The sequence below is a fragment of the Bubalus kerabau genome, chromosome 3 (genome assembly GCF_029407905.1).
Source record: "Bubalus kerabau isolate K-KA32 ecotype Philippines breed swamp buffalo chromosome 3, PCC_UOA_SB_1v2, whole genome shotgun sequence".
Taxonomy (NCBI): Eukaryota; Metazoa; Chordata; class Mammalia; order Artiodactyla; family Bovidae; genus Bubalus; species Bubalus kerabau.
In genome coordinates, this window is record NC_073626.1 from 89,008,224 (window position 1) to 89,080,312 (window position 72,089).

At 39.7% G+C, this 72,089-nt stretch overlaps 1 protein-coding gene and 1 long non-coding RNA gene across 3 annotated transcripts in view; both read left to right on the plus strand.

The window, feature by feature from the left end:
* Nucleotides 1-18,865: 18,865 nt before the first annotated feature.
* LOC129647714 (uncharacterized) lies at nucleotides 18,866-47,000 on the plus strand. The gene is made up of 3 exons (XR_008712456.1): nucleotides 18,866-19,124; nucleotides 46,430-46,600; nucleotides 46,955-47,000. It is a non-coding gene; the product is annotated as an uncharacterized LOC129647714 (long non-coding RNA).
* Nucleotides 47,001-71,754: 24,754 nt separating this feature from the next.
* LOC129647716 (craniofacial development protein 2-like) overlaps nucleotides 71,755-72,089 on the plus strand; it is a 2,092-nt gene continuing 1,757 nt past the window's right edge. Inside the window, exon 1 of one of the 2 annotated variants that reach the window (XM_055574742.1) lies at nucleotides 71,755-72,089. This exon is cut by the window's right edge and continues 267 nt beyond it. In XM_055574742.1, coding sequence (XP_055430717.1) covers nucleotides 71,840-72,089 — 250 coding nt within the window. In that variant the 5' untranslated portion in view covers nucleotides 71,755-71,839. The other variant, XM_055574741.1, reaches the window with a different exon arrangement.

The window sequence follows — 72,089 nt, forward strand, 5'->3', positions numbered from 1 at the left end:
ATCAACATACAAAACAATCTCCAGGAGGAAGCTTCTGTTGTTACACCGAAGCTTGTGATCTTTCTGAAATGGGCAAAAGTCAATGAATCAATGAATGGGCAAAACATAACTGAAAATTTCTATTGTTGCCCTTCTCAACCCTTACGATCTCCTTTCCATAGTACAAGTTTTAGCAGAGGGGTCGTTCAGTGGAAGACACACTAGAGTAAGAAATGGAATCACCTAAGCAATGTATCTTTAATCACACATTTTTTTCAGTCGTGGGCAGGTGACTATTGTGTCAGTCAGTCACAAGAAACAGAGGGCATCCTAAGCTGGGAACAGGATTATGAGTCTGAGGAGAGCCGCAGGCATGGAAGAGGGGCTGCCGTGAAAAGCAGCTCTGCCAGAACCCTGAGTGCAGAGAGGGCAGGGGAATAGACACAAGTCTTTCCCTGTGCTTTGACCTCAGCCAGTGACTCCTATGGGTCAGAGCCACCTGGAAGCCAGAGGGCCAGGCAGCTGATGATGCAGTCAATCCAAGTCAACCTCCCAGGGCAGAGGGCAAGGCAGAGAATAGGGTAGAACTGTCGTGCATAGTCGCTCAGTTGTGTCCAACTCTTTGTGACTCTGTGGATGTAGCCCACCAGGCTCCTCTGTCCATGGGGATTCTCCAGGCAAGGATACTGGAGTGGGTTGTCATGCCCTCCTCTGGGGGACCTTCCCAACTCAGGGATCAAACCCATGTCTCCCACGTTGCAGGAGGATTCTTTGCCATCTGGGCCACCAGGGAAGCCCAAGAATACTGGAGCAGGTAGCCTATTCCTTCTCCAGAGGATCTTCCTGACCCAGGAATCGAACTGGGGTCTCCTCTGTTGCAGGTGGATTCTTTACCAGCTGAGCTACCAGGGATGCCCTAGGGTAGAACAGGGATGAAGAAAAACCAACCAGCACAACTACACTTCAGAAGAACAACTATACAGTCTGTGGAATTCTCCAGGCCAGAATACTGAAGTGGGTAGCTTTTCCCTTTTCGAGGGGGTCTTCCCAACCCAGACATTAAACCCAGGTCTCCCACATTGCAGGAAGATTCTTTACCAGCTGAGCCACAAGGGAAGCTTCAGAACAACAGACCATGACAACAGAGCACAGTGTATATGTGATATATATTTTAAACAAGCTAAATCAGGTATTTATTTCCTTTCTTCACTACGAATCCTCACAATGCATCTTCACTAACAACCCTGCTGAAGAATCCTAAAGCATGCAGCATAGTACTTATCTTTTCCAGTTGCTTTATGATTTTCTGCCACACATGAGTAGAGCATGACACAGATGAACATATTTTCAGACCTCCCTGTCTACCTGTTGGTCTCCGTTGATACGAATTCACTGCTCGAAAACAGTACAAAGCTTCACATTCTGGTCTTCACTAGGCAATTAGCATATTTTCCATAATCACTGTTAATGATGTGAAAACTTACTCATTGGTTCTTTATGTTAATATCTCAGAGAGGCTTATAGTCTTGGACTTTGTGTAGGAAATTTTAGTTGACTCTAAGTTTCTATGATGACAGGACAGGTTAAAGTGACCCTTGAGTCATCACTAGTGGGAGCTGCAAATGGGGTCATAAAGTATTTCAGTGCAAAAATAGCATTAAAAAAATATAGCTCATTAGAAAAATATATAGCAATATTTTCCATATCTGGTAAAATCAAGCAACTCCGTTTCTGAAGAATTTTAATTCCAGTCTAAAGCCAGGGAGCTATTTATTGGGATATTTAAAACAATCTGATCAAATCTGGGAGTTTAAGCAGCTTCCATAGTGATGAGCATGGACGTGACTGCCCCACACTGTCTCATTTCCTAACAATGATATCATAGATCAGGTACGAGTATATCACAATAAACCAGAATCCAGCTTGTTCCAATAGACCCAGTTAGTCAAATATGTGGGACAGAGACTCTTCGTAACATTCCTCTAAGAATAAGTCTCAATAATGCTGCCTTAGGGAGATATGCTGCATGCATGCTAAGTCACTTCAGTCATGTCTGACTCCTTGAGACCCTGTGGACCATAGCCCATCAGGTTTCTCTGTCCATGGGGTTCTCTGGGCAAGAATACTGGAGTGGGTTGCCATTTCCTCCTCCAGGGGATCTTTGCGACCCAGGGATTGAACCTATGTCTCTTCCGTCTCTTGCATTGGCAGGGGGGTTCTTTACCACTAGTGCCACGTGGGAAGCTTAGGGAGACAATGAGTATGTAGTTGGTATATCATGTTAGAATTTTTACCTCTTTATATGGATTCTGTGAAAAGTTGCTGACTATGACTGGGAAGATGATCAGTTTTGGTTAATTCTCAATCTGTCATGAATGGATTTGAAAAATTTTGAGGTCTATAACATTTAGAAAACAAAATCTACATGAGTACATTGTTCAATTTCATTTTAATCCTCAACTTTGTAAATAACACAGAACAGTTATTTTCATCCCTGTTTTATACATGAGGAAAAAGAATCCCATATGGCATAAGTGACTTGGCCAAATTGCACAAGCGAATGGTGCAAACTTGAACTTTGTTCTGACTCCAAAGCCCTCATGGTCTTCCCCTTGTATACTATTCAAAAAAGATGAAATTTCCAATCCACCAGAAAAAAGGTGTGACTGCTGAGCTGTTTCTCCAGAGGTCATGTATGTTTCAGGATACAGGACCACACTCTCCTGGGACTCCTGGTAAACAATGGCCCACAAGGGTGAGGGCACTGACTAGGTTAGACTGTGGTCTGAAGTAAAGAGGGCTTCCCGGGTGGCACTAATGGTAAAGAACCTGCCTGCCAATGCAGGGGGTGCAAGAGACACGGGCTTGATCCCTGGGTCAGGAAGATCCCCTGGAGGAGAGCACGATAACCCACTACCGTATTCTTACCTGGAGAATCCTATGGACAGAGGAGCCCTATGGATGGGCTACTGTCCATATGGTCACAAAGAGTCAGACACAACTGAAGCGACTTAACACGCATTTCAGTTTGAAATAAAGGTTGAAGTAAAGAAACAGAGGAAGACTGGTGCCCAAATAAGGAAGCTCATGAGCAAAAATCATGCTGAGGAAAGTTGTGATCCAGTTGAACAATTCAACACTTTGTGAGCATGTGCTCTGTGCTAGGACCACTGCCAGGAGCTATTTCTGGCACAATCTCTGCTCTTGAGAATCTCACAGTTTAGAAGGGGAGATAATTAGAAGGTAGTGTGACAAATGCAGTATGCAAATGGTGCTGTGGAAGCCCATGGTTAGAAATCCATACTCCAACTACAGCAAAAAAATAAGACTGGGGAAGGGAATTAGGAAATGCTTCCTGCAGAAGGTAAATCAAGAAGCAGAATCTTAAAGTAGAAGTAAGAGTTAGCCATTCAGGTATGACCTAAACCAAATCCCTTATGATTATACAGTGGAAGTGAGAAATAGATTTAAGGGACTAGATCTGATAGACAGAGTGACTGATGAACTATGGACGGAGGTTCCTGACATTGTACAGGAGACAGGGATCAAGACCATCCCCATGGAAAAGAAATGCAAAAAAGCAAAATGGCTGTCTGGCGAGGCCTTACAAATAGCTGTGAAAACAAGAGAAGCGGAAAGCAAAGGAGAAAAGGAAAGATATAAGCATCTGAATGCAGAGTTCCAAAGAATAGCAAGGAGAGATAAGAAAGCCTTCCTCAGCAATCAATGCAAAGAAATAGAGGAAAACAACAGAATGGGAAAGACTAGAGATCTCCTCAAGAAAATTAGAGATACCAAGGGAACATTTCATGCAAAGATGGGCTCGATAAAGGACAGAAATGGTATGGACCTAACAGAAACAGAATATATTAAGAAGAGGTGGCAAGAATACACAGAGGAACTGTACAAAAAAGAGCTTCACGACCCAGATAATCACGATGGTGGGATCACTCACTTAGAGCCAGACATCCTGGAATGTGAAGTCAAGTGGGCCTTAGAAAGCATCACTATGAACAAAGCTAGTGGAGGTGATGGAATTCCAGTTGAGCTCTTTCAAATCCTGAAAGATGATGCTGTGAAAGTGTTGCACTCAATATGCCAGCAAATTTGGAAAACTCAGCAGTGGCCACAGGACTGGAAAAGGTCAGTTTTCATTCCAATCCCAAAGAAAGGCAATGCCAAAGAATGCTCAAACTACTGCACAATTGCACTCATCTCACACGCTAGTAAAGTAATGCTCAAAATTCTCCAAGACAGGCTTCAGCAATATCTGAACTCTGAACTTCCAGATGTTCAAGCTGGTTTTAGAAAAGGCAGAGGAACAAGAAATCAAATTGCCAACATCTACTGGATCATCAAAAAAGCAAGAGAGTTCCAGAAAAACATCTATTTCTGCTTTATTGACTATGGCAAAGCCTTTGACTGTGTGGATCACAATAAACTGTGGGAAATTCTGAAAGAGATAGGAATACCAGACCACCTGACCTGTCTCTTGAGAAACCTATATGCAGGTCAGGAAGCAACAGGTAGAACTGGACATGGAACAACAGACTGGTTCCAAATAGGAAATGGAGTACGTCAAGGCTCTATATTGTCACCCTACTTATTTAACTTCTATGTAGAGTACATCATGAGAAATGCTGGGCTGGAAGAAGCACAAGCTGGAATCAAGATTGCTGGGAGAAATATCAATAAGCTCAGATATGCAGATGACACCACCCTATGACAGAAAGTGAAGAGGAACTAAAAAGCCTCTTGATGAAAGTGAAAAAGGAGAGTGGAAAAGTTGGCTTAAAGCTCAACATTCAGAAAACGAAAATCATGGCATCTGGTCCCATCACTTCATGGGAAATAGATGGGGAAACAGTGGAAACAGTGTCAGACTTTATTTTTGGGGGGCTCCAAAATCACTGCAGATAGTGATGTCAGCCATGAAATTAAAAGACGCTTACTCCTTGGAAGGAAAGTTATGACCAATCTAGATAGCATATTCAAAAGCAGAGATGTTACTTTGTCAGCAAAGGTCCGTCTAGTCAAGGCTATGGTTTTTCCTGTGGTCATATGTGGATGTGAGAGTTGGACTGTGAAGAAAGCTGAGTGCCAAAGAATTGATGCTTTTGAACAGTGGTGTTGGAGAAGACTCTTGAGAGTCCCTTGGACTGCAAGGAGATCCACCCAGTCCATTCTGAAGGAGATCAGTCCTGGATGTTCTTTGGAAGGACTGATGCTAAAGCTGAAACTCCAGTCCTTTGGCCACCTCATGCGAAGAGTTGACTCATTGGAAAAGACTCTGATGCTGGGAGGGATTGGGGGCAGGAGGAGAAGGGGACGACAGAGGATGAGATGGCTGGATGGCATCACTGACTCGATGGACGTGAGTTTGAGTGAACTCCAGGAGTTGGTGATGGACAGGGAGGCCTGGCGTGCTGTGATTCATGGGGTCGCAAAGAATTGGACACGACTGAGTGACTGAACTGAATTGAAGAGTTAGCCAAGCAAGAGAAAGTGAAAGAAAGGACATTTATGTAAAAAGACAAGGAGGTGAGTGAGACTGTGGAAGAGTCAAGTAATTAGTACATTTCTGGTGAGATTGGGATGTGGAAGAAGATGAGGTCGGAGAGAGACAGGGCCAGATGATGGAAAGGAGTGAATGCCAGATTAAGTGAGGGGCTTGTGGTTTATTCTGCAGACAACACAAGAGAAAGCTGCTTCAGGTTTTTTTTTGTTGTTTTTCTTGAACTGTTTATTCAAGTGAAGTGAAGAAGTGAAGTCGCTCAGTCGTGTCTGACTCTTTGTGACCCCATGGATTGTAGCCCACCAGGCTCCTCAGTCCATGGGATTTTCCAGGCATGAATACTGGAGTGGGTTTCCATTTCCAGATCAGATCAGATCAGATCAGTCACTCAGTCATGTCCAACTCTTTGCGACCCCATGAATCGCAGCACGCCAGGCCTCCCTGTCCATCACCAACTCCCGGAGTTCACCCAGACTCACGTCCATCGAGTCAGCAATGCCATCCAGCCATCTCATCCTCTGTCGTCCCCTTCTCCTCCTGCCCCCAATCCCTCCCAGCATCAGAGTCTTTTCCAATGAGTCAACTCTTCGCATGAGGTGGCCAAAGTACTGGAGTTTCAGCTTTAGCATCAGTCCTTCCAAAGAACACCCAGGACTGATCTCCTTCAGAATGGACTGGGTGGATCTCCTTGCAGTCCAAGGGACTCTCAAGAGTCTTCTCCAACACCACAGTTCAAAAGCATCAATTCTTCCGTGCTCAGCCTTCTTCACAGTCCAAGTCTCACATCCATACATGACCACAGGAAAAACCATAGCCTTGACTAGACGAATCTTTGTTGGCAAAGTAATGTCTCTGTGGCTGCAAATATACACTTTTGTATATACACTGAGCTGTTGTTGTTTAGTAGCTAAGTCCTATCCAACTTTTGCTACCCCATGGACTGTAGCCCACTGGGCTCCTCCATCCATGGGATTTCCTGACAAGAATACTGGAGTGGGTTGCCATTTCCTGCTCCAGGGGACCTTCCTGACCCAGGGATAAACTTGAATCTCCTGTGGCAGGTGGATTCTTTACCACTGAGCCACCAGGGAAGCCCTGGGTTTTCTTTTTAATTGAGACAAAATTCACATGGCATAAAACAAACTATTTATTTATCTATTATAATGTGTCTTTTTCTCTCTTCTTTTTAAAATATTTGTTTATTTGGCTGTGTTGGGTCTTAGCTGTGGCCTGTGGGATCTTCGTTGATGCATGCAGGTTCTGGAACACGTGGGTTCAGTAATTGTGACACATGGGCTTAGTTGCCCTGTGGCATGTGGGACTTTCATTTCCCAAGTAGCGATTGAACTCAGGTCCCCTGCATTGGAATGTGGATTCTAACCACTGGACCATCACCACCAGGGAAGTACCAAGGCAAACCATTTCAAAGTTTTGTACATACAATTCCGTGACATTTAGTACATTTACAATGTTCCACACCATCATAACTATTTAATTCCAGAACTTATCATCACCCAAAAAAGAAACCCTGTACCCATTAAGCAATCACTCTCTACTCCACTTTCTCCCCAACCCCTGGCAACCAGTATTTTCTGTTTCTATTGATTTACCTATTCTGGATATTTCATTTAAATGAAATCATATATTATGTGACCTTGTGTGTCCAGGTTTTCCCACTTAGTATAATGTTTTTGAGATCCATCCATATTGTAGTATATATCAGTACCACTTTCCTTTGCATGAAAGTGAAAGTGAAGTCGCTCAGTCACGTCCGACTCTTTGCGACTCTATGGACTATAGTCCTGTAGCCCACCAGACTCCTCTGGGATTTTCCAGGCAAGAATACTGGAGTGAGTTGCCATTTTCTTCTCCAGGGAATTTTCCTGACCCAGGGATTGAACTCAGGTCTTCCACATTGCAGGCAGACTCTTTACCCTTTGAACCACGAGGGAATCCCCACTTTGCGTGGATGGATACTATTCCATTGTACAAATATATCACAACATACTTATCTATTCAAGACTTTATGGAAGTTTGGATAATTTCCATTTTTTTTTTTGCCATTGTGAATGGTGCTGCACTGAACATTTATGTACACATTTTTGTTTGACTACCTGTTTTCAATTCTTATTGTATAATTAAGAGTGGAATTGCTGGGCTATACAGTAATTCTATGCTTAACTTTTTGAGGAACTGACAGTTGTTTTCCACCACGATTGCACTATTTGACATTCTTTTGGCAATGTAAGTAGGTTCCAATTTCTCCACAGCCACTCCAACACTTGTTATTTTCCATTAAAAAAAAATTATAACCATCCCACTGGGTGTGAAGTGATGTCTTATTATTGTTTTGATTTGTATTTCCCTAATGATTGGTGATCTAGTTGAGTATCTTTTCATGTCCTTGCTGACCATTTGTATATCTTCTTTGGAGTATTGTCTATTCAAGTCCTCTACCTATATTTTAATTGGATTTCCTTCTTGTTGTTGAGTTGTCAGAACTTTTTATGTATTTCGATGATAGACTCTAATTAAAGATAGGATTTGACAATATTTGCTCCCATTCTGTGGGTTATCTTTTCACTCTCGTGATATCTTCACTATCTTGATAGTGCCTTTTGATGCACAAACACTAACTTTTTATAAGTCAAATTAATTTTGTTACTGTTGTTGTCCTTTGTGGTTTTTTTGTGTGTCATATCTAAGCTGCTGCTACTGTTGCTATTAAGTCGAGTCAGTCGTGTCTGACTCTGTGCTACCCCATAGACGGCAGCCCACCAGGCTCCCCCGTCCCTGGGATTCTCCAGGCAAGAACACTGGAGTGGGTTCTCCAATGCATGAAAGTGAAAAGTGAAAGTGAAGTCGCTCAGTCGTGTCCGACTCTTAGCAACCCCATGGACTGCGACCCACCAGGCTCCCCTGTCCATGGGATTTTCAAGGCAAGAGTACTGGAGTGGGTTGCCACTGACTTCTCCAGTCACATCTAAGATCCATTGCCAAATCCAAGGTCATTAAGATTTTTCCCTAAGGTTACTTCTGATAATTTAATAGTTTTAGCTCTTATATTTAGCTCTTTGACCATTTTAGTTTTTGCATATGGTGTGATGGTGTCCATCTTTGTAAGAAATCAATTCACTGTGTATTAATCCATTTATACTTCACTCTCAGTTCTAGTCTGTTGATCATATGACTATGCTTACATCAATACCACACAATTTCAATTGCTGCTGCCTTTGTGGCAGTTTTGAAAGTGGGAAGTGTGAGTCATCCACCTTTACTTTCATTTTTTCAGATGATTTTGGCTATTGCAATTCTATGTACATTTTAAGGTCAACTTTTTTATGTTTGCAAAAAATGCTGTTGGGATTTTGATAAGGATTGCATTGAATATGTACATTAATTTTGTGGAATATTGTTCTCCAAGTTTCATTTAATTCTTTGTCCATAATATCCTTAATCTCTTTCAGCATATTAAATGTAGTTTATTGAAAGTCTTTGTCCAGTAAGTCCAATGCTTGTGATCCCATGGGGACAGCATCTATTAATTTCCCCCCTTACCCCCACCCCAGTGAGTGGCCATGCTTTCTTGTTTCTTTTTTTAAAATTAATTAATTAATTTTTAAATTGAAGAATAATTGCTTTACAGAAATTTCTTGTTTTCTGTCAAACCTCAACAAGAATCAGCCATGGGTATACATATATCCCCTCCCTTTTGAACTTCCCTCCCATCTCCCTCCCTATCCCATCCCTCTAGGTTGATACAGAGCCCCTGTTTGAGTTTCCCATTGGCTATCTAAATTCCCATTGGCTATCTATTTTACATATGGTAATGTAAGTTTTCATGTTACTCTATCCATACATCTCACCCTTTCTTCCCTTCTCCCCATGTCTGTAAGTCTGTTCTCTATGTATGTTTCTCCATTGTGACCCTCTAAATATTCTTCAGTACCATTTTTCTAGATTCCATATATATGTGTTAGAAAATGATATTTATCTTTCTCTTTCTGACTTACTTCACTCTGTATAGTAGGCTCTAGGTTCATCCACCTGATCAGAACTGACTCAAATGTGTTCCTTTTTATGGCTGAGTAATATTCCATTCTTTATATGTACCATGACTTCATTATCCACTTATCTGTCAATGCACATCTAGCCTGCTTCCATGTTCTAGCTATCGTAAATAGTGCTGCAGTGAACAATGGGATACATGTGCCTCTTTCAACTTTGGTTTCCTCAAGGTATATGCCTAGGAGTGGGATTACTGGGTCATATGGTGGTTTTATTCCTAGTTTTTTAAAGGAATCTCCATACCATCTTCCATAGGGGCTGTATCAATTTAGATTCCCATCAACAGTGCAAGAGTGTTCCCTTTTCTCCACACCTTTGCCAGCATTTGTTGTTTGTAGACTTTTTGATGAGGGCCCTTCTGACTGGTGTGAGGTGATATCTCATTGTAGTGTTGATTTGCATTTCTCTAATAATGAGCTATGTTGAACATCTTTTCATGTGTTAGCCATCTGTATGTCTTCTTTGGAAAAATATCTGTTTAGGTCTTTCCCCCACTTTTTGATTGGGTTGTTTGTTTCTCTGGTATTGAGTTGTATGAGCTGCTTGTATATTTTGGAAATTAATCCTTGTCCTTTGTTTCATTTGCTATTATTTTCTTCCATTCTGAGGGTTGTTTTCACCTTGCTTATAGTTTCCTTTGCTGTGCAAAAGCTTTTAAGTTTAATCAGGTCCTACTTGTTTACTTTTGTTTTTATTTCCATTACTCTAGGAAGTGGGTCATAGAAGATCTTGCTTTGATTTATGTCATTGAGTGTTCTGCCTATGTTTTCCCCTAAGAGGTTTATAGTTTCTGGTCTTACATTGAGGTCTTAATCCATTTGGGTTTATCTTTGTGTATGGTGTTAGGAGGTGTTCTAATTTCATTCTTTTACATGTAGCTGTCCAGTTTTCCCAGCACCATTTATTGAAGAGGCTGTCTTTGCCCCATTGTATATTCTTGCCTCCTTTGTCAAAAATAAGGTACCCATAGGTGCATGGGTTTAATTATGGACTTTTTGTCTTGTTCCATCAGTCTATATTTCTGTTTTTGTCAGTACCATACTGTCTTGATGACTGTAGCTTTGTAGTATAATCTGAAGTCAGGAAGGTTGATTTCTCCAGCTCCATTCTTCTTTCTAAGGACTGCTTTGGCTATTCAGGGTCTTTTGTGTTTCCATATGAATTGTAAAATTTTTTGTTCTAGTTCTGTGAAAAATGCCATTGATAATTTGATAGGAATCACATTGGATCTGTAGATTGCATTTGGTAGTATATTCATTTTCACAATACTGATTTTTCCTACCCAGGAACATGGAATGTCTCTCCATCTGTTTATGTCATCTTTGATTTCTTTCATTAGTGTCATAATTTTCTGTGTACAGTTCTTTTGTCTCCTTAGGTAAGCTTATTCCTTGATATTTAATTTTTTTGTTGCAATGCTGAATGGGATTGATTCCTTAATTTCTCTTTCTGATTTTCCATTGTTAGTATATAGAAAAGCAAGTGACTTCTGTGTATTGATTTTGTATCCTGAAACTTTGCTAAATTCACTGATTAGCTCTAGTAATTTTCTGATACTATCTTTAGTGTTTTCTATGTACAGTATCATGTCATCTGCAAACAGTGAGAGCTTTACTTCTTTTGTGATCTGGATTCCTTTTATTTCTTTTTCTTCTCTGATTGCTGTAGCTAAGAGTTCCAACTGTGTTGAATAATAGTGGTGAAAGTGGACACCCTTGTCTTGTTCCTGATCTTAGGGAGAATGCTTTCAGTTTTTCACGGTTGAGAATGATGTTTGCTGTAGGTTTACCATATATGGCCTTTACTATGTTGAGGCAGGTTCCTTCTATGCCCATTTTTTGAAGAGCTTTAATCATAAATGGGTGCTGAATTTTGTCAAAGGCTTTTTTTGCATTTTTTTGAGATTATCATATGGTTTCTATCTTTCAATTTGTTAATATGGTATATCACATTGATTGATTTATGTATACTGAAGAATCCTTGCATCCCCAGAATAAACCCAACTTGATCATGGTGTATGAGCTTTTTGATGTGCTGCTGAATTCTGTTTGCTAAAATTTTGTTGATGATTTTTGCATCTATGTTGATCAGTGATATTTGCCTATAGTTTTCTTTTTTGTGTGTATTCTTTGTCTGGTTTTGGTATCGGGGTGATGGTGGCCATACAGAATAAGTTTGGAAGTGCTGCTTCCTCTGCAACTTTTTGAAAGAGTGTTAGAAGAATAGGCATTGGCTCTTCTCTAAATGTTTAATAGAATTCTCCTGTGAAGTCACAGAGAAGGCAATGGCAACCCACTCCAGTACTCTTGCCTGGAAAAACCCATGGACCATGAGGCCTGGTAGACTGTAGTCCATGGGGTTGCAAAGAGTCGGACACGACTGAGTGACTTCACTTTCACTTTCATGCATTGGAGAAGGAAATGGCAACCCACTCCAGTGTTCTTGCCTGGAGAATCCCAGGGACAGCAGAACCTTGCGGGCTGCTGTCTATGGGGTTGCACAGAGTTGGACACGATTGAAGCAACTTAGCAGTAGCAGCACCCTGTGAAACCATCTGGTCCTGGGCTTTTTTGGGGGGGAGATTTTGATCACAGCTTCAATTTCAGTGCTTGTAAAATTGGGTTGTTAATTTCTATTTCTTCCTGGTTCAGTCTTGAAAGATTGAACTTTTCTCAGAATCTGTTCATTTCTTCCAGGTTATCCACTTTATTGCCATATCGTTGTTCATAATAGTCTCTTATAATCCTTTGTATTTCTGTGTTGTCTGTTGTAACCTCTCCTTTTTCATTTCTAATTTTGTTGATTTGATTCTTCTCTCTTTTTTTCTTGGTGAGTCTGGCTAAAGGTTTGCCAGTTTTGTTTATCTCCTCAAAGAATAAGCTTTTAGTTTATTAATCTTTACTGTTGTTTCTTGCATTTTTTTTTCACTTATTTCTGCTCTGATCTTTATGATTTCTTTCTTTCTACTAATTTTGGGTGTTTTTTGTTCTTCTTTTTTCAGTTGTTTTAGTAGTAAAGTTAGGTTGTCTATTCTATTTTTTCTTGTTTCTTTGAGTAGGACTGTATTGCTATAAACTTCCTTCTTAGAACTGCTTTTGTTGCATCCCATAAGTTTTGAGTTATCATGTTTTCATTGTTATTTGCTTCTAGAAATTTTTTGATTTCCCTTTTGATTTCTTCAGTAACCTGTTCTTTATTTAGAAATGTGTTGTTTAACCTCCATGTGTTTGTGTTTCTTACACTTTTTTTTCGTGTAATTGATATCTAGTCTCAAAGTGTGTGTTCAGAGAAGATGCTTGATATGATTTCAATTTTCTTAAATTTACTGAGGTTTAATTTATGACCTAAGATGTGGTCTATCCTGAAGACTGTTCCATGTGCACTTTAGAAGAAGGTGTATTCTTCTGCATTTGGATGGGATGTCCTAAAAATATCAGTGAGATCCATATCATTTAAAACTTGTGTTTCCTTATTACTTTTCTGTTTTGATGATCTGTCCATTGGTGTGAGTGGGGTGTTAAAGTCTCCTATTATTACTGTGTTACTGTCAATTTCTCCTTTTATGTCAGTTAGTGTTTATCTTAGGTACCGAAGTGTTTTTATGTTGGGTGCATAGTTATTTACAATTGTTATGTCTTCCTCTTGGATTGATCCCTTGATCATTATGTAGTGTCCTTCCTTATCTCTTGTAATCTTCTTAATTTTAGAGTCTACTTTGATATGAGGATTGCTAATCCAGCTTTCTTTTGCTTCCCATTTGCATGGAATATATTTTTCCATCCTCTCACTTTCAGTCTATATGTGTCTTTAGGTCTGAAGTGGGTTTCTTATAGATAGCATATATATGGGTCTTGTTTTGTATCCATTCAGCCAGTCTATGTCTTGGTTGGAGCATTTAATCCATTTACATTTAAAGTAATTATTGATTGTTCCTATTGCTGTTTTCTAATTGTTTGTGGTTGACTTTGTAGATCTTTTCTTCTCTTGTATTTCTTGAATATATGTCTCTTTGACATTTGTTGTAAAGCTGGTTTTGGTGGTATTGAATTCTCTTAACTTTTGCTTGTCTGAAAAGCTATTTTGAATGAGATTCTTGCTGGGTACAGTAATCTTGGTTGTAGATTTTCCCCTTTCATTACTTTAAATATAACCTGCCATTCCCCTCTGGCCTGCAGAATTTCTGCTGAAAGATCAGCTGTTAAGCGTATGGGGTTTCCCTTTTATTTTGTTTGTTGCTTTTCCCTTGCTGCCTTTAATATTCTTTCTTTGTGTTTAGCCTTTGTTAATTTGATTAGTATATGTCTTGGTGTGTTTCTCCTTGGTTTTATCCTGTATGGGACTCTGTGCCTCTTGGACTTGATTGACTATTTCCTTTTCCATTTTGGGGAAAATTTTAACTATAATCTCTTCAAAAATTTTCTCATACCCTTTCTTTTTCTCTTCTTCTTCTGAGACCCCTATAAATTGAATGTTGATGTGTTTGATATGGTTCCAAAAGTCTCTGAGACTGTCCTCAGTTCTTTTCATTCTTTTTACTTTATTCTGTTCTTCAGAAGTCATTTCCAGCATTTTGTCTTCCAGCTCACTGATTCATTCTTCTGCTTCAGATATTCTGCTATTGATTCCTTGTAGAGTATTTTTAATTTCAGTAATTGTGTTGTTTATCTCTGTATGTTTATTCTTTAATTCTTCTAGGTCTCTGTTAAATGCTTCTTGCATTTTCTCCATTTTGTTTTCAAGGTTTTGATGATCTTTACTATCATTATTCTGAATTCTTTGCCTATTTCCTCTTCACTTATTGGACTTCTATGTTTCTTGTTTGTTCCTTCACTTGTGTAGTATTTCTCTGCCTTATCGTTTTTTTTTTTTTTTTTTAACTTATTGTGTTTGAGGTCTCTTTCCCAGGTTTCAACATTGAATTCTTTCTTCCTTTTGGTTTCTGCCCTCCTAAGTTTGGTTGAGTGGTTTGTGTAAGCTTTGTATAGAGTGAGATTGTCCTGAGGTTTTTTTATTTTCCCTCTGATGGACAAGGCTGAATGAGGTGGTAATCCTGTCTGATGATGATTTGGTCTGTATTTTTGTTCTGTTTGTTGTTTAGATGAGGCATCCTGCACAGGGTGCTACTGTTGGTTGGGTGATGCCGGGTCCTGTATTCAAGTGGTTTCCTTAGTGTGACTTTTCATTATTTGATATTCCCTAGGGTTAGATCTCTGGTAGTCTAAGGTCTTGGAGTCAGTGATCCCACTCCAAAGTCTCAGGGCTTGATCTCTGCTCAGGAACAAAGATTCCACAAGTGGTTTTTTATGGCATTCAGTTCAGTTCAATTCTGTCACTCAGTTATGTCTGACTCATTGAGACCCCATGAATCACAGCACGCCAGGCCTCCCTGTCCATCACCAACTCCCGGAGTTCACTCAAACTTATGTCTATAAAGTTGGTGATGCCATCCAGCCATCTCATACTCTGTCATCCCCTTCTCCTCCTGCCCCCAATCCCTCACAGCATCAGGGTCTTTTCCAATGAGTCAACTCTTCGCATGAGGTGGCCAAAGGACTGGAGTTTCAGCTTTAGCATCAGTCCTTCCAAAGAACACCCAGGACTGATCTCCTTTAGGATGGACTGGTTGGATCTCCTTGCAGGCCAAGGGATTCTCAAGAGTCTTCTCCAACACCACAGTTCAAAAGCATCAATTCTTTGGTGCTCGGTGCTCTTCGCAGTTCAACACTCACATCCATACATGACCACTGGAAAAACCATAGCCTTGACTAGATGGACCTTTGTTGGTAAAGTAATGTCTCTGCTTTTTAACATGCTATCTAGGTTGGCCATAACTTTCCTTCCAAGGAGTAAGCATCTTTTAATTTCATGGCTGCAGTCACCATCTGCAGTGATTTTAGAGCCCAGAAAAATAAAGTCTGACACTCTTTCCACTGTTTCCCCATTTATTTCCCATGAAGTAATGGGACCAGATGCCATGATCTTCGTTTTCTGAATGTTGAGCTTTAAGCCAACTTTTTCACTCTCCTCTTTCACTTTCATCAAGAGGCTTTTTAGTTCCTCTTCACTTTCTGCCATAAGGGTGGTGTCATCTGCATATCTGAACTTATTGATATTTCTCCCAGCAATCTTGATTCCAGCTTGTGCTTCTTCCAGCCCAGCATTTCTCATGATGCACCCTGCATAGAAGTTAAATAAGCAGGGTGACAATATACAGCCTTGATGTACTCCTTTTCCTATTTGGAACCAGTCTGTTGTTCTGTGTCAGGTTCTAACTGTTGCTTCGTGACCTGCATATAGGTTTCTCAAGAGGCAGGTTAGGTGGTCTGGTATTCCCATCTCTTTCACAGTTTTCCATAGTGTATTGTGATCCACACAGTCAAAGGCTTTGCCATAGTCAATAAAGCAGAAATAGATGTTTTTCTGGAACTCTCTTGCTTTTTCGATATCCAACGGATATTGGCAATTTGATCTCTGGTTCCTCTGCCTTTTCTAAAATAGCTTGAACATCTGGAAGTTCATGGTTCATGTATTGCTGAAGCCTGTCTTGGAGAATTTTGAGCATTACTTTACTAGCGTGTGAGATGAGTGCAACTATGTGGTAGTTTGAGCTTTCTTTGGCATTGCCTTTCTTTGGGATTGGAATGAAAACTGACCTTTTCCAGTCCTGTGGCCACTGCTGAGTTTTCTAAATTTGCTGGCATATTGAGTGCAGCACTTCTGCAGCATCATCTTCCAGGATTTGAAATAGCTCAACTGGAATTCCATCACCTCCACTAGCTTTGTTTGTAGTGATGCTTTCTAAGGCCCACTTGACTTCACATTCCAGGATGTCTGGCTCTAGGTGAGTGATCACACCATAATGGTTATCTGGGCCATGAAGATCTTTTTTGTATAGTTCTTCTGTGTATTCTTAATATCTTCTGCTTCTTTAGGTCTATACCATTTCTGTCCTTTATCGAGCCCATCTTTGCATGAAATGTTCCCTTGGTATCTCTCATTTTCTTGAGGAGATCTCTAGTCTTTCCCATTCTGTTGTTTTCTTCTATTTTTTTTTTTTTTGCATTGATAGCTGAGAAGGCTTTCTTATCTCTCTTTGCTATTCTTTGGAACTCTGCATTTAGATGCTTATATCTTTCCTTCTCTCCTTGGCTTTTCACTTCTCTGCTTTTCACTGCAATTTGTAAGGCCTCCTCAGACAGCCATTTTGCCTTTTTGCATTTCTTTTCCATGGTGATGGTCTTGATCCCTGTCTCCTGTACAATCATGAACCTCAGTCCATAGTTCAGCAGGCACTCTGTCTATCAGATCTAGCCCCTTAAATCTATTTCTCACTTCCACTGTATAATCATAAGGGATTTGATTTATGTCATACCTGAGTGGTCTAGTGGTTTCCCCTACTTTCTTGAATTTAAGTCTGAATTTGGCAATAAGGAATTCATGATCTGAGCCACAGTCAGCTTCTGGTCTTGTTTATGGAATTAAGTGAGATTAAAGCAAATACCCAAAAATGAGAAACCAAAGATGAACCCCAGACAAATGGCAGTTATAAAACCAGGGATATAATAATTAAAATAATGGAATATACACCTGTACATATATACCCATAACCAAAATCAAAACAGACCAGCAAAAATAAAGTACAGTAGATTGACCCAGTGAGCAAATGAAATAAAAAAGTCTATCTACCAGGTAAAAACAAAACTAACTAAAGCACAAACTAGAAAACAAAACTAAAGCAAGCTGCCAAATGGAGAATAAAGCAATGAAAACAAAACTCATAAATATGTTGAGAGGAAAGGAAAGAAAGAAAAGAAAGGATAGATATGCAAGGTTAAAAGTGGTAGATAAAGAAGATTTATTTTCATTAATGTTTAACTGCAATGGGAAAAGAACAGTAGGAAAAGCAAACAAAGGAATAAATGTAGAAAATAATAATAATAGGTTTTAAAAAGTTAAAAATAATAAGAATGGGAAAAAAAGAAAGAAGAAAGAAAAAAAAAAAAATGGAAAAGTCCACAGAACAGCAAAAGCCCAATGTAGAGGCAGAGATTTATAACAACAATAAAAAAAAAAGTGACTGAGGGGAAAAAAGCTCAAAAGCTTAATTAGATTTCATAGTGCCAATAAAATCAAGAACTACAAAGGTGCGGGGGGGGGGGGAGGCGGAGGCGAAGGGGAAAAGAAAAAAGAAAAAAGTAAAAAAAAAAAAAGATCCAGAAGAATCTACAGAAGAAGTCACAACAGAAGAATAATAAATGTTTTTCTTGAGTCACTGCTGTCAGAGTCCTTTCCCTCACTAGGAGTCACAGAACTCCTCACCTCCCTAGGATGCCCTCCAACCCTGTGCTGGTTTCTGGACCCACTGTGGGGGCAGCTCAGATTCTAATCTGGTCCTACTCCTGTGTGTTCTTGCCTCCAATGTCCACAGTTATCAGAACTAGTGCATTTTCTTTTGTAGGGGCTCTCAATGTCCTTTTATATATTTCATAGACACAGAGTCTGCCTGGTTGATTGTGTGGATTTAATTTGCAGCTTGTGCAGCTGATAGGAAGGTCTTGGGTCTTCTTCCTTAGTCACACTGCCCCTAGGTTTCAATTGTAGCTTTATTTCCACCTCTGCATGTGGGTCGTCCCCTGGGGCTTGCTCCTGAGGCTGCCCTGGAGCACTTGGGGCTGCTCCTGTGAGGATCAGTTGTGGAGGTGGTACAGCTGCTTGGTTTGCAGGGTTTCTGGCAGCACCAGGTACTCAGGGGGGTTGGCGGCTAGGGCAGCAGAAAATATGGTGCTCTTGGTATGGTAACCAGTATTGGCCAATAAGCTCCAGTATTCTTGCCTGGAGAACCCCTCTGACAGAGAGAGCTGGCAGGCCACAGTCTATAGGGTCGCAAAGAGTTGGACACCACCGAAGTGACCCTGTCTGCATAGACACAAGACTTTTTTTGCTTATGGCAGCTCTACCAAAGTGAAGGTTGAATGTGAAGGTGGTGTGGCTGCTTGGCTTGTGCAGGGACATGGACTGCCTCTGCCGCAGGAATTATGGTCCTAGCAGAGTCTTTTTTCAAGCCTCTTGTAGCTGACGATCAGAAGAACTCTTTGACCAGTCTTTCTCCATAGCTCCACCTGTTCAGGTACTTAGAGGGCTCCCTTGCCTGGGGTCCCTCTCTGCTGTTCCACACATCAGGCACATAGATGGGCCCCCTGGCTAGGGTCCCACGCTGTAGATCATGCATCAGGCACTTAAATAGGCACCCTGGGTGGGGTCCTACTCTGTAGTTCAATGTGTCAGGCCAGCCTCTCTATTGTTCAGTTGCTGATGCTGGCATGCGGGAAGAGAGAGGCTATGGTGATGGCTCCATCCCCTACGTGTGACTCAGCAGTAATGCCTTGCTTCATGGCTGCCTGGCTTTCCTCCGCCGGCATTTCCCACCACAGTCTCCTCCCTCATACCCTTCGATCCATCTCTCTGCGGTCAACAGCAGCCCTCGCCCTGGGATTGCTCCACAATCTCTAAACTCCAGCTGCCAGCAGCTGTGCCTTCTAGGGGACCTGCATCTCTGTCTGGGGTATGTATGACTGCAGCAAGGACTGTTTGATTCTCATTCCATTTAGGCTGCCACAGATCAGCTGTTTCACTCTCAGCCTTAAATGTTTCTCCTCTGACTCAGACAATTGCCCTGATGTGGGGATCGGATAACTGCTTCAGCTCCCCCTCCCACTGAGGGCAGGTCCAGTCCTACTAACACTCCTGATTTTTCCCCTAGTTCCTTCATCCTACCAAGTTTTGCCTGGTTCTATATATTCTTTGCCTCTGGTCAGGTACTCCTGTCCACTTTCAGCTGGTATTCTGCATGCACTTCTGTGTCTGAAAGTATATTCCTGATGTATCTGTGGAAAGAGATGTACTCCACATCCACCTACTTCTCTACCATCTTGTTGTCCCTCCCTTTCTTGTTTCTCTGTGTGCCTCATATTTTTTTAGCTGAAAACTGGACATTTCAAATATTATAGTATGACAACTCTGAAAATCAGATTCTCTCTCTTCTCTGTGTTTTGTTGATACTGCTTCTTTTGGGCTGTTGTTTGCTTATTTAGTGACTTTTCTAAACTATTTTTATAAAGTCTGTATTCTTTGTTATGTGTAGCTACTGAAATCTGTGTTTTATTAGCTTGGTGTTCACCCAATGCTTTGACAGACTTTCCTTAAATGCCTGGAGGCAAAGAAAAAAAAAAAAAGCTCAAAACTTTTCCAGTCTTTATTGATTGGTGATTGGTTCTGGTTTGGGATATGTCTTAAAGAATTAGGCACATCATTTATAGCTCTGCCTTTCCCTGCTTGCTCTGAGTTTGAAGGTCAGTCAGAGGTGAAAGCTTAAGATCTCAGGACTTTCTGAGTATTCATTCAGCTTTGGGAATATGTGTGGTCTTTTCAGTTCCCCAATATATGTGTGTGCCTCAGTCATGTTTGACTCTGCAACCCTGTGAGATACAGAGGAGGATAGGGAATTTAGGAGCTCCAGTGCAGGTAGGAGTTTCTAAGTTCCCTATCCTCCTCTGTATCTCCTTTCCTTGTCTCTTCCTTCCTCAGGCTTTTCAAGCTGTCTGTTGTTTGTCCTGATTGCTATCCCTTGCCTCAAGCTCCTGTGATCAATTCTTTTGCTTTTAAATGCTTTTGGCAAATGCCATCTGGGGAAGTCACTCTAGCCCTGGACATGCTCTGAGTAGAGCAAAACAAAGGCAAGCCGTTGCACTGGTGCTTTAAGGAGCCACTAAAGATGTTGATACACACAACCACAATTCTTCCAGACTAATGTCTATATTCGGAGAAGGCAATGGCACCCCACTCCAGTACTCTTGCCTGGAAAATCCCATGGACAGAGGAGCCTGGTAGGCTGCAGTCCATGGGGTCGCTAAGAGTCGGACACGACAGAGCGACTTCACTTTCACTTTTCACTTTCATGCATTGGAGAAGGCAATGGCAACCCACTCCAGTGTTCTTGCCTGGAGAATCCCAGGGACAGGGGAGCCTGGTAGGCTACCGTCTATGGGGTCACACAGAGTCGGACACGACTGAAGTGACTTAGCATAGCATAGCATAGCATAGCAATGTCTATATTGCTTCCTCTGCCAGTAGCAACCTGTATCAGGAGTGCATGCTACCATCTTCATGGCTGTTGCTGCTCTGGGGAATGAGGGATGGTAGACAGGCGATACAAAATGACACATTGTTGTGACCATTTGACTAGACCCAGTGTTTTGCAAAACTTGAGTCTGACAATTTGTGCCAATGTCTTAGCTGCTTCTTTTTCTCTCATGTATTAAAATTTTGTTTCCATTTGGTAAAACATATGTAAATAAAGCTTGCTATTTAACACCTGTTTAGTGTGCAATTGGCAGTTAGTGTTTCAGTTCAGTTCAGTCACTCAGTCGTGTCAGACTCTTTGCGACCCCATGAATAGCAGCATGCCAGGTCTCCCTGTCCATCACCAACTCCCAGAGTGCACTGAGACTCATGTCCATCAAGTCAGTGATGCCATCCAGCCATCTCATCCTCTGTTGTCCCCTTCTCCTCCTGCCCCCAATCCCTCCCAGCATCAGAGGCTTTTCCAATGAGTCAACTCTTCGCATGAGGTGGCCAAAGTACTGGAGTTTCAGCTTTAGCATCAATCCTTCCAAAGAAATCCCAGGGCTGATCTCCTTCAGAATGGACTGGTTGGATCTCCTTGCAGTCCAAGGGACTCTCAAGAGTTTCTCCAACATGACAGTTCAAAAGCATCAATTCTTCGGCGCTCAGCTTTCTTCACAGTCTAACTCTCACATCCATACATGACCACAGGAAAAACCATAGCCTTGACTAGATGGACCTTTGTTGGCAAGTAATGTCTCTGCTTTTCAATATGCTATCTAGGTTGGTCGTAACTTTCCTTCCAAGTAGTAAGCGTCTTTTAATTTCATGGCTGCAATCACCATCTGCAGTGATTTTGGAGCCCAGAAAAATAAAGTCTGACACTGTTTCCCCATCTATTTCCCATGAAGTGACTAGTGGCATTAATTACATTCACACTATTGTGCAACCATCACTATCTACGAGCTGCTTTTATGATGGGTGAAGCTCTGGAATTTTCCACTCTGTCATTTTCAGGGATGATATTTTCTACTTCAGGTTTATGAGGAGGGAAATAGTGTGGCATGAAATGTGTTAGAAAAGTTAGAGGGTTAGTGACTAACATTTTATTGATGATAAAAAGTATTTGTTAAAGTATAGGGTACACTAGATCTCTCAGTACTACTTTTTTTCCTACATCTAATGAATCTATAATTGTTTTAGTATAAAAAGTTAAATGGTAAAGAATCTGTCTACAATGCAGGAGACTCAGGTTTGATCCAAAGATCCCCTGGAGAAGAGAATGACAACCCACTCCAGTATTCTTGCCTGGAAAATTCCATGGACAGAGGAACCTGGTGGGGTATAGCCCACAGGGTTACAAGAGTCAGACATGACTTAGCAACTAAACCACCACCACCATATATATTTTAATTCAGGTATTGAAGGGTAAAAGCTTAAATTCAAAATAGCAGATCAAACTAGAAGCAAAGAAATAGAGAAACAATATACATTGTTTCCAAGAAAACCCTGGATCATGCTTGTCCTTGTGCAAAAGAGGAGGTAGGATACAATCACACTGAGAACTGAACAAGTCTGAAAGAACATTTGGCTTGATTTGAAGAAAAAAGAGTTGAACTGGAATGGGTATTAAAACAAGCTCTCACAGGACCAGGTTTGGCATTATGTAAACAAAATATAATTGAACAACAACAACAAATTAGCAAGAACTAAGGAATAAGAAACTAGACCTCAAAAGAAATATATGCTAGAGAAAAGGGATCTAAATCTACTCTAGGCATCACATTATAAAAGCTTCTTCCTCTACCCTCTTATGTTCAGGAACTGAGCTCTTGCAAATTAAACTGACAAAAGACAGACTAACAGGAGAAAAGACATGCATATTTTATTTGATGTTAATATTTTAATTTTTAGGTGTGCATGAGGGTCTCTCACAGAAAAGGAAGTGAAAACTCAAAGACAAAGTTTGGTTTGAGAGCTTATATATATATATATATATATATATATATATATACACACACACCATTTTAATAAAAAGTGATATATTGGCAGACAAATGACGAGATAAAGGAGAAGTGGACTTCTAGGAGTGATAAATTGTGGGAAAGTGAATACTTGTTTGTGGGGTGGTGGGTAGCTAATGGAAGATAACAGATTTTTAATCAACTTTATGCAAATTCAAGTCAGTGTTGTTTCTGGTATGAGTTGCTTCCTCTTCCAGGTATTGAGGTGGAGGAGGAAACACCTCCACAAAGGGAAATTTATACCCTATCGTTAGGCATAAAGGGGGGAGAGTAGAGTTTTTTCTCTGTCTGCTATTTCCCAATTGCCTTCAGTTCAAAATAATCCTTACACCAAAGTAACATATTTTGTGGTGGAATCTTCTGACCCCCTTCAGTATTTTAAAGAAAAGAGAATTTAATACAGAGAAGTAACAGACTGGTTCCAAATCAGAAAAGGAGTACATCAAGGCTATATATTGTCACCCTGCTTATTTAACTTCTATACAGAGTACATCATGCAAAATGCCAGGCTGGATGAAGCACAAGCTGGAATAAAGATTGCCAGGAGAAATATCAATAACCTCAGATACACAGATGACACCACCCTTATGGCAGAAAGTGAAGAACTAAAGAGACTCTTGATGAAAGTGAAAGAGGAGAATGAAAAAGTTGGCTTAAAACTCAACATTCAGAAAATTAAGATCATGGCATCCAGTCCCATCACTTCATGACAAATAGATGGGGAAACAATGGAAACAGTGAGAGACTTTATTTTCTTGGGCTCCAAATCACTGCAGATGGTGATTGCAGCCATGAAATTAAAAGACACTTGCTTCTTGAAAGAAAAGTTATGACCAACCTAGACAGCATATTAAAAAGCAGAGACATTACTTTGCCAACAAAGGTCCATCTATTCAAAGCTATGGTTTTTCCAGTAGTCATGTATGAGTGTGAGATGGAATATAAAGAAAGCTGAGCACCAAAGAATTGATGCTTCTGAACTGTGGTGTTGGAGAAGACTCTTGAGAGTCCCTTAGACTGCAGGGAGATCAAACCAGTCAATCCTGAAGGAAATTAGAAGTGAATATTCATTGGAAGGACTGACGCTAAAGCTGAAACTCCAATACTTTGGCCACCTCATGTGAAGAACTGACTCATTGGAAAAGACCCTGATGCTGGGAAAGATCGAAGGCAGGAGGAGAAGGGAACAACAGAGGATGAGATGGTTGGATGGCAGCATCGACTCAATGGACATGAGTCTGAGCAAGCTCTGGGAGTTGATAATGGACAGGCAAGCCTGGGGTGCTGCAGTCCATGGGGTGGCAAAGAGTCAGACATGACTGAGCGACTGAACTGAACTGACCTGAACTGAATACAGAGAACTGTGCATGTTTAGTCTCTAAGTCATGTCCAACTCTTTGTGACCCCATGGACTGTATCCTACCGGGCTCCTCTATCCATGGGATTTCACAGGCAAGAATACTGGAGTGGAGTGCCATTTCCTTCTCCAGAAGATCTTCCTGACCCAAGGATTAAACCCAAGTCTCCTGTATTGGCAAGCAGATTCTTTACCACTGAGCCAGGGAATACAGAGAACTAGATGCTCACAAAACTGTTAGAGGAACAAAAGAGTAGGCTCTAGAGGTAGACAAGCAATGACTTCCACAGATAGGACCTTTGCAAAGTGCTGGATTCACAATCAAAAAATATAAAATAGGGGTTAAGAAAGCCAGGCTTGGGAAGACACAAAAACTGCTACCACAAATGTTTCTTGACAACTCCCAATGAAATATAGTGATTAGGCCTGGAACACCAAGTTTGACATTCACCACTTTTATACCTTCTCCTGCCGCTTGAAGCTGGAGACTGAACACTGGCATTCCCTTGACACTGTTTCCCACCAGCAACAAAAAGCACTGAAGTTGTTTCTGTTTCATTTCTACCTTTTAAATATCATGCAAGCACATCGAGGGGTGGAACCTTATTCACATGGAGGACTCTAGCTGTGAGACCGCGGAATGTACTTTTCAGCTTTGCAGCCTCTGAAGTACAGAAACACACATAGGAAGGAAGTGGGAAGACTGTGAAGAGCTAATTGAGTACATTCAGTCTTGGTATTTGAGATATTCCTTCTATTTTTATCTGTTCTGTTGATTGGCAGTTCTATTACATCAAAATCAGAATGAGAAAAAAAAAAGACAACTTAGAGATTATTTTATTCTAAAGTATAATTTTGCAGATGAGGAAATGGAGACCCAGAACATTTAAATGACCTGCTCCAGGTCCTGCAGCTGATTATTGGTAAATCTTATTTCCTGATCAAGGCTCCTTTCCAGACATGTAATTTCCTTATGTATACCTTCATTTGTTCCAAATAGAATTTAAAATGGCTTACTGATATTAAAAAAAAAAATTGGTAGAATGAAATTCTTAAAAATAAATATTGAATAGGAGACACACAAGGAGGACAGCATGGCAACCCACTCCAGTATTCTTGCCTGGAGAATCCCCATGGACAGAGGAGCCTGGCAGGCAATCATCCATGGGGTTGCACAGAATCGGCTATGACTGAGTGACTAAGCGCAGGAAGTGAGTGAGATCACTCCAAGAAGCTGGGACTGCAGCAGGTAGGAGTAGGTAATTTAGAGCTCTGAAGAGCAGGCAAAGACTCAGTTTGTGACTGGATCTAATTTTGAGGTGTTTGATGAATAAATTTGACCCTAAGTTTGGTATGTATTTAAAAGTTCCTTCAATGTAAATTGGTGCAGCCATGGAAAGCAATATAAAGATTTCTTAAAAAAACTAAAAATAGAGCTACCATATAGTCTTTGGCATATACCTGGAGAAAACTCTAAGTTGAAAACATAAATGCACCCCACTGTTCATAGTAACACTATTAACAATACAAGCCAAGACATAGAAGCAACCTAAGTGTCCACCAACAGATGAATGGATGAAGAAGACGTGGTACACACACACACACACACACACACACATACACACACACACAACACACTCTGGAATATTACTCGGCCATAATAAAAAATGAAATAATGCCATTTGCAGCCACGTGGATGGACCTAGACATTGTCATACTACGTGAAGTAAGACAGAGAAAGACAAGTATCACATAATACCACACATATGAAATCTCAAATATGTTACAAATGAAGTTATTTACAAAACAGAAGCAGATTCACAGACATGGAAAACAAACTTATGGTTCAGTTCAGTTCAGTCAGTCAGTCGTGTCCAACTCTTTTCGACCCCATGGACTGCAGCACCCCAGGCTTCCCTGTCCATCAGCAACTCCTGGAGCCTGATCAAATTTGTGTCCATCAAGTCCGTGATACCATCCAACCACTTTACCCTCTGTCGTCCCCTTCTCCTCCTGCCTTCAATCTTGCCCATCATCAGGGTCTTTTCCAGTGAGTCAATTCTTCTTAACAGGTGGCCAAAGTATTGGAGCTTCAACTTCAACATCAGTCCTTCCAATGAATATTCAGGATGGATTTCCTTTAGGATGGACTGGTTTGATCTTGCAGTCCAAGCAACTCTCAAGAGTCTTCTCCAACATGACAGTTTAAAAGCATCAATTCAGGTGGTGGGGGAGAGAGAAACAAGATTGGCAGATGCAAGCTTACTATGTTTAAAATAGAGAAGCAATAATATTGTATAATATTCAATATATTACAATAAACCATAACGGAAAATAATATGAAAAAGAATACGTATATTCAGTTATATATATGTAAATATACAAATATATTATTGTATACCAGAAATTAACACATTATAAATTAACTATACTTCATAAAAAGAGTTTCTTTATATTTTATCACACACACGAAAAGTTCCTTAGGCAAGATGCCTTAAAAAGATTTTTGAGTTTTTAAAAGCTATTTCTTCAAAACACAGGAAGCTCAAAAGGCTGAAGGGACCCCCATGGGAAGTTTAGTTGGTTCAGACAGCACTGATTTGCTTTGCCAAAGGGGTAGGTAACTCAACCCCTAAAGGGATGGGGTAAAGATGAATCTCAGATTAAGGTGGGTCAGCATTTCACGGCTGGGACTATATGCACATGTCAGACTGTCAGCCAGTGGGTGCAGGGATAATTTAGGGAGCCAGTGGACATGCTATGCAGCAGTTTGATTTTGTGATTAATTTAGAGAGTGGTAAATAAAATTGCCTGTCAAGAGCCGAATAGTGAAAGCAGAATGAACACCAAGTATAAGTTATTAGCTTTGTGTTTCTGTAAAATGTATTTTGAAAATTACTAACTTTTTTTTTCCTTCCTACCATCTAACTTCCTTTCTCCATAGTAAAAAGAAAAAAAAAAATCCAGATCCCAATTTGATGTTCTCTCTAACCTGTTCTTCTAATTGCAATTAAACCCTGGGAGAGTAATCTTTTCAAACGCCAGAAAACAAGTTAGTGCCCAAGGGAATGGCAAAGCTGGAAATGTGATGTGAGTAATCACCAGACCAGCATTTTCTGCTCCAGTACAAAAGAAGGGCTGGGAAGATGGGATCACCCATGATTCCCAAAGAGGAAGGCCCAATGTTCATTTCCCTAAGAATATAATTGTCCTGCATTCTTGGATCATCTGACAAACTGCTACCTGCTGTGTTGATCTACTGCTACAACAGGAAAAGTAATAATTCAATAACCAGCTCTGTTGAGAGAGCAGGGAAAAAATAGTGTTAGCTTAAGGAACCACATAAGACTTGAAAAGGGGAATTAAGTTTTTGAAAGGAAAATATAACACATTTGGGAGGATCTTTAGGGGCATCAAGAGAAGATCGTAAAATTATTAATTGAGAGAAACTTACATCTGATTGGCCCTACGCTGGTCTCATTTGGCATAGGTTATTGTTGCAAACAGGAAGCTTGGAGTTCAGGGCAATACTGGAGCAGTGGTCTATGAATCAGACAAGAGAATTAGATGTGGGTTCCTGGGTGGGAACATTGCATTCATGTAAGACCTGGCGGCATAAAGAAAGAAGTAGCTTTGGTATCAGAGAGACCTGAATCTGAATCCCAGTGGTGACTTACTAGCTGAGCTTGCTTGGGCAAATTACTTAAACTCCTGACCCTCAGGTTTTCTCATTTGTGAAACTGGAATAACAGTATTTTTTCCTTACAATGTTTGTAAGGGGATAAGATATAATGTCTCAAAAGTGGTTGCCAAATAGTTAATACATCAGTCAGTTCAGTTCAATTGCTCAGTCGTGTGCGACTGTTTGTGACTCCATGAATCGCAGCACGCCAGGCCTCCCTGTCCATCACCAACTCCCGGAGTTTACTCAAACTCATGTCCATCGAGTTGGTGATGCCATCCAGCCATCTCATCCTCTGTCGTCCCCTTCTCCTCCTGCCCCCAATCCCTCCCAGCATCAGGGTCTTTTCCAATGAGTCAACTCTTCGCATGAGGCGGCCAAAGTATTGGAGTTTCAGCTGTAGTATCAGTCCTTCCAATGAACACCCAGGACTGATCTCCTTTAGAATGGACTGGTTGGATCTCCTTGCAGTCCAAGGGACTCTCAAGAGTCTTCTCCAACACCATAGTCCAAAAGCATCAATTCTTTGGCACTCAGCCTTCTTCACAGTCCCACTCTCACATCCATACATGACCGCTGGAAAAACCATAGCCTTGACTAGACGGACCTTTGTTGGGAAAGTAATGTCTCTGCTTTTGAATATGCTATCTAGGTTGGTCATAACTTTCCTTCCGAGGAGTAAACGTCTTTTAATTTCATGGCTGCAATCACCATCTGCAGTGATAAATAGTAGCTGATAAATAGTAGCTATTAGCATTAACTACAAAACTTTTGGAGTCATGGAAGATAAATAAGGAAGGAAGAACATCAGGAAGCTGGTTAAAAAAAATTTTAGGAGATGGAATAGTTCGTAAATAACAGAGAAGCCAATAAGTTAAGAAAAGCACATGATAAGTAGTTACAGTCACTGGAGGGAAGTCAGTGATTTATTTGAGGAAAATGGTGTCCAATTTATCAGTAGAATGCTATTTGACATTTGTGGGAAATGAGAGAAAAGTCAGGTCAAAATATAAAAATGCGGAAACCATTAACTAGATGAAATGGAATGCTTGCTGGTATGTGAGGGAGGGTTGGTGTGAAATAAGTGGTCTTGATATAATTGGAGAAAGATGGGTAACAAATGGTACATCTAGGCTAGAGTTCAGGAAGTTGTATCATTCTTTGTAGGGAAAATACCATTAAAAATGACATCAGAATTTCTTCTAAGCAAGTATCCCTCTAAAATCTCTGCCGGCATAAATTCCATAATTATTTAAAAAAATTAAAAACAATATAAATAGAAAAAAGTGCTTGATCAGAGTATTGAAAATCAGTTTCCCAATGAAACTGAGGAAACTGGAAAGGTAGGTCAGGTAAGAAATTAAAAACTTCAATTATCTACCCGTCAGTTGTCAGGCTACCTAATTCAGACTGAAATGCAGAGATGAGATTTTAGGATGAGACAAATGACTAATTCTAACAAAGTAAAATAACCCTGCATAACATGGAGTGTTTGCGTAATGAACATGAACTGGTTTAGTCAGGTGGTTATGAGTGATTTTTCATGAAATAATAGCAGGATCAATTCAATATTTTAGCAAGTAGATTAAAGTAAAAATCACCCTTTTAGAAAAAAAGTTAAGCACTAGTCAGAAAACTTGGCTGAAACAGATTTTAAAGTAACATTAAAAGAAAAAACCCTAAAGGCTGACTAAAAGCATTATTATGAATTAATGAAAATTATTTGCCAAAGATAAAATGTCGAGATATTAAGGATGAACTAAATGAATTAAATGACTAAATAATTCTAGAAGTACATGGTAAACTTTTCTGAAATTAATAATAACACGATTATTTTCAAATACATCAAATCAGCAAGCTACATAGCTAAGAAAAAGTAGTGGGCACAGTTGGAAAATAAATGATGTAATCCAGTTAATTCATTTATTCTTTCCTTTTTCTTGACTAGAAACAGCCCCTAAAAAGAAAAAAAAGTTCAGAAAATGCAGATCTTATCTCTTTTGCTTTTTATTATATGAAAAAAATTAGAAACACTGCAAATTTTTACTGAAACCCAAAAGTTTCAAAACCTTTTTTTTGGTAAAATATCAAAGGAAGATGGTATGGAAAGATTTTGAGGCTACATCCTGCTTCCAAGCTAACTTTGGAAGCAGACAGTTGTGAGCTACTAAGAAAAGTCAGGATGAAGCAACTCATTAGGAGTGACTGATTCCCACCTAAGATCTTTGAATGGACTTTAAGTATATTCAATATATATTCCCAACTGTTCACTGAGCCGCAGTGCCAATGGCTGGGGGTTTGCAATGTGACCCTAAGTGCTCTGGGCCATGGTTGATCTCCCTGGCAAGCCTGCGGAATCTGTCAAGAAAGGCAGGAAGAACCATATCCTTCTTGGGGAGAAAGGCAAAGATGTTAATGTAAAGAAAGCTATCTGGGATGCAACTGCGAGTTGTTTCTCGAAATAGTTTTATTGGACTTTTTCAGTCATGAAAGTAATACACTCTCATTGAAAAACCCTGAAAAAAAAAAGAAAAATATAAAGAAGAAAAGAAAAATTGATTATCATTCCATTATGCAGCAATAACCATAATAAAGTCTTAAGGTATATTCTTATAGATTTCCCCCCATATATATGTTTTGTCTTTCAGTACATTTTGTATAAAAAATGAGACACTATAATTTTATAGTCTGCTTTTTTCACTTAGAAACCTGTGAAATGCAAATTCATCCATGTCAGTAAAAGTAGATACAATGTCAGTTTTTAGTGTTTGGACATTACGTAGTTTAATTTATCTTTTTGATAATTGGATTATGTTTGGCCACATAATTTAAATAAACATTTGATTTACTTTTAAAAATCAGCTCAATATTTTGCTCTCAGTAGGTTCTTTATATGTATTAATCTGTATAGATTTATGAATCATATTATACTCTCAGACTATATTATGTTCTGTGCAGCATCTAGCACACCAGAGATGATGGAATATATTTTTCAGTTTTACTGAGAAACACACATCACTGTATAAGTTTAAGGCATGCAGCATAATTTGATTTACATATATTGAGAAATGATTACCATAATATGTTCAGTTAACATCTACTTTCTCATATATCAATAGATATAATGAAAAGAAAGAAGAAAAAAGGAAAAAAAAATTCTCCTTGTGATGAGAACTCTTAAGATTTACTTAACTTTCCTATAAACCATATAGCAGTGTTAGCTGTAGTCATCATTATATATTATACACCTAGTACTTATTTATAATTGAAAGTGCATTTTTTGACTACCTTCCTTCAATTCCTCTTGCCCCTCCCCTCCACAAGTCTGATCTCTTTTTTCATGTAATTTTTTTTTTTTTTTTAGATTACACATATAAGAGATTATACTTCCCTGGTGGCTCAGACGGTTAAGTGTCTGCCTACAATGCCGGAAACCTGGGTTCGATCCCTGGGTTGGGAAGATCTTCTGGAGAAGGAAATGGCAACCCACTCTAGTATTCTTGCCTGGAAAATTCCATGGATGGAGGAGCGTGGTAGGCTACAGTCCATGGGGTCGCAAATAGTCGGACACGACTGAGCAACTTCACTCACTCATAAGAGATTATATACTATTTGACTTATTTCACTTAGCATAATACCTTCAATTCAGTTCAGTTGCTCGGTTGTGTTCGACTCTCTGCGACCCCAATGACTGCAGCACGCCAGGCCTTCCTGTCCTTCAAGGTCCATCCATATTATTGCAAATGGCAGGATGTTCTGATTTTCTAAATGACTGACTAATAGCCCATTGCATATATACAATGAACAGAGGAGCCTGGCGGGCTACAGTCCATGGGGTCGCAAAGAGTCAGACGTGACTTAGTGACTGAGCACACATGTGCATATTCAATACCACAACTTTATCCATCAATGGACACTTGTTTTCCTGTCTTGGCTATTGTAAATAATGCTGCTATGAACATGGGGGGTATAAATGCATTTTCAGTTGAGTGTTTTTGTTTCCTCTGAATATATTCCCAGAAGTGGAACTGCTGGGTCATAAGGTAGTTCTAGTTTTGATTTTTTGAAGAACCTCCGTATTCTTTTCCACAGTAGCTGCCCCAATTCACAATCCCACCAACAGCGAATTATAGAGTGTTTATTCACTGGAATTGATTTTAGAACTTTGGCATTCAATATTATACCATTAAAACAATGCTAAGCAGAATATCCTTGCTTGATTACTTCTTAGGGTGAATTCCTAGAAGTTGAATTTCCATCCTGGAGACAATGCACATTTTTAAGGCTTTTGATGCAGACTGCTAAACAGATCTCTTGAAAACTGAATGAGTTTACCCCCATGCCCTATCTCCCCACACCTTTCTCAATGTAGTATAGCATTATTCTATTAACCTTCACAAAGCTAATAGGTTAAAAAGGCATTATACCCTAATTTGCAATTCTTAAATTACTAATAAAGTTGAATATCTTCTTATAGCTATATGCCTGTCTTTCCCTCTCCCCCAAGGAATCGTTTGACATAAATTATCTGAAAAATATTGAACATAGTTCCCTGTGCTACATATTAAATCCTTATTGCTTATTTATTTTATGTGTAGAAGTTTCTATCTGTTAATCTCATACTTCTGATATGTCCTTCCCCACTTCCCTCTCCCGTTTGGTTCTAACTGTGAGTCCATTTCTGTTTTGCATGTGGATTCTATTGTATCATTTTTTAGATTCTACATGTAAGTGATATCGTATAGTATTTGTCCGAGTTACCTCACTGAATATAGTTCTCATTAGGTCCATCCACATTGCCGCAAATGGCAATATTTTATTCCGTTTTTATGGCCAAGTAATATTTCATTGTATATATACACCCACACATATCACACCTTCTTAAACCAATCTGCTGATAGGCACTTGGGTTGTTTCCATGTCTTGGCTATTGCAAATAGTGCTGCTATAAACATTGGGGTGCAAGTATTATTTTGAATTAGAGTTTTTGTTTTTTTCAGATATCTACCCAGGAGGAGGATTGCTGGATCATATGGTAGGTTTATTTTTTGTATTTTAAGGAACTTCTATATTTTCTATAGTGGCTGCACACTTTTGCTCAAAATTTAGAGAGAAAAAAATCCATTTTTTTTCAGATTTGTTAAAAATTAATATAGCATACAGTAAAGCTGACTTTTTTGGCTGTGTATTTCAATGCATTTCAACACATGGGTAGATCTGTGTAACCACCACTATGATCAAGGTGGGGAACAGTTACATTTCCCATAAACTCCCTTTTGTTATTCCTTTGTACTCACCTCTCTTTCTACCTGTCACCCTTGGCCATCACTGATCTGTTTTCTATCACTTTAGTTTTTTTCTTTTTGAGAGTATCATATGAATGCAATCATATGGTAGGAAAATTTTGAGACTGGCTTCTTTCACTCTGCGTAATGCTTTTGAGATTCATCCAAGTTGTGTGTGTCAACAGTTTGGTCCTTTATATTTCTGAGTAATATTCCACTGTATGGATATACCACTGTTTATTTTCTACTCACTTACTAAAAGATGTTTGAATTGTTTCTATTTTTTGGTATTTATGAGTAGAATTGCTATAAACACTTTCGTACTGGTTTTTGTGCAAATATAAGTATTTCTCTAGGGTGAATATGTAAAATTGGGATTGCTGAGTCATGTGGAAAATTTAACTTCATAAGAAACTGCTGAAAATGTTTTCCAGAGTGTCTGCTTTATTTTTAGGTTTCTCCTAGCAATATATATGATCCATTTCCTTCCCATCCTTATCAGCACTTGACATTGTCAGTACTTTATATTTTAGCCATTGTAATAGGTATATGATGGTATCTCATCATCGGTATAATTTGAATTTCCTTTAATGACTAATAATGTTGAACATCTTTTCATTTGCCTTTTGCCATCCATATCTCCTCTCTGGTTAAGTATATATTCAAATCTTTTTTCCACTTAAAAAACTGAGTTGTTTTCTTACTTTTGAGAATCCTTCATATATTCTGGATATAGGTTCTTTGTCAGATATGTGATTTGTGAGTATTTTCTCCCTGTTTGTAGATTATGTTTTCATTCTCTTAACAGTGTCTTTCACAGAGCAAAAGTTTTAAAATACAATGAAGTCTTAGGCTTGGTCTTGAATACTTACGTGGAAACTGGTTAATACTCAATTTCCCAATCTCCCCCTCATCTCATCCCTATATATTTGATCTCCGTATCCAATTCCTAGTACTTTGCTCTCACATCACTTGCTCAAAAGTTAATTCAAAGTATTTATTATGTATTATAAATAAATACTTGAGTTGCTTTGAAGATTGACTCAGCATTGGGCATGTTCATTATGCACTTTTATCCATACACATTTCTGAGTCATTCTGCCTGGAAGGTAGACATGTGGTCTTTTTCACCTTGTTCTGAGCCACACCTAATGTATCAGAAGACCAGGGTATCATCACTGGAAGGAGTTTAGAGCCCTGACTGTAAACATGTGGTCTGTGGATCTGCAGCGTCAGCATTACCTGGGAGCCTGTAAGAAATTCTGACTTTCAGGCCCTACCTCGGGCCTACCAGTTAGAATCTATATTTTAATGAGATCCCAGGTGTACATTAGCATTTTCAAGCACAGCTGTACAGCTCATCTGGTTCTCACTCGTTTTCCAAACAAGAAACTGAGGACCGGAGAGACCAAGGATGGCTCCAAGGCCAGCAGCAGCTGGTGCTAGAGCCAGGATGAGAACCTGGCCCTCTGAGTCCAGAGCCAGTGTGTTCTATACTGTGCCACCTGCCTCTGTCATTTTGGATGACGACGACAGTCTAAGCTTCTCCCGTCTCATCCTCAGCCGTGCATGGAACATCAGCATTTGTCTTGATGTGGTCTTTCTCCAAAAAGACTCCCTTCATTTCTTATTCCCAATATCCCCTAGGGATATCCAACTTTCAAATTGCAGGCTTTCAAATTTTCCTAATGAAATGAACTAAACACTCTTTGGGGGAATAAAGTGATTTTTCCCCTTGCATTTGTTTACTTCTATGTAAGCTCCTGAGATGGCTAACATGGTAGTTGTTAATCACACCATCTGTTCAAACAGCACTTTGAAATCATTTGATTCATACTTTTCTTTTTAAGGAACTTTTTTTTTTCAGGACAATATGTTTGTGTCTGTGTTACTCCCATCATTTGGCAATGCAGTATGAGCTATTTAAACTTTCCTATTTATTGTAAATGGGTTTTCAATCAGCAAATATTTTTAAAATGTGCATACACCACAAAAAAAGCTGTGTCTACTGACTTTTCAAACATTGGAAACAGTAGAAAAATCTGTTCCAGTCTATCTGCTGTCAAATGTTTAACCATCTGATTATATTTAAATCAAGTGTTTAGGAGGATGATTTATCCAACTGACCCTGAGAAATTTTCCCAACTGGCCCTGAAGATGGCAGTGCTGTGCAATTTAGTACAACCCTTCACTCCCCCACCCCTCAAAAGGAATTTCTGGAATGACACAAACTAGGGGAGGATTCACTAAATCTGAACCTTCTAACACAGTGTAAACCTCTTCTGAACTCTGGGACAATTTGATTTATCTTTTGGTCCTTTTGTTTTTGTTTAAAGCTGTACCCCATGCGTTTCCTGTTTCCAGCCGGGATCAGAAATGGAAATAGTTTAAAGGTTATTCCCATATCATGGGTAACCAGGAAGTGCCTATATAGTTTACTGAGAAGCTGGTTTTCACAACACCGCTTAGCCTTTTTTTTTCTTCTTAATCCTAACAAAGGCTCAACCCAAGATAAGTGGGAGCTGAGAATAACGGGAAGTTTTGAATTCCTGCTGGGACCACAACTCTGGGAGCTTGCTTCTCAACAGAACCCTCATGTCTGACAGTCTTTAAATTTCACTGGCAGGGTCTGGAAGATGGGTTTGGAGGGGACACACGCTCAGGGTCCAGGCAGTATAAATTTCTGGGTCCTGTCATCGTTAAGGTGTGGGAATGAAAATAGAGAGGGATGGAAGTATATTCAAACTTACTTTTGAGATTTTCGGAATTTTGTGACAGTTCAACTAGACAGAAAACATTTGTTGAAGACTTGAAAGTGAAAGTGAAGTTGTTCAGTTGTGTCCGACTCTGCGACCCCATCGACTGTAGCCTACCGTGCTCCTCCATCCATGGGATTTTCCATTTTAGTTATGTGAAAAAAGTGAAAGTGTTAGTCGCTTAGTCAGGTCTGACTCTTTTCAACCCCATGGACTGCAGCTCTTCAGGGTCTCTGTCCATAGAAATCTCCAGGCAAGGATACTAGAGTTGGTTGCCATTACCTTCTCCAGGGGATCTTCCTGACCCAGGGATCAAACCCTGGTCTCCGGCATTGCAGGCAGATTGTCTACCATCTGAGCCACCAAAAGCATTATACTAAAGATCCCCTGGAGAAGGAAATGGCAATCCACTCCAGTATTCTTGCCTGGAGAATCCCATGGACAGAGGAGCCTGGTGGGCTACAGTCCATGGGGTCGCAAAGAGTTGGACATGACTGAGTGACTATACCTAACACTTAAGTACTATTAAAAAGAACAGTGGTGTGTGTGCTCAGTCATGTCCGACTCTTTGCTACCCTATGGACTGTAGCCCACCAGGCTCCTCTGTCCATGGAATTTTCCAGGCAAGAAAATTGGAATGAATTGCCATTTTCTTCTCCGGGGGATCTTCCCTCACCTAGGGATCAAACTGGTGTCTCCTAGATTAGCAGGCAGATTCTTTACCACTGGGCCACCTGGAAAGCATTATAAAGAATAGCCAGCAATATTTATGTGCCGTGAGCCAGTCCCTTGCCAAATGCTTTAGCAACTTTTCATTTAGTCTTCGCCAGATTTATATGAAGCAGGTACTATATTCTTTTTTTTTTTACATAAGGAAATTGAGGGACAGAGAGGTAAGGAAATGTGGCTCAGTTGATGCAACTTGTAAGCATAATTGCTAAAATTCAAGGTCAAGTTTCTTAACCCCAGAACCTGTGCTATCAATTGTTACTATGTATTGTGATTCATAGATGATGACATAACATAGATATCAGGCTTTCAAGTTAGAATCAGACGTATTTGATACCCATTTAAGAATATCAGAGAAAGGGAGACTTAGATCCCAGTAGTATATGCCTTCTGCTAAACTCAAAATAGTTGTAAAGAAACCAGGCCCTCAGGGAACATGTATGTCATTTGGATGGGGGGAGTACCCTGTGGAAATCCTTCCCCAAGGTTAGACATCACACCTAAATGACCCAAGATGTCTTTTCCCGGTGTGATCTAGTCAAAGAATCTCCAGGGCAAAGAATTGTTAGTGAAACTAGAGAGACCAAGGTCACTCAGTTGGGACTGTAGCTTTAGATACCCAGGGATAAAACATACTATCATTTCAAAATGTTTTTTCCCCAGTATTCTTTTACCATCATGCAAGCCCTCAGAGGACATCTCAAGCTGGTTCTGTTTAACTTCCTCCCAGTTCAAACGTGAGGACCTACCTTCTCTTTTGTTTTTGTCATTAAAATCTAGATGCATAGCATCCCATTTCCCTTCTCTGTGTTATGAATGTCTTACAAGGTTGCCTAGGGCAGGCATTCTCAAAGTGTCAGGCCAAAACATGCAGCATTAGCATGCCTACCTTGAGAGCTTGTCAGAAATGCACATTCTCAGGCCCTGCCCCAGACCTAATACATCAGAAACTCTGGGTGGAGCCTGACCATTTGTATCAAACAAGCCTCCCAGGTGACTCTGTTGCACTTGAATGTTCAAAAACCACTAGACTATGTAGACATTTACATGAAATTTGGAAAAAAGAGATGGAGTTCAAGAGAGTCAATGGCCAAGTGCTGAATGCTGTGGAAGAGAAGCCTCACTAGTTACCAGGACTCACTAGGGCCAGGGAGCACAGTCCTTAGGCTGGGGTGGCTGTTGAACTTGGTCAACTCTTGTTCTTCAGGTCTCACTGGGTCCAAAGCCTTCTTCCAGGACTTTTTTCTCACATCACTTCCCTCCCATCTGTTATCCCACCCTTTCTCCAAACTTGGGGAATTCTTTCTTAGCTTTGAGAGAGGATGGAGAGATGGGAGGTAAAGGTATGGATGAGGACAACTTCCCAAGAGTCATCCTGTTTTCTTCCAAATCTTTCATCTAGGATTTTGAAAGTCAAAAAAGAGGAAAAGGCTCCTTTTTTTTTTTCTACTTTTCTGTGATCATATTCCCTTTCTCAAGCAATAAGCTTAGAACAGCTGGGATGGAAGGCAAAAAGAGGTATAAGTAGGAAGAGAAATATGTTGGTAAGTGTCTCAAAATTACAGCCAGCAACACAGTGGAATGCAAACTTCTAGGTTATTCATATTTCTTCCTTATAATGCCTTGAGCAGAGATCTCATCACATTAAGTTTCTTCTTAGATGTTTATTTTTATGAGTAAAACTCAGCTCTACTTGGTCATTCTTCCCCTAGAATATAAACTGCCTGGAGAACATGTCTTAGTTTACCAGACCCTTGCCAGGAACGCCTTACTTCTCTTTCCATCTCTCCTCTCTCTGTTCCTCCTAAAGGGTCTTAAGTCTAAACTATTAATACTTTCAAATATTCACTGATCAGTCCAGCCAATACAGATCCCTCCCTTTCTTACCACCCCAGTACTTAAACATTTAATAAATTGTTCACTTTCAGTTTATAAATCTTTCACAGTAAATCAGACTGCTTTGTGTGTAGACATTTTTTGTCTCCTCTAAAACATTAAAACCTTAGAGGAAATGGGAACTATTTTAGTTTGTGAAGAAATTACTTCCTCTATATTGCATTCCTAGGAAGTAAATGTTAGGTTCTTATTTTGTATTAGTATGTTGTTATTTTATGGGAAAGGTGTATATTTGGGACAGGTCACAACCATATCTGGGACTCAACTGCAGCTGAAAAATAAGGTTTAGCCTAATATCTATCACATGGGGAAGGAACCTGTATATTGGATCAGCACTGATGGTGTAGGAGAGACGAGTGCAGTATTGCTTTGGTCTTGACTTTGAAGGAGGGGTTGGAATGTGTGTGTGTTGTGAACATGAAGTGTGTTAAAGATAGTACCTGCCGCATAGAGGTCTCTTCTTCAGGTTGTTTTCGAAAGGTGCTCTGAGATGCCCTAGGGATCCACAGAAGAGCCTCCTGGATCTCCTTGGGAGTGTAGATCAGTAGTGAGTAAGAGCCTGGAGGAGTCTTTCTCCCCTGCACTTAACAGAGCAGCACTGGGGTTTTCTGTTTTGTCTGTTAGGTCTTTGGGTAAGATTCTGTTTGAAGTACAGGTTTTCCTGCTGAAAAAAATGTAAGGGGAGATAACCCATTTCCCTTGTAGCTAGAGTATCTTGAATATTGCATTCTCAGTTTTTCTTTCATTTGTTAATTCTTGGAATTTTGGAAACGTTTGTTGAAAGTCTCTCAACTGGGTATGGGAATAGTTTTGCTCACAGTGAGATCACTCCCAGAGATGACCATGAAAGTGATGTAGAAAAGCAGAGGGCAAGGCTTCCACAGTGAACGTAAAACCTGGTAGGGAGCCAGAAATAAGGTCACAAATCTCCTCGCCACCCTTCTCTGCACTCTCATTTCTTATTCCAATGCTATGGAGTTTATTATGAAGATGCTTTGTATATTTTTAAAAGTATATTCTCTTCTCCAAATACCTAGTACAGTACTGGGCATTCAATAGGTGCTCAATAAATACTCCTTGAATTGAATTAAATGAAGAACACTGGTGCTGTTAAAGGCTTCCCAGGTAGTGCTAGGTGTAAAGAACCTATCCGCCAGTTCAGGAGACATAAGAGACTCAGGTTCAATCCCTGGGTCAGGAAGATCCCCTGGAGGAGGGGATGGCAATTCCATGCCAGAATTCCATGGACAGAGGATTCTGGTGGGCTACAGTCCAAGGGGTCTCAAAGAGTTGGGCATGACTGAAGCGACTTAGCATGCTTGCAGGCATGGTGCTGTTAAAGAAAAGAGAAGCTGAAAGTCAAGAGGAGAATACAAAAAAAAAAAAATCACTGAAGATGAACTTGTCTCTCTTTACAGATGGTTTCAAGGAAAATACCAAGGTCAGGAATGAAAACCTACCTTCCATTCCAGCTGGATATGGCATTTGGCTTATCTTATTAAGGGTGATATTTTCAAGGATCATGACACAAAACTGACAAAACGATATCAAACTGGGTCCCAGGATTTTGATTTTTGGCATATTTGCAGGGAGTCAATGGGTGTATGCGATTTCATTTCAGATTCTGCCTCTCAGACTGCTTCAGAAAACAGCCTTTAGGCTGTAATTTTATTTTATTTTTTTAATGCTTTAGGAAAACCTCTTCTGGCTTTGCTCAGTAAAGAAATAAAAAATGGAAAGGCATTCTGCAGCAGTAGCCGCAGCGGTGGTGGCAGCCACCACCGCCCCAGCTGCCGCCATGCTTCATAGAACTATCCCAAATGGGATGAGCACATTTAGCAGAATGATCAATCCGCTGCTGCCATATCACTTCTATTTTTAATCTTGGCAGAGTTACAAATTTCAAGGGTTTTTGGAGACAGAGGAAGTCTGCCACACAAAGTGATTTTAGCTCTCATCTTTCAGAGTTTAAATTCACGGGAGTGGAATATTCCAGCCTCTAAAGGAATTGATGTTCCTGAAATCCCAACTAGCTTTCTGCTTCTGCTCGCAGAACTGACTCGCATGACTTTTAATCCAGGCAAGGAAAAGGCTTGAAAGGGTCTTTTTTTCTAAGATGCCTTTTTATGTTTTAAGGCATTTATAAGGTAGAAGTATATTTCATGTATTTAAAAAAATATTTATTCACAGATAATAACCTTAAATCACCTAAGGGTTTATCTCACACATCTCTCTCTGCCTTGCCTCAAATTATTCATTTCCAATACTGGCCTCTCTGTTAATTAAATGGTATGTCTATGGGGGCAATTCCACTTGAATGATAATTAATGTGTTTTTTCCCAATCCAGCTGCCCATGAACTCTTGGTAGATAAATTGTTTTGTAGCACATATTTGTGGCTGGGCTTGGATAATGATTTTCTGCACAACAACAACAACAAAAAAAAGGTGAACATCATCCAAAGCACAAGATCTCCTCTCTTCTTTTTTACAGCTGGGGAATGTGGGTGGAGGAAGAGTACCGATTCTGTAATGAAGACACCTAAATACCATCGTGGAAACTAGATTGACCTTCTGGTTAATTTTCATAATTATTTGATATTCCTACCCACTGGTGGTTTATAAGACATATGGTTTCTGAGCTATATATATATTAAGGATGGGTTATTTATTTTGGGTTCCAAAGATATGTTAAAATGTGACAAACTTGCTTTTTAACAAAGTCTTCTTTTTCACTTTAATATGCTAATACTTTTTGTGAGAGGCAGAATATGTCATTATGGTTAAAAGCTTAGACTCTGAAATCTGTGCTGCATTCAAATCCTGGTTTCATCACTTGGTGACTACAAAAACTTGACAGTTTTTCACCTCTTTATCCCTTACATTTCTCATCTACGAAGTGAAAATCATGACAATTTACATCTTCCTTATAGGGTTATTGTGAGGATTTAATAACATTATTATGTAAAACAAAATATTAATATTTTGGTGCCTGGCATACACTAATCATTACAGTAACTATTAACCTGGATTTTAAAAAGAGAATATTTTAGCTTTAAAGCAGATTTCCTGAAAAAATGGCAAAAACTTATCTGGTTTTACACCACATTATCGATTAATTGATAAAAATTCTCTGAAAGTGCAATTTTAGCTCCAGAATACTAAAACTTCAACAGATGGATAGTGGGCCTGAAAATTATAGTTTTAATGAACATGAACCTCAAAGAGAGGAGGTATATATGTAAATAGCAAACAGGGGCAAATTGCCTACCAAGATATGTGAGTGTCTAAAAATGAGCTTTGAGCTCGCAGCAGAGGAAGAAATGCCTTGGGATGAAACTCCCATCTGAGTACCTTGCTTGCTGTGCTGTGCTTAGTTTTTTAGTTGTGTCCGACTCTTTGAGACGCCCTGGACTGTATCCTGCAGCCTCCTCTGTCCATGAGGATTCTCCAGGCAAGAATACTGGAGTGGTTGCCATGCCCTCTTTTGGGGGATCTTCCCAATCCAGGGATCAAAGCCAGGTCTCCTGCATTAAAAATGGATTCTTTACCATCTGAGCCACCAGGGAAGCCCACCTTGCTTACATGAATCCTATTATTTCATTTACTCAGTTCAGACTTGGCCTCCCCTTACCCTGAGCAAATGTGTTACCAAAAAATCATGTAGTTAGGAAAAAAGAAAATTTAAAAATTTTTGGCCTTACAATGTCTTCTCTTGATTCAGAGCAAAATTCAGGAAAATGACATATCAAAACTCAGTTACCCAATGTTTATTGCACCACTTACAATAGTCAGGACATGGAAGCAACCTAGATGGATAAAGAAGATGTGGTACATCTACACAATGGAATATAACTCAGCCATAAAATGGAATGAAATTTGAGTCAGTTGTAGTGGTGTGGAAGAACTAGAATCTGTCATACAGACTGAATTTAGTCAGAAGGAGAAAAGTATCATATATTGACACACATATATACAGAATCCAGAAAAATAGTACTGATGAACCTATTTGTAGGGAAGGAATGGAGACAAAGATGTAGAAAATGAACTTGTAGACAGAGCAGGGGAAGGAGAGGGTACATCAAATTGAGAAAGTAGCTTTGACATATATACACTAACATGTGGATAAGATGGACGGAGGAGAAGATGGTTGGATGGCATCACTGACTTGATGGACGTGAGTTTGAACAAGCTCTGGGAGTTGGTGATGGACAGGGAGGCCTGGTGTGCTGCACTTCATGGTGTTGCAGAGTCAGATATGACTGAGCGACTGAACTGAATGGAACTGAAACTAACATGTGTAGAGTGGATAGCTAGTGGGAAGCTATATAACATGAGGAGCACAGCCTGACATTCTGTGAAGACCCAGAGAGGTGAAATAGGAGGAAAGAGGGGGGCTCAAGAGGGAGAGGACATATATACATATCTATACATATACATATATATATATATATAAAATTAAGGCTGGTTCACATTGTTATATGGCAGAAACCAACACAACATTGTAAAGTAATTACCCTCCAATTAAAAAAAATTATCAACTTGGTTACTTCACTATCTGATGCCAATTATGTTTAGAAAATTTTAATCTGGCTTGGTTCTTGATAATGAGATCTGAGTCAGGGTGTTTCCAAACCAAAATGTTAGCATAGTTGCATAATAAATATCTAGAAAGGAAGTCCAGTCATCATATTTAGGGAAACCTTTTTGATTTAGAGAAGCAGGTCAACTAGAATTTCTTTTGGAAAAAATTGTCTTCTCTGCTTTAGAAAGGCTATCAGATGGTTACTTTTTTAATGCTCCCAAATTTGCCTGAATTATGAGCCTAAGGTGACCTAGTTAATGTATGTGAAATACTTCTGGTACTTCTGTTGGGCACTGTGTTAAGCACTTTATATGTGCTTAACATATATGTACTTTGTGTGACCCTCTTTGAAACTTTAATATTTTCCTATTTCAAAATAGGAAGCTGAGATTCAGATGCACAACTGGTAAATGGGATTCAAACCCAGGTAGTCCAACTTTGGTCTGTGTGCTCTTGGTTTTAACCACTGTATTCTCTTCTGTGATCTCACATGAAGTGTTAAAAATGTAAAAGTTGATAAGTATCTATATAACTTCAGTATACACATTCTAAGATCTAAAAAATTCTACTGTGAGATTTCCATAGATATTAGCAACAATGCTGACAATTAAACTGTCAAAAAGCAAATATTGCAATACTGGAAAACAATAGTCTCCTCCCCCGATTACTGAGATCAGTTTTTTTTCTAAGAAGTGAACAACTCTCGCAGATAAAGCTAGTTCTAAAGGGAGGCATTTCATTAATATTAAGGCTCAACAGTAACATGTGGAGAAATATCACAGTAAAACCATTGCTGATGCTGGGTACCGCACTGACCTGATATTTGAAACAGTGAGCTTCGCAATCTGCCTAATAATTAAAGCAATTTATCTTCAGGCGGATCTAGGCCATTTCGTTATTTCAACATGAAACTCATGGGGAATAGAGATGAATGGAGTGACTCTCTGTTGTGTAAACACTAATACCAAAAGTAAGTTAAAAAAAAAAAAAGTAAGTAGGTCTCTCGTTGAGATGCCATCAACTACTTGACCATCAGAACTTTGGTTGCTAAAGTAATGCCATGCCTCCCTCTACATGGCAGCAAGGTAATTGAACCTTTGCCACCACCTTGCAGAACCTAGAATGCAGACAAAATGATGATGCTTATACAAATCTTTACCTTGTCTGAAAAATCAAGAAACGAATATGATACAATAGGGTCTGTGAAGGAGGAATTATGAAACTATATGGTACGCTATTTGAGTACAGATTTGCTCTGTCCCATTCAATAGACACTAACATGTGGTTACTGAGCAATTGAAAGATGGCTACTTGAAATTGAGATGTGTTGCAGTTACAAATATAAACCAGATTTAAAGACTTAGTGTAGAAAAAAGAATTTAAAATAGTTCAATAATTTTTAACTATTGATTATGTGTTGAAATAATATTTTTGATACATTGCCTTAAGTAAAATATGTTGTTAAAGTTAAATTCATCTGTCTCTCCTTACTTTGAGAATATGACTACCATAAAATTTAAATTGTATACGTGGCTCACCCTGTATTTCTGATGGGTAGTGCTGGTAGATAATCCACACCAGAGGCAACTGAAGAATGAAACAGCTTCGTCCTTTATCATGGACTCTCAGGGACTATTTAGGAGCCAGATGGAATATTTTAATGGCCTCACCATCTTTACTGGTTTTGTTTTCAATTTCATTAATTTTGGCTTTTATCTTCATTATATCCTTTCTGTCTTTATTCTTATGCTTTTAATCCCCTAATTGTCAATGTCATCTCTAGCTCATTTACTTTCAGTCTTTTATGTTAAGTAAATTCACTTAAGGCTAAAGTATTGCTTTAGAAATCTCCCCCAATTTTGGCATATAGCACTTTTATTGTCATATAGTTTGAATTTATAAAATAGTATTCTCATGTGGTTTCCTCTTTGACTACTAGGTTATTTTATGATACAGAGATGTGATATAGGTTCTTTGTTATTTCTTGAAATTTCCTTTTCGACCTGCTATGTGGTCAGTTCTTTTGACAGTTCCATTTGTGCTTGAAAAGAATGTGCATTTTCTATTTTCTAATTACTATGTGTAGGTTTCTAGATATAAATAAGTCTTTCAGGTTAGCTCTTTGGGTTGTTCAAATATCCTGTAAATCCTTAATACTTTTTTTTTTTTTTTGGTCTGCCTGATAGTCAGTTTCTGAGAGAGGTATATGAAAATTTCCCCCTATGATTGTAGAGTTGTCAATCCCTCCTTATATTTTTTACTTAATGTATTTCAAGGCTATGTTGCTAACTATATACAATTTCATGACTTTTGTTCTCTTGTTGAGTTGTTCTTTTTATCTTATGAAACTATATTTCTACCAATGCCTCTTGACTTAAAACTCTATGTTGACTTGAAAATTGCAAACTTAGCTATCTTTTTTTAAGGTTATACTCTATTTATGATTATTTTTGGTTATATTCTGTGTTGTACAATATATCCTTGTAACTTACTTATTTTATTCACAATAATTTATACCTCTTAATCCCATACCCCTATCTTGCCCTTTCCCTCATCCTGTTCTCCATGGTAACCATTAGCTTCTTCTTTCTATCTGTGAGTCTGTTTTGGTTTTGATACATTCATTCATTTGTTTTATTTTTTAGGAGTCCACATTTCAGTGATATCACTCAGTATTTGTTTTTCTCTGACTTATTTTACTAAACATAAAACCCTCCAAGTTCATCTATGTTGTCACAAATGGCAGCATTTCATTCTTTTTTTACAGCTGAGTAGTATTCCATTGTGCGTGTGTGGTGTGTGTTGACGGAAACTTGTGTTGCCCCCATATCTTGGCTATTGTAAATAATACTGCTATGAACATGTGGGTATATATATCTTCTTGAATTAACGCTTTCATTTTCTTTGGATACGTACCCTGAGCGGAATTCTGGATCATATAGTAGTTCTATTTTTACTTTTTTGAGGAAACTGTATTCAATTTTCATAGTGATTATACAAATTTACATACCTACCAACAGTGCACAGTGTTCTCATTTCTCCACCTCCTTGCCGACATTTGTTATTTGTCTTGTTTTTTTTTTTTGGTGATAGCCCTTCTGATAGGTGTGAGGTGCTATCTCTATGTGGTTTTGATTTATATTTCCCTGATGATTAATGATCTTGAGCATTCTTTCCTGTGCCTGTTGGTCATCCATAGGTCTTATTTTGAAAAACATTTATTTAGGTCTTCAGGCTGTTTGTTTTGATGTTGAATTGTAAGAGCCATTTATGTATTTTGGATGTTAACACTGTATTGGTCATATCATTTGTGAATCTTTTCTCTCATTCAGTAGGTTATCTTTTGTTTTGCTGATGGTTTTCCTTGTTGTGCAACAGCTTTTGAGTCCTTTTTTTTTTTTTAAATATTTACTTAGCCTGGGTCTTCGTTGCAGCTCTCAGGGTCTTAGTTGTGGCATGCAGACTTTTAGTGGCAACAGGCATGCAGGATCTAGTTCCCTGACTAGGGATGGAACCTACGCACCCAACAATGAAAGTGCAGAGTTGTAACCACTGAACTGCCAGGGAATTCCCAACACTATTGATCTTCTGATCAATGTTTACTGGTAAGTATTTGTTCATCTATTTCTGTGTCATTACATTTTGTGTATACTTCTTAAAATAAAATTGCTAGATGTTATTTTCTTTTTATAAAATCCATTTTAAGATGATTTTAATCTTTGTGTGTCTATTGTGATTATTAATATATTAGTGCCTAATGCACTATCTGATTTTATATTTTGGTGCTTTTTCTCTCTTCTTTATTTTTTTAATTGACCAAATCTTCGTTATTCTTTTACTTCTTCTCAATTCTTTTGGTAATTACACAATTGATTTTTATTCTTTTTGGTAGTTTTTCTTAAGTTTCTAACATGTATATCTGACTTAATAAAATGTGTTGTTGTTGCTCATTCTCCCAGTCGTGTCTGACTCTTCGTGAACCCGAGGACTGCAGCACACCAGGTAGGTCTCCCTGTTCTTCACTATCTCCCGAAGTTTGCCTAAGTTCATGTCCATTGCATTGGTGATGCCATCCAACCATCTCATCCTCTGATGCGCTCTTCTTCTGCCCTCAGTCTTTCCCAGCATCAAGGACTTTTCCAATGAGCTGGCTGTTTGCATCAAGCGATCAAAATACTGGAGCTTCAGCTTCAGCATCAGTCCTTCCAATGAGTGTTCGGGGTTTTTCCCTTAAGATTGACTGGTTTGATCTCCTTGCTGTCCAAACGACTCTCAGAATCTTCTCCAGCACCACACTTTGAAGACATCAGTTCTTCAGTGCTCTATCTTCTTTACAGTGCAGCTCTCACAACTATACATGACCACTAAGAAGACCATAGCCTTGACTATTCAGACCTTTGTCAGCAGAGTAGTGTCTCACCTTTTCAACACACTGTCTAGGTTTGACATAGTTTTCCTGCCAAGAAGCAATCATCTTCTGATTTCATGGCCACAGTCACCATTCGCAGTGATCTTAGAGCCAAGAAGAGGGAATCTGTCACCACTTCCACCTTTTTTCCTTCTATCTGCCATGAAGTAATGGGGCCAGATGGCATGATCAGAACAAAATGTAAAGTTATCCAAATCCTCTGTCTTCCTGTTGAACAATATATTCCAAGTTATCATCTAGCATTTTAGTTTTATCTTGCATTAAAGCAAGATAAATTAGTAAATGTTATCTTTGTTTTATATCTGAAGTTAATTCAGATTTATAAACGTGCCTACCAGGTTCATTTCCTTAACATTAGTTCATGAGTCCACTCTTTTCTTCTAGTTACTGTTATTCTTGCTGAATGTTATTTAGTAATTTTTAAAGTAAGCTTCTATGGATAGTAAACTCTTTATAATTTATCTTCACTTGACAGAGTTTAAGTGGTCAATAGTAACTCCCTTTTACCACTCTGAAAATATTACTTCATTGCAGTCCAGCAATTTTGTCACCAGTGGACATCTTCTGTTAGTCTATGTTGGCTCTATGCACTCATGGAATGACATTTTGAACCCTTGTGCTAGTGATGGTCTATAGCCCCAGTTCCTAGTGAGTTCTATATCCATTAAGGGTATGGAACTTAATAGCTGCTTTGATTTAAGATCCTATTCAGTTCTCTGACTTTGGCTCCTCTTTTCACACTCAGAGATTTCACACTCCAAATATGAAATTTGATTGTGTATGCAAATTTGGTTTTTTGCTTAATTTTTCCACAAGGGAGGATCCTTCTCTGTCACTTCAGTTTCTGCCATATTGACTTGACAATCACAATGATGTCATTACTGCTACATTTCATAGTCTGTGGAGGTGCCAACTCAACAGGATGATCTTGGCTCTCTAATGTCTGTAAGTTAGAGTCATGGAGAATTAATGTTAAAGATCTAAGACTTGAGGTGCATACACTTGCCAAAAACACTTATGATCAACCCATCCCCCTCCACAGCATTTTCTGCACTCAGACTCTTAATTCTGTATTACCTTAACCTTGGCAGTCTGCTCTCCTAACCAGAATTTCATTTACATGCTCTGGTCCTGGCAGTCCTATCATAGGCTCTACATTGGGTTCCTGGGACATGCTGTTTGACTCAATGCTGAGGAGAAGTGTGTTACATTCCAGCTGCAGCCCTCTCTGTGCTGCCATGGGCTGCTTGAAGTTTATCAGATGAGTCTGGTTCTAGTCTGCCAAGTCTTCTCTATTCAAGGAACTTACATCTCTGAGAGTTCCTGTTGAAGCCCCTAGCTCTAGTCCTAGAGAGAAGTGTCAGCAACCCCTTCATCTGGAGAAAGAGGGATGATGAGAACTCACAGCTCAGGTTGTGTTAGAGAAAACCTCCATACAAAATTCCCTCTCTGTACTCTGCCCTTTCATCATCTTCCTGTAGTCCATTAATTGAAACTTTGCTCAGCACCTACTTTAAATTTTCACATGATTTCATTTCTTCATTCCCTCTCTTTTTTTAAAAAAAATTTTGTTTGTTTATTTGGCTGCACTGGGGTTTAGTTGCAGTGCATAGGCTCTTTGATCTTTCTTGAAGCATGCAGGATCTAATTCCCTGACCAGGGGTTGAACCCAGCCCCCCAGCATTGGGAACACAGAGTCATAGCATCCAGGGAACACTGCATCAGCAAGGTGTCCCTCATTTCTTCATGCTCTTAATTCTCACCTCTTCGCTCATACTAACCAATACTCTCATGTTTTATATTTGCATTCAGATGTCTATTAGATTTTGATTCCTGTTTGCTCTAGTAATAGTAGCTAGTGAGTTAATAAGGATTTCTAAAATTTTAAAATCATTTTCATAAAATTTTGATCTTTGTTATTATGGAGTATTTTCCTCTTCAGAAAAGTCGAAGTATGTATGATTCATGGTCACCTATGTGAAACATGTTTAAAAAAACTTTGAATGGAGATTTTTTTGGGGGAAAGAAATGACTTTTATAGTGGTCATAAGTGTCAATCTTCACTTTGATAGATTATCTTTCACATGGTAGGTACTAGATAAATATTATTGAATAAATGAGTGAGGGAAAAAAAGCAACTCTAAATTTGTAACACCTGCTCTTGGATTATAGACGTCCTGGAGAGTGTTGAAAGGATTGTTATTCATCAAATTTCAAAGAGGAACAAGACCTTTTTTGGTGTACTTTTTCCGAGTTCCAAGTGCATTATTTTTGGTCTTCTTAAAGCATTCTACCTGTGGGTGCTGTGGTGATTTGTCTGCCATTAATCTTCCTCAACTTGTAACATTATCTCACTTTAAAATGCTTTTCAAGGATGCTTGCAGATTATTCTGATGTGGTGGGACTGGATGAAATTTAAGTTCTCTTACAACCTAGAGATTCTGTGATTTCTTTCAGAATTCTGGCATCACGTATTCTCTTCTCACTAGTGATTCAGCAGCAGTGAGTTCTGAGGGCAGAGCTCGCAAGCCTGTGGAGTGATCACTTACCCGAATGTCTTTGCTGGCAATGGTATATTGCCACATGGCTAAGCATAGCATGCAGGTGTCACAAAGGAAAACTTCCAGGAGATTTTATGGCTTCACAAAGCCAGTTCCCAACTTGGGAAAACTGTGTACTTTATAAGGAAAGTTAGATTTTGGTCTAGAAGTGTCTTAAGGAACATGAATTATTTAGGATGATATGAGATATATCTACAAGAAAGAATATTTTGTTTCGGCTTAGCATTAAGGACAATGGTGTATCAAAGAAAATATCAGGTGTAGGCTTTTTCATTTTTAAAATTACAGTTGTGTCTCCATAGCCATGGGGGATTGGTTCTAGACCTCAAGTTCCTTATAAAAAATGACAAAATATTTGCATATAATCTACACACATCCTCCCATACACTTGAACTCATCTCTAGATTGCTTGTAATACCTAATATGATGTAAATGCTATGTAATAGTTTCTGGTGCAGCAAAAGTTTTGCTTTCTGGAACTTTCTGGGTTTTTTTTTTTCACCTGAATATTTTCTATCCTTTATTGGTCAAATCTGTGGAACCTGAGGATACAGAGGGCTGACTGTATTCTCCCTGAGAGTTGACACTTTTTTTTTTTTTTTTTTTTTTTTGGCCGTGCGGCTTGTAGGAACTTAGTTTCTCTACCAGGGATGGAACCTGCACCCTCTGCATTGGAGGCACTGGACCACCAGGGAAGTCCCCAAGAGCTGACATTTTTTTAAAGATTTTTTCTTTTATTGTGGTAAAAGCCACATAATAAAAAACATACTATTTTAAACATATTTAACTATGCGGTTTAGTGGCAATAAGTACATTGACATTGTTGTGCAACACTCATCCATCTCCTGAATTTTTCACCTTCCTAAATGGAAACTATCCATGCTTGCTAAGTCAGTTCAGTCATGTCTGACTCTGTGACCCTATGGACCATAGCCCACCAGGCTCCTCTGTTCATAGGATTCTCCAGGCAAGAATACTGGAGTGGGTTGCCATTTCCTTCTCCAGGGGATCTTCCTGACTCAGGGATTAAACCGGCGTCTCTTATGTCTCCTGCGTTGGTAGGCAGGTTCTTTACCGCTACTAGCGCAGCACTTGGGAACCTCAAACTGAAACTCCGTCTGCATTAAACATGAAGTTCCCATTCTCCCTCCCTACCCCACCTGCCATCTCTGGCCCTTGACATCTACTGATGTATTTTCTGAGAAAGTTGACATTTTGGACCCAAGTTTGCTACAGCTTTCCTTCCGTTTGCATATGAAAAAAACATATGTGAGTAACAGGACTTTTGAGTTCCATTTGTTAACTCATCAATGACTATGTAGTGACTTGTTTGAATTCTTTGTGACTAATTTTCTTTATTATGAAGAGGATTATTTCTGTTCCACAATGCTCTACTCTAAGCATTATTTAGTGATAAAATGGCTTTTAGAAGGACAGTGTGCTTCTAAAAATAATACTAAGAGGTATTCTCTTTTCCCTTAGCTTTTATACATGCGTAAATACTTGTGATTGAATTCAGTAAATAGGAAACAGAAATCTGTACACCCACATTCTAAATGATTGAGAAAGAATTTGGTAAGTAAGACCATATTTAGCAGTACACTTTAATTTGAAGAAGAAACTGAGCAAAGGAAATAAAAAGAACATCAATAATGCTGAACTTCAGTGAATTTTGTTAGCATCTGTATTGTTCTCCTGGTTAATAGAGAGATAATATCTTGTATTCTACAGAATAGCTGTTATCTATGTTTCTATTTATGAATACATTCTACTAATATCATTCTGAGTTCCTCAAAGCAGAAAGGATTGGTGGCCAGATGACTGAGGGCAATAACCTTATCAGATCTATATGTTTGTATATACATGGATAAGTGTATTTGGTGCTGACATCTCTGAGACTTTTTGACTGCTGGGATTCAACAAAATGACTTGTAAAGTGGACACATTTGAACATAACTAGTAGAAATAGGGATCGAACTGGGGTCTCCTGCATTGCAGGCAGATTCTTTACCATCTGAGCCACCAGGGAAGCCCATAGTAGAAATAAGATAGGTTGAAGGGAAAACTATTAAGAAAAAAGTGTCCTGGAATGAACTGTGCCATGTAGACTGGTAGAAACAATTGAATAGATTGTAGCTTCTGAGAATTATACAACAGAACCCTGTGAGGAAATCCCCCCAAAAGCATTCTAGTGACCTAGAGCATGGAAGAGATTGCTATGGAGAGCCCTGCCAAGAAGCCTCTTCAAATCATTGTTCACATTTTCATAAGAAAGAACCAGCCAGCTAGCCAAAAAAGGGTGGCAATAATTGTATTTTGTGTCAATGGGAAAAAAGGAACATGAAAAATAGGATAACTTAAGAAAGGCAAAGCTCGCTTTGCACCATCTGAAACCTCTTAGTTTGAGACAAAATTAAAAATCTGAAACATCTCATTTCCTTTGGAAGCAACAAACAAGTTTTTCCCCCTTTTATAGTAAAGCATTATCTCCTTGAAAGAAAAATAAAGCAATGCTGTTGACGTGTTTAATGCTTTAAAAATAAAGGCTGACAGTCGCCAGAATGATGAGACAATGAATGAAGAGCAGACCCAGAGATTTCCTTCCTGCCTCCAGGTCTCCACCCCTCAGTTTCCCCAGGGAAAATGCAGATGCCAGGGATCAGAACTGGGAGGGTGGGGCTCTGGAAAGCCATCTCCTGTTCTCTCAGAGTTTGGATCTCAGGAGGTTGACTGGCAGCCCCCCTCTGGCCCTCTGGCTATTTCTGGAAAGACTCCTTAAGTTCTTAAAGGAACCTCTTTAAGTTGTATTATTCTCCTGCCAAAGATCTTGACAAGAAATCTTTCCTTGACCTGGGGACAGGGTGTAGAACCAGGAGTAAATCCAAAGGAACACAGACATTTTTGCCTGCCCCCTGAACCCCTGAGAGGGGTGTTGCTTGGAATCCCAGCCACGTTTTGGGGCCAAGCCCTAGTGATTCTACCTGCTACCTCTATGGAAGAACACAGCCCTGTCTCCTCTCAGCATGGCCTGTTCATTCCAAAAGGAGACATCATGTCTTCCTGGTTCAGTCAACCTTTCCTTCCAAATCTATAAATCTGTCCTGCTTGGAGGAAGGCATTATAGGCAGGGCACGGACAAGAAAAATCACTGAGATGCTTTCTTCTCCACAGGAGGCTAACTCTTAACTGACAGCCAGAGAAACACCACTCCTGGCCTAGATGGTTTTGCTCAGGTTGATTGTCAGATGTTGTTATTCAGTTGCTAAGTTGTGTCTGACTCTTTGCGACCCCATGGACTGCAGCATGCCAGGCTCCTCCGTCTATCTCCTTGAGTTTGCTCACCATTCATGTCGATTCAGTCAGTGATGCTATTTAACCATCTCATCCTCTGTCGTCCTCTTCTTCTCCTGCCCTCAATCTTTCCCAGCATCAGGGTCTTTTCCAGTGAGTTGGCTCTGCATCAGATGGCCAAAGTATTGGAGTTTCAGCTGCAGCATCAGTTCTTCCAATGAATATTCATGGTTGATTTCCTTTAGGATTAACTGGTTTGATCTCCTTGGTGTCCAAGGGACTCTCAAGAGTCTTCTCCAGCACTACGATTCAAAAGCATCAATTCTTCAGCACTCAGCCTTCTTTACCAGAGAAGGCAATGGCAACCCACTCCAGTACTCTTGCCTGGAAAATCCCATGGACGGAGGATCCTGGTAGGCTGCAGTCCATGGGGTCGCTGAGTCAGACATGACTGAGCAACTTCACTTTCACTTTTCACTTTCATGCATTGGAGAAGGAAATGGCAACCCACTCCAGTGTTCTTACCTGGAGAATTCCAGGGACGGTGGAGCCTGGTAGGCTGCTGTCTATGGGGTCGCACAGAGTCGGACAGGACTGAAGCAACTTAGGAGCAGCAGCAGCAGCAGCCTTCTTCATGGTCCAACTCTCATATCCGTAAATGACTACTGGAAAAACCCATAGCTTTGACTTTACAGACCTGATTGTCACCAAATACATGGGTGAAAAATAAAGTCATCTTACATGGATTTTAAACTGCAATAAAGTTTGTTATTTAAATATTAGTGATGTTATTTCATTGCTATCTAAATAAAGTGACGGTAATTGTTAGCTGTCCTCATAAATACAGGGTTTAAGTATCTATCTTGTATGAGGAAGAAAATGGGGCTTTTATTTCCTGGAGGGAAGAGGGGGTTGCAGTGAGGGGCACTGGGAGCAATGCTGGCCTTGGAGATTGATTGATTTGGGTTTCAGAACAGAACCAGCCATACCTGGGCTGTTTAGCTTTGGCCAATTTACTTTCTGTGTCAACTCCCTGAACTCCATCCCTTCCTCTGTAAAACAGGGCTGAAAATACATCCATCAGAGGGTTGCTATGAAGTTGACATAAATAATTTCCCTACGACAGAGCCTGGTACATAGAAACTGGTCAGGAGATTGTGACTATATACTATTTAGATGGAAGACATAAAAGTGTTAAATATTCAAGGACTTAAATATCAACAGGTGTTATTAAGGCATTGAGATTATGAGAAACTTTCTCCTTCATTCTTCTCTTTATTAAAAAACAAGTAAGATCAACGAGGTTTATGACACCAATTTTCTACATGTAGTACATCTGTATTTCTCTATATCTATCCCTCAATCTGTCTACTATGCATACATAAATTTGAACGCATGTGTTATTTGGGCTGAAATGAGTGCTTCTTTGGAAATCTAACTGGATCTAACTGGAGCATCAGCAATGACACTTCAACCTGGGGAGGGGACACTGGTTTGGATTTCAGGGATCTTGAGGCTACTTGGGGTATTCCCTCAAAGTTAGGTGAGGAAATTTTGGTTCAATTTTTTCCTCCATAAAACACTGTGTTTGGAGGGCATGCTTCTGATTCTATGTCAGTCACAGAGAGAACAAACAATCACTTCTACTCTTTCAAATTCTGCTCACGAGTTCCTGGATGGAGGGAGGAGGTATGCTTTGGACTGGATTTCACATAGAGAGAATTATTCCTTGCAAATTTCCTGTCGCCAGGCTGATGGAGACAAGATTGTAGATTTCTGATTCTCAGGGTCATTCATCATCACACAGCTGTAACTGTAGGCATTTGGTCAACGAGTCTCCACATCGACTCTTACCTGGTTAAGGTTGGTTCTGCCTGTTTCGTTAAGTGGATGCCTGCTCTGCTGTTTCAGTGAACTAATGAATCATGAACACTTTCCTTAGCCATTTAAAAGTCATTTCCTCTCATTTTCCCTGGGCACCAGATGCAAACTTGTATGTGAGGGCTAGGATGTGTGTGCGTGTTTATGTATTTTGATTGTTGCCTTCAAAAACAGCATCTGATAGCAAACAACTGCTTAGAGATTTTCAAGCCAAAATGTATCAACAACCTAAACTTTAGCAGCATATTCATCAAAGGCAAAAATGTATGCCTTGTATTACTTGACCTTTCCAAGCCACCTGCTTCTTGTTATATTTTTTATTTCATATTCAACTTATTTGAAATTCAAACATCTTATTATAATCCCATGTATGCTCTCTGAACTAAAGTGGGACATTCTAAAAACTGGTACTTTAAATATAAAAATTGCCTTTATGATAATTCATCCATTCAACAAATATTTATCAACTGCCAAGTGTGACACAGTATTCTAGATCTTGGGGAAATAACAGTGAGCAAAGGAGAGGATAACGTCTGCCCTCATGAAGCTTAGAATATGTGTGTCTGTGAGTGGGGAGGGAGGGAGACCAACAGACAACATATAACTAACCTTGTATATTTGACTGTGATGAGTGTTATCAAGAAAAAGCAGAGCAGGAATTTGGTAAGTTCCAAGAGTATGTGTGTGGCTTGCAGGGAAGGGATTCAGACTTAAATAAGACTATCAGGGAAGACCTTGCTGTCTTTGGAATAAAGATCTGAAATAGGTAAGGCAATGAGCATGGAGGTAACTGGTGGAAAAACATCCTGTTGAGAAGGGACGGTAAGTGCAGAGACCACAAGGCTGGACCAGTGAAGCCCCTCCACGTGGCTAGAATGGTGTGAGTGAGGGTAGGAGACACGGTAGGAGAGAAAAGGTAGCCAGGTCAGAAATACACACGTATTCCAAAGAGGCAGTAATGACAAATTGGTATAATTACTGGTTACAGGGAAAACATCCACGAACAAAACAGATGAAAAAGTCCTGCTCCTGTATTTGATATTCTAATCTGTCTTTAGGGGAGACAGTGAAAAAGCCAAAAAAGTGAATTGTTTAGTATGCTAGAAGGTGATCAGTGCAATGGGAAAGCAATGGACCAGGAATACTGGGGAGGATGTGTGGGTGATAGTTACCTAGAACACTGTCACCTGGAACAAACGTGGACTGTAAACTTCTCAAGACTGGAGCCTATACTGAGCCTACACTGCTCCTTTATATATTCTCCAATTCTGAACATATCGTGAGTAGCTAATATAAAAGCCATTACAAATGATCCTGCTAAATAATATTAACTGAAAAAACATATTTTTGGTTATGTTCTGCATCCCAGGGTCTGTAATAGGTGAGCAAAAGAGACATCTGCTGGCTTCATGGAGTTTCTAGTTTGATGGTTGGGATAACATCAAGTCAATAATCACATAAAGGAAGGTAATGCTGTAATATTGCAATAGCGACGGTGCTGTAATGGGAGGAGCGACAACATACGACTCTGCCTTCAATATTTTAGTGGTGATACTGGCTTTCCCAAGCAAAATGGCTTTTCAGAGTGATGGCGAAATAGAATCTAAAAGTAGCACACATTTTTCTCATCCTGTGTAAAAATCCATTGGAAACTACTCTTTCGAGAGACAGCAATAGTGTCTCCAGTATTGTCTTGCAGAAGTTGCTTAGTTGGAATCTGTCTAAACATGATAGCTTCTTGCCAGTGTAGTTTGAACCACATGGGGAAAAGGAGGTTCTCAACTAAAACAGGGTAACCTTGACTCATGATCACAACACAGAGGGTGTTCTTTAAGTGAGGACTTCAGTAGCTTTCGGAATGGAAGTGAGCTGGTGGTCAGTGTTCATTCCTTCAGTGAGGCCAGCAAGTCTGACTTCAACCCAGTAACTCCCTTTGGATAAACCTATTTTCAGCTTTGTTTGAAGGATGTGATTCTTGGTCATTCTTTACCGGCCATTACCTTAGATGACTAGTGATAGGGTCCAACCATTGAACCAGAAATATGTTCATTCACGAGCAGCAATGACGTACTTTTCTGCATGATGCCTGTACCTGGCAAAGGATGCTTCAGCAGCTCCCTTTGCTGCCTTGCTGTCAATTTGATAAACAGATAGGCTTCCTTCCCAGCAGGGCTGGTGTGGCGCCAGGTTGCAGGACTGCCCACTTCAGCAGTCTGCAGGCCATTATTCCAGCCTCCTGTGAGCTCAAGGAGCCCATTCTGAGTGCACCGGGGCATTCCAAAAGATGCTCAGGCTGGCACTGTCAGAGCAATACAAGGAGAAAATAAAGTTTTGTTCTGTTCTGTTAAATGTCTCTGCCAAACTCTGCAAAGACATCCTGCTAGAAGAATAAAAGGGAAGTTAATTCTGCCCATTGTACTGAGCTATTTTGAAAATTTACTGCTGGCACCTTGTAACAGATATATTTGTTTATTTTAGTTTTTCCTTCAAGCAGTTTTTTCGAACTCAATGGTGATTCCTTCATGTACTGGATGTTTAAAAGGGAGAAAAGAGCAAAAGCATATATTGATGAGCACAGTTTTTAATGGTAAACAAAGTGAAATAGGATATGCCAGATCAGGAAGACTAAAGAAAGTTTAGCCAGGGGAAACCCACCCTGTCCAAGCGTTTCTGCAGAATTGATAGCATGAGCTTTGGGGAACAGACATACTGTGGATGGATGGTGTTATTCCAGATGCTTCTCTTACATATATGCTCCTCTGTTCTTTACTTTAGGCCAAACAATAATGGAAGTAGTTACACATGGAGCACTTCTTCCACAGTGATGATGGGCTTCCTCCATCCTTCTCGTGATGCTCCTGCCGAGAAAGTAAGGATTTTGGTCCCTATTTTACAAAAGAGAAGACTGAGGTTCCAAGAGATCTAGCCTCTGGGTCTAGTTCACACAGCTAATGGTGGTAGCAGAGATTTGTTCTAGCACCTTATTAGTTCAAGAAGTAAACAAAAGATAAGTAAAATTGCAATTAAAAATTTTAACAATTAAAAAAATTTTTTAAAGTAAGAAGTTAAGAACTTTTCCATTGTTAAAAACAGAAGTGTGTTAGTGAAGTAAACTGGAGGGGGTTGCCATTCCTTTCTCCAGGGGATCTTCTTGACCCAGGGATTGAACTCAGGTCTCTTCCATTGCAAGCAGATTCTTTACCATCTGAACCACTCGATAAGTTAGGTTTCTCTACAAAAATTAAAAATATTGAAAAAGGGAAAAGATAATCTTGAGCTAGATGGAGGAAGCATATATTTTTTTCTATCATTATTATTTTTAAACTATATCTATGTCATATGTTGGGGGCTTCCTAGCCACATGGTGCTAGTAGTCAAGAACCTGCCTGCCAAAGCAGAAGACTTAAGAGACATGGGTTGAATCCCTGGGTCAGGAAAATCCCCTGTAGAAGGCATGGCAACCCACTCCAGTATTCTTCTTTCTTTTTATTTTTTCGGATTTAAAAAATTTATTTAATTTTAATTGAAGGATAATTGCTTTACAGAATTTTGCTTTTTTTCTGTCAAATCTCAACATGAATCATCCATAGGTATATATATTTCCCCTCCCTTTTGAACCTTCCTCCCATCTCCCTTCCAATCCCACCCCTTTAGGCTGATACAAAGCCCCTGTTTGAGTTTCCTGAGCCATACAGCAAATTTGACTATCTATTTTCATATGGTAACGTAAGTTTCTATGTTACTCTCTCCATACATCTCACCCTCTCCTCCCTTTTCCCTAAGTCCATAAGTCTATTCTCTATGTCTGTTTCTCCATTGTTGCCCTGTAAATAAATTCTTTTCAGTACCATTTTTTCTAGATTCCATATATATGTGCTAGAATATGATATTTATCTTTCTCTTTCTGACTTACTTCACTCTGTATAGTAGTGTCAGACTTTATTTTTGGGGCTCCAAAATCACTGCAGATGGTGACTGCAGCCATGAAATTAAAAGGCGCTTACTCCTTGGAAGGAAAGTTATGACCAACCTAGATAGCATATGCAAAAGCAGAGACATTACCTGATCAGAACTGACTCAAATGCATTCCTTTTTATGGCCGAGTAATGAAGAGGAACTAAAAAGCCTCTTGATAAAGTGAAAGAGGAGAGTGAAAAAGTTGGCTTAAAGCTCAACATCCAGAAAACGAAGATCATGGCATCTGGTCCCATCACTTCATGGGAAATAGATGGGGAAACAGTGGAAACAGTGTCAGACTTTATTTTGGGGGCTCCAAAATCACTGCAGATGGTGACTGCAGCCATGAAATTAAAAGGCGCTTACTTCTTGGAAGGAAAGTTATGACCAACCTAGATAGCATATTCAAAAGCAGAGACATTACTTTGCCAACAAAGGTCTGTCTAGACAAGGCTATGGTTTTTCCAGTGGTCATGTATGGATGTGAGAGTTGGATGGTGAAGAAAGCTGAGCACTGAAGAATTGATGCTTTTGAACTGTGGTGTTGGAGAAGACTCTTGAGAGTCCCTTGGACTGCAAGGAGATCCAACCAGTCCATCCTGAAGGAGATCAGCCCTGGGATTTCTTTGGAAGGAATGATGCTAAAGCTGAAAGTCCAGTACTTTAGCCACCTCATGCGAAGAGTTGACTCACTGGAAAAGAGTCTGATACTGGGAGGGATTGGGGGCAGGAGGAGAAGGGGACGACAGAGGATGAGATGGCTGGATGGCATCACCGACTCGATGGACGTGAGTTTGAGTGAACTCTGGGAGTTGGTGATGGACAGGGAGGCCTGGTGTGCTGCAGTTCATGGGGTCGCAAAGAGTCGGGCATGACTGAGTGACTGAACTGAACTGAATATTCCATTCTTTATATGTACCACAACTTCATTATCCACTTATCTGTCAGTGCACATCTAGCTTGCTTCCATGTTCTAGCTACTGTAAATAGTGCTGCAGTGAACAATGGGATACATGTGCCTCTTTCAACTTTGGTTTCCTCAAGGTATATGCCTAGGAGTGGGATTGCTGGGTCATATGGTGGTTTTATTCCTAGTTCTTTTAAGGAATCTCCATACTGTCTTCCATAGGGGCTGTATCAATTTACATTCCCATCAACAGTGCAAGAGTGTTCCCTTTTCTCCACACCCTCTCCAGCATTTATTGTTTGTAGACTTTTTGATGAGGGCCCTTCTGACTGGTGTGAGGTGATATCTCATTGTAGTTTTGATTTGCATTTCTCTAATAACGAGCAATGTTGAGCATCTTTTCATGTGTTTGATAGCCATCTGTATGTCTTCTTTAGAGAAATGTCTGTTTAAGTCTTTTCCCCACTTTTTGATTGGGTTGTTTGTTTCTCTGGTATTGAGTTGTATGAGCTGCTTGTATATTTTGGAAATTAATCCTTGTCCTTTGTTTTATTTGCTATTATTTTCTTCCATTCTGAGAGTTATTTTCACCTTGTTTATAGTTTCCTTTGCTGTGCAAAAGCTTTTAAGTTTAATCAGGTCCCACTTGTTTACTTTTGTTTTTATTACCAGGTGGGTCATAGAAGATCTTGCTTTGATTTATGTCATTGAGTGTTCTGCCTATGTTTTCCCCTAAGAGGTTTATAGTTTCTGGTCTTACATTGAGGTCTTAATCCATTTGGGTTTATTTTTGTGTATGGTGTTAGGAGGTGTTCTAATTTCATTCTTTTACATGTAGCTGTCCAGTTTTCCCAGCACCATTTAGTGAAGAGGCTGTCTTTGCCCCATTGTATATTCTTGCCTCCTTTGTCAAAAATAAGGTACCCATAGGTGCATGGGTATATTTATGGACTTTTTGTCTTGTTCCATTGGTCTATATTTCTGTTTTTGTCAGTACCATACTTTCTTGATGACTGTAGCTTTGTAGTATAATCTGAGGTCAGGAAGGTTGATTTCTCCAGCTCCATTCTTCTTTCTAAAGACTGTTTTGGCTATTCAGGGTCCCATATGAATTGTGAAATATTTTGTTCTAGTTCTGTGAAAAATGCCATTGGTAATTTGATAGGGATCACGTTGGATCTGTAGATGGCATTTGGTAGTATATTCATTTTCACAATATTAATTCTTCCTACCCAGGAACATGGAATATCTCTCCATCTGTTTATCTCATCTTTGATTTCTTTCATTAGTGTCATAATTTTCTGTGTACAGTTCTTTTGTCTCCTTCAGTTAGTTCAGTTCAGTTCAGTTGCTAAGTTGTGTCAGACCCTTTGCGACCCCATGAATCCCAGCACGCCAGGCCTCCCTGTCCATCACCAACCCCTGGAGTTCACCCAGACTCACGTCCATCGAGTCAGTGATGCCATCCAGCCATCTCATCCTGTGTCGTCGCCTTCTCCTGCCCCCAATCCCTCCCAGCATCAGAGTCTTTTCCAATGAGTCAACTCTTCGCATGAGGTGGCTAAAGTACTGGACTTTCAGCTTTAGCATCATTCCTTCCAAAGAAATCCCAGGGCTGATCTCCTTCAGGATGGACTGGTTGGATCTCCTTGCAGTCCAAGGGACTCTCAAGAGTCTTCTCCAACACCACAGTTCAAAAGCATCAATTCTTCAGTGCTCAGCTTTCTTCACAGTCCAACTCTCACATCCATACATGACCACAGGAAAAACCATAGCCTTGACTAGACGAACCTTTGTTGGCAAAGTAATGTCTCTGTTTTTGAATATGCTATCTAGGTTGGTCATAACTTTCCTTCCAAGGAGTAAGCATCTTTTAATTTCATGGCTGCAGTCACAATCTGCAGTGATTTTGGAGCCCAGAAAAATAAAGTCTGACACTGTTTCCACTGTTTCCCCATCTATTTCCTATGAAGTGATGGGACCGGATGCCACGATCTTCGTTTTCTGAATGTTGAGCTTTAAGCCAACTTTTTCACTCTCCTCTTTCACTTTCATCAAGAGGCTTTTGAGTTCCTCTTCACTTTCTGCCATAAGGGTGGTGTCATCTGCATATCTGAGGTTATTGATATTTCTCCCGGCAATCTTGATCCCAGCTTGTGCTTCTTCCAGCCCAGCGTTTCTCATGATGTACTCTGCATAGAAGTTAAATAAGCAGGGTGACAATATACAGCCTTGACATACTCCTTTTCCTATTTGGAACCAGTCTGTTGTTCCATGTCCAGTTCTAACTGTTGCTTCCTGACCTGCAGGTAAGTTTCTCAAGAGGCAGGTCAGGTGGACTGGTATTCCCATCTCTTTCAGAATTTTCCACAGTTTATTGTGATCCACACAGTCAAAGGCTTTGGCATAGTCAGTAAAGCAGAAGTAGATGTTTTTCTGAAACTCTCTTGCTTTTTCCCATGATCCATCGGATGTTGGCAATTTGATCTCTGGTTCCTCTGCCTTTTCTAAAACCAGCTTGAACATCTGGAAGTTCATGGTTCACGTATTGCTGAAGCCTGGCTTGGAGAATTTTGAGCATTACTTTACTAGCGTGTGAGATGAGTGCAGTTGTGCAGTAGTTTGAGCATTCTTTGGCATTGCCTTTCTTTGGGATTGGAATGAAAACTGACCTTTTCCAGTCCTGTGGCCACTGCTGAGTTTTCCAAATTTGCTGGCATATTGAGTGCAACACTTTCACAGCATCATCTTTCAGGATTTGAAATAGCTCAACTGGAGTGCCACTAGCATTTGTGGCACCTGCACTAGCTTTTTACATAATGATGCTTTTTAAGGCCCACTTGACTCTACGTTCCAGGAATACTGGCTCTAGCTGAGTGATCACACCATCGTGATTATCTTGGTCATGAAGATCTCTTTTGTACAGTTCTTCTGTGTATTCTTGCCACTGCTTCTTAATATCTTCTGCTTCTGTTAGGTCCATACAATTTCTGTCCTTTATTGAGCCCATCTTTGCATGAAATGTTCCCTTGGTATCTCTCATTTTCTTGAAGGGATCTCTAGTCTTTCCCATTTTGTTGTTTTCCTCTATTTCTTTGCATTGATCGCTGAGGAAGGCTTTCTTATCTCTCCTTGCTATTCTTTGGAACTCTGCATTCAGATGCTTATATCTTTCCTTTTCTCCTTTGCTTTTTGCTTCTCTTCTTTTCACAGCTATTTGTAAGGCCTCCCCAGACAGCCATTTTGCTTTTTTGCATTTCTTTTCCATGGGAATGGTCTTAATCCCTGTCTCCTGTACAATGTCATGAACCTCCGTCCATAGTTCATCAGGCACTCTGTCTATCAGGTCTAGTCCCTTAAATCTATTTCTCACTTCCACTGTATAGTCATAAGGGATTTGATTTAGGTCATACCTGAAAGGTCTAGTGGTTTTCCCTACTTTCTTCAATTTAAGTCTGAATTTGGCAATAAGGAGTTCATGATCTGAGCCACAGTCAGCTCCTGGTCTTGTTTTTGTTGACTGTATAGAACTCCATCTTTGGCTGCAAAGAATATAATCAATCTGATTTCAGTGTTGACCATCTGGTGATGTCCATGTGCAGAGTCTTCTCTTGTGTTGTTGGAAGAGGGTGTTTGCTATGACCAGTGCGTTCTCTTGGCAAAACTCTATTAGTCTTTGCCCTGCTTCATTCCATATTCCAAGGCCAAATTTGCCTGTTACTCCAGGTGTTTCTTGACTTCCTACTTTTGCATTCCAGTCCCCTATAATGAAAAGGACATCTTTTTTGGGTGTTAGTTCTAAAAGGTCTTGTAGGTCTTCATAGAACCGTTCAACTTCAGCTTCTTCAGCGTTACTGGTTGGGGCATAGACTTGGATTACTGTGATATTGAATGGTTTGCCTTGGAAACGAACAGAGATCATTCTGTCATTTTTGAGATTGCATCCAAGTACTGCATTTTGGACTCTTTTGTTGACCATGATGGCTACTCCATTTCTTCTGAGGGATTCCTGCCCACAGTAGTAGATATAATGGTCATCTGAGTTAAAGTCACCCATTCCAGTCCATTTTAGTTCGCTGATTCCTAGAATGTCGACGTTCACTCTTGCCATCTCCTGTTTGACCACTTCCAATTTGCCTTGATTCACGGACCTGACATTCCAGGTTCCTATGCAATATTGCTCTTTACAGCATTGGACCTTGCTTCTATCACCAGTCACATCCAGAACTGGGTATTCTTTTTGCTTTGGCTCCATCCCTTCATTCTTTCTGGAGTTATTTCTCCACTGTTTTCCAGTAGCATATCGGGCACCTACTGACCTGGGGAATTCCTCTTTCAATATCCTATCATTTTGGCTTTTCACACTGTTCATGGAGTTCTCAACGCAAGAATACTGAAGTGGTTGCCATACCCTTCTCCAGTGGACCACATTCTGTCTCCTTAGGTAAGTTTATTCCTAGATATTTAATTCTTTTTGCTGCAATGTTGAATGAGATTGATTCCTTAATTTCTCTTTCTGATTTACCATTGTTAGTATATAGAAAAGCAAGTAACTTCTGTGTATTGATTTTGTATCCTGCAACATTGCTAAATTCACTGAATAGCTCTAGTATTTTTCTGATACTATCTTTAGTGTTTTCTATGTACAGTATCATGTCATCTGCAAATAGTGAGAGCTTTACTTCTTTTGTGATCTGGATTCCTTTTATTTCTTTTTCTTCTCTGATTGCTGTAGCTAAGAGTTCCAACTGTGTTGAATAATAGTGGTGAAAGTGGACACCCTTGTCCTGTTCCTGATCTTAGGGAGAATGCTTTCAGTTTTTCACGGTTGAGAATGATGTTTGCTGTAGGTTTACCATATATGGCCTTTACTATGTTGAGGCAGGTTCCTTCTATGCCCATTTTTTGAAGAGCTTTAATCATAAATGGGTGCTGAATTTTGTCAAAGGCTTTTTCTGCATTTTTTGAGATTATATGATTTTTATCTTTCAGTTTGTTAATATGGTGTATCACATTGATTGATTTATGTATATTGAAGAATCCTTGCATCCCCGGAATAAACCCAACTTGATCATGGTGTATGAGCTTCTTGATGTGCTGCTGAATTCAGTTTGCTAAATTTTGTTGAGGATTTTTGCACCTACATTCATCAGTGATATTGGCCTGTAGTTTTCTTTTTTTTTTTTGGTTGTTTTTCTTTGTTTTTTTTTTTTTTTTTTTTTTTTTGGTGTGTTGTCTTTGTCTGGTTTTGGTATCAGGGTGATGATGGCCTCATAGAATGAATTTGGAAGTGCTCCTTCCTCTGCAATTTTCTGAAAGAGTTTTAGAAGGATAGGCATTAGCTCTTCTCTAAATGTTTAATAGAATTCTCCTGTGAAGCCATCTGGTCCTGGGCTTTTGTTTTTGGGGAGATTTTTGATCACAGCTTCAATTTCAGTGCTTGTAATTGGGTTGTACATAATTTCTATTTCTTCCTGGTTCAGTCTTGTAAGGTTGAACTTTTCTAAGAATCTGTTCATTTCTTCCAGGTTATCCATTTTATTGCCCTATCAGTTCAGTTCAGTCACTCAGTCGTGTCTGACTCTTTGTGACCCCATGAATCACAGCACACCAGGCCTCCCTGTCCATCACCAACTCCCGGAGTTCACTCAAACTCATGTCCATAGAGTAGGTGATGCCATCCAGCCATCTCATCCTCTGTTGTCCCCTTCTTCTCCTTCCCCCAATCCCTTCCAGCATCAGAGTCTTTTTCAATGAGTCAACTCTTCTCATGAGGTGGCCAAAGTACTGGAGTTTCAGCTTTAGCATCAGTCCTTCCAATGAACACCCAGGACTGATCTCCTTTAGAATGGATGGGTTGGATCCCCTTGTAGTTGTTCATAATAGTCTCTTACAATCCTTTGTAAATCTGCATTGTCTGTTGTAACCTCTCCTTTTTCATTTCTAATTTTGTTGATTTGTTTCCTCTCTCTTTTTTTCTTGATGAGCCTGGCTAAAGGTTTGTCAATTTTGTTTACCTTCTCAAAGAACAATCTTTTAGTTTTATTAATCTTTACTATTGTTTACTTTCATTTCTTTTTCATGTATTTCTGCTCTGGTCTTTATGATTTCTTTCCTTCTACTAATTTTGGGTGTTTTTGTTCTACTTTTTCCAGTTGTTTTAGGTGTAAAGTTAGGTTGTCTATTCTATTTTTTCTTATTTCTTTGGGTAGGACTGTATTGCTATGAACTTCCCTCTTAGAACTGCTTTTGTTGCATCCCATAGGTTTTGAGTTGTCGTGTTTTCATTGTCATTTGTTTCTAGAAATTTTTTGATTTCCCTTTTGATTTCTTCAGTAACCTGTTGCTTATTTAGAAATGTGTTGTTTAATCTCCATGTGTTTGTGTTTCTTACACTATTTTTCCTGTAATTGATATCTAGTCTCATAGCATCGTGGTCAGAGAAGATGCTTGATATGATTTCAATTTTCTTAAATTTACTGAGGTTTGATTTGTGACCCAAGATGTAGCCTATAATAGAAAATATTCTATGTGCACTTGAGAAGAATGTGTATTCTTCTGTATTTGGATGGAATGTCCTGGAAGATATTAATAAGATCCATCTCATCTAATGTATCATTTAAGACTCATGTTTCTTATTAATTTTCTGTTTTGATGATTTGTCCATTAGTGTGAGTGGGGTGTTAAAGTCTCCTACTATTGTTGTGTTACTGTCAATTTCTCCTTTTATGTCAATTAGTGTTTCTCTTATGTACTGAGGTGATCTTATGTTGGGTGCATAGATAAATTGTTATGTCTTCCTCTTGGATTGATCCCTTGATTGTTATGTAGTGTCCTTCCTTATCTCTTGTAATCTTCTTTATTTTAGGGTCTATTTTTTCTGATATGAGGATTGCTACTCCAGCTTTCTTTTGCTTCCTATTTGCATGGAATATATTTTTCCATCCTCTCACTTTCAGTCTATATGTGTCTTGAGGTCTGAAGTGGGTTTCTTATAGACAGCATATAAATGGGTCTTGTTTTTGTATCCATTCAGCCAGTGTGTGTCTTTTGGTTGGAGCATTTAATCCATTTACATTTAAAGTAATTATTGATACCTATGTTCCTATTGCCATTTTCTTAATTGTTTGTGGTTGATTTTGTAGATATTTTTCCTTCTCTTTTATTTCGTGAATATATAAGTCCCTTTAACCTTTGTTGTAAAGCTGGTTTTGTGGTACTGAATTCTCTTAACTTTTGCTTATCTGAGAATCTTTTTATTTCTCCATCAATTTTGAATTAGATTCTTGCTGGGTACAGTAAATTTGGTTGTAGAATTTTCCTTTTCAGTACTTTAACTATATCCTGCCATTCTCTTCTGGCCTGCAGTGTTTCTGCTGAAAGATCAGCTGTTAAGCATATGGGGTTTCCCTTGTATGTTACTTGCTGCTTCTCCCCTGCTGCTTTTAATATTCTTTCTTTGTGTTTAGTCTTTGTTCATTTGATTAGTATGTGTCTTGGTGTGTTTCCTGGAATGTGAAGTCAAGTGGGCCTTAGAAAGCATCACTACGAACAAAGCTAGTGGAGGTGATAGAATTCCAGTTGAGCTATTCCAAATCCTGAAAGATGATGCTGTGAAAGTGCTGCACTCAACATGCCAGCAAATTTGGAAAACTTAGCAGTGGCCACAGGACTGGAAAGGTCAGTTTTCATTCCAATCCCAAAGAAAGGCAATGCCAAAGAATGCTCAAACTACCGCACAAATGCACTCATCTCACACACTAGTAAAGTAATGCTCAAAATTCTCCAAGCCAGGCTTCAGCAATATGTGAACTTGAACTTCCTGATGTTCAAGCTGGTTTTAGAAAAGGCAGAGGAACCAGAGGTCTAATTGCCAACATCCGCTGGATCATGGAAAAAGCAAGAGAGTTCCAGAAAAGCATCTATTTCTGCTTTATTGACTATGCCAAAGCCTTTGACTGTGTGGATCACAATAAACTGTGGAAAATTCTGAAGGAGATGGGAATACCAGACCACCTGATCTGCCTCTTGAGAAATTTGTATGCAGGTCAGGAAGCAACAGTTAGAACTGGACATGGAACAACAGACTGGTTCCAAATAGGAAAGGAGTACGTCAAGGCTGTATATTGTCACCCTGTTTATTTAACTTCTATGCAGAGTACATCATGAGAAACGCTGGGCTGGAAGAAGCACAAGATGGAATCAAGATTGCCGGGAGAAATATCAATAAGCTCAGATATGCAGATGACACCACCCTTCTGGCAGAAAGTGAAGAGGAACTCAAAAGCCTCTTGATGAAAGTAAAAGTGGAGAGTGAAAAAGTTGGCTTAAAGCTCAACATTCAGAAAACGAAGATCATGGCATCCGGTCCCATCACTTCATGGGAAATAGATGGGGAAACAGTGAAAACAGTGTCAGACTTTATTTTGGGGGCTCCAAAATCACTGCAGATGGTGACTGCAGCCATGAAATTAAAAGACTCTTACTCCTTGGAAGGAAAGTTATGACCAACCTAGATAGCATATTCAAAAGCAGAGACATTCCTTTGCCAACAAAGTTCGTCTAGTCAAGGCTATGGTTTTTCCTGTGGTCATGTATGGATGTGAGAGTTGGACTGCGAGAAGGCTGAGCACTGAAGAACTGATGCTTTTGAACTATGGTGTTGGAGAAGACTCTTGAGAGTCCCTTGGACTGCAAGAAGATCCAAACAGTCCATTCTGAAGGAGATCAGCCCTGGGATTTCTTTGGAAGGAATGATGCTAAAGCTGAAACTCCAGTCCTTTGGCCACCTCATGCGAAGAGTTGACTCATTGGAAAAGACTCTGATGCTGGGAGGGATTGGGGGCAAGAGGAGAAGGGGACGACAGAGGATGAGATGGCTGGATGGCATCACCGACTCGATGGACATGAGTGTGAGGGAACTCCGGGAGTTTGTGATGGACAGGGAGGCCTGGCGTGCTGCGATTCATGGAGTTGCCAAGAGTTGGACACGACTGAGCGACTGATCTCATCTGATCTGATCTGGTGTGTTTCTCCTTGGTTTAATCCTGTAGGGGACTCTTTGTGCCTCTTGGACTTGATTGACTATTTCCTTTTCCATGTTGGGGAAATTTTCAACTATTATCTCTTCAAAACTTTTCTCATACCCTTTCTTTTTCTCTTCTTCTTCTGGGACCCCTATAATTTGAATATTGATGCATTTGATATGGTCCCAGAGGTCTTTGAGACTGTCCTCAGTTCTTTTCATTCTTTTTACTTTATGCTCTTCCAAAGTTATTTCCACCATTTTATCTTCCAGCTCACTGATTCATTCTTCTGCTTCTGATACTCTCCTGTTGATTCCTTCTAGAGTATTTTTAGTTTCAGTAATTGTGTTGTTTGTCTCTGTATGTTTATTCTTTAATTCTTCTAGGTGTCTGGTAAATGCTTCTTGAATTTTTTTCCATTTCATTTTCAAGGTTTTTGATCATCTTTACTATAATTATTCTGAGTTCTTTGTCTATTTCCTCTTCGTTTATTGGATTTCTATGTTTCTAGTTTGTTTCTTCATTTATGTAGTCTTTCTCTGCCTTTTCATTATTTTTTTTAACTTATTGTGTTTGAGGTCTCCTTTTCCCAGGCTTCAAGGAAAGTTGAATTCTACTTCCCTGGTGGCTCAGATGGTAAATCGTCTGTCTACAATGTGGGAGACCGGGTTCAATCCCTAGGTGGGGAAGATCTCCTGGAGAAGGAAATGGCAATCCACTCCAGGTTTCTTGCATGGAGAATCCCATGGACAGAGGAGCCTGATAGGCTACAGTCCATGGGGTTGCAAAGAGTGTGACACAACTGAGCGACTTCATTTTCACTTTCCTTGAAGGTTGAATACTTTCTTCTGTTTGGTTTCTGCCCTCCTAAGGTTGGTCCAGTGGTTCCCTGAACTTCCTATAGGGTGTGATTTGTGCTGAGTTTTTGTTTGTTTGTTTGTTTGTTTTTCCTCTGATGGGCAAGGCTGAGTGAGGTGGTAATCCTGTCTGCTATGATTAGGTTTATATTTTTGTTCTGTTTGTTGTTTAGATGAGGCATCCTAGACGGGGTGTTACTGGTGGTTGGGTGATGCTGGGTCTTATATTCAAATGGTTTCCTTGGTGTGAGTTCTCACAAACCCTACTCCCTAGGGTTAGTTCTCTGGTACTCTAGGGTCTTGGAGTCACTTACCCCACTCCAAAGGCTCAGGGCTTGATCTGTGGTCAGGAATGAAGATTCCACAAGTGGTTTTTTATGGCATTAAATGAGATTTAAACAAATATCCAAAAATGAGAAACCAAAGATGAACCCCAGACAAATGGCAGTTACAAAATCAGGCATGTAATAATTAAAATAATGGGATATACACATAACATTTATACCCATAAACAAAACAGTCCAACAAAAATAAAGTACAATAGGCTGACCCAGTGAACAAAGGAAACCAAAAATTATATCTACCAGAAAAAAACTAATTAAGGCACAAACTGGAAAACAAAACTAAAGCAATGGTGCCAATTGGGAAATAAATCAATGAAAATAAAACTAACAAATATGTTGAAAGGAAAGTAGAGAAAGAGAAGAAAGAAAGAATTGATATGCCACGTTAAATAGAGGTAGATAAAGAAGATTTATATGCATTAAAGATTAACTGCAAGGGGAAAAGAACAGTAAGAAAAGCAGACAAAAGAATAAATATAGAAAAAATAATAATAGGTTTAAAAAATTAAAATTAAAAAAAAGAAAAAAAAAAAAAAAGAAAGAAAGAAAACTCCACAGAACTGCAAAAGCCCAATGTAGAGGCAGAGGTTTATTACAACAATAAAAAATGTGACTGAGGCAAGAAAAAAAAAAGATTAAAAGTTTAATTGGATTTCTTAGTGCCAATAAAATTGACAACTACAACAGAGGGTGACAAAGGGGGGGAAATCCAAAAGAATCTACAGAACAAGTCAAGAAATAAGAATAATAAATGTTTTGCTTGAGTCACTGCTGTCAGAGTCCTTTCCCTCACTGGGAGTCACAGTCCACCTTACCTCCCTAGGATGCCCTCCAACCCTGTGCTGGTCTCTGGACCTGCTGTGGGGGCAGCTCAGATTCTATTCTGGTCCTACTCTTGTGTGTTCTTGCCTCCAATGTCCACAGCTATCAGAACTCGTGTGTTTTCTTTTGTGGGAGCTCTCAATGTCCTTTTATATATTCCATAGACACAGAGTCTGCCTGGTTGATTGTGTGGATTTAATCTGTTCTTTGTACAGTTGGTGGGAAGGTTTTGTGTCTTCTTCCTTAGACACACTGCCCCTAGGTTTGAACTGTGGTTTTATTTCCATCACTACATGTGTGTCATCCACTGGGATTTTACTCCTGAGGCTGCTTTGTAGGGCTTGGATTTGCCCCTGTGAGGATCAGGTGTGGAGGCAATGCAGCTGCTTGGGTTGCAGGATTTCTGGCAATACCAGGAACTGGTGGGGGTGGGGAGGGTTGGCGGCTGGGGCAGGAGGAAATACGGTGCTCTAGAAGGGTATGGTAACCAGTGTTGGCCAATAAGCTCCAGTATTCTTGCCTGGAGAACGCCTCTCTGACAGAGATACCTGGCAGGCCACAGTCTACAGGGTTGTAAAGAGTTAGACACCACCAAAGTGACCCTTTAGCGCGCCCGTCGCAGCGCCTGCGCTTTAGGGCTAAAGCGCAGGCGGTGCAGGCGGCTGCGACGGGCGTGCTAAAGCGCAGGCGGCTGCGACTGGCGCGCTAAACCGCGGCCGAGAGAAGCCACCCCACGTCCAAGGTCAGGGGCAGAAGCTGAGAGGTCCCCATGCCCGAAGGGCTGCAGCCAAGAGGAGTTACCCCCACATCCGAGGTCAGGGGCAGCAGCCGAGAGTACCAGACGACGATGGCGCAGGAACGGCCGAGAGGAGCTACCCCGCGTCCAAGGTCGGGGGGGCCGGCCCAGAGGAGATACCCAGCGTCTGAGGTCAGGGGCAGCGAAGAGAGGTGTTACCCCACGTCCGAGGTCAGGGGCGGCGACAAGAGGAGTTACCCCGCGTCCGAGGTCAGGGGCGGTG